The sequence below is a fragment of the Hemicordylus capensis genome, chromosome 2 (assembly GCF_027244095.1).
Source record: "Hemicordylus capensis ecotype Gifberg chromosome 2, rHemCap1.1.pri, whole genome shotgun sequence".
Taxonomy (NCBI): Eukaryota; Metazoa; Chordata; class Lepidosauria; order Squamata; family Cordylidae; genus Hemicordylus; species Hemicordylus capensis.
In genome coordinates this window covers 233,118,120-233,184,411 of record NC_069658.1, presented here as the reverse complement: position 1 = coordinate 233,184,411, position 66,292 = coordinate 233,118,120, and the positions used below count along the sequence as shown (strand labels likewise).

At 48.6% G+C, this 66,292-nt stretch overlaps 3 protein-coding genes across 5 annotated transcripts in view; 2 read left to right on the top strand and 1 right to left on the bottom strand.

Annotated features, from left to right (window-relative positions):
- Window positions 1–14,218: 14,218 nt before the first annotated feature.
- On the top strand, window positions 14,219–24,596 carry LOC128342024 (zinc finger protein ZFP2-like). The gene is made up of 6 exons (XM_053288836.1): window positions 14,219–14,465; window positions 16,544–17,120; window positions 17,818–17,950; window positions 18,357–18,412; window positions 18,829–18,955; window positions 22,256–24,596. The coding sequence occupies exons 2-6, from the start codon at window positions 16,695–16,697 to the stop codon at window positions 23,647–23,649; spliced, it is 2,136 nt and encodes a 711-aa protein (XP_053144811.1). The 5' UTR covers window positions 14,219–14,465; window positions 16,544–16,694; the 3' UTR covers window positions 23,650–24,596.
- A 6,971-nt stretch (window positions 24,597–31,567) lies between these two features.
- On the bottom strand, window positions 31,568–61,593 carry LOC128342028 (zinc finger protein 420-like). The gene is made up of 8 exons (XM_053288840.1): window positions 61,277–61,593; window positions 59,428–59,596; window positions 58,676–59,273; window positions 54,355–54,466; window positions 53,894–53,970; window positions 53,316–53,442; window positions 50,155–51,178; window positions 31,568–34,177 (listed from the first exon to the last, which is right to left on the bottom strand). Exons 3-8 carry the CDS (start codon window positions 59,120–59,122, stop codon window positions 32,887–32,889), a joined length of 3,078 nt encoding a protein of 1,025 aa, XP_053144815.1. The 5' UTR covers window positions 59,123–59,273; window positions 59,428–59,596; window positions 61,277–61,593; the 3' UTR covers window positions 31,568–32,886.
- A 2,741-nt stretch (window positions 61,594–64,334) lies between these two features.
- Window positions 64,335–66,292, top strand: part of LOC128342022 (zinc finger protein 345-like) — a 23,818-nt gene continuing 21,860 nt past the window's right edge. For 2 of the 3 annotated variants that reach the window (XM_053288831.1, XM_053288834.1), the window contains exon 1: window positions 64,687–64,913. The gene's annotated coding sequence lies outside the window, so the exon portion shown is untranslated. Of the gene's footprint in view, window positions 64,467–64,686; window positions 64,914–66,292 lie in introns of those variants that run through there. The other variant, XM_053288832.1, reaches the window with a different exon arrangement.

Here is a 66,292-nt window from a genome sequence, read left to right as displayed (position 1 = left end):
AAGGGGAGAGGGCACAATTACAGGCAGCAGCAGGAGGAGGAGGCAAGGCAATCCTAGCACAGATTTGAAAGTTTAAAATCCACCAGGACATCTTCTAGAATCTAGACTTCTGTTTTTTCTACCACCAGCTGTAGTGTCTAGTTAGTCAGTGTGCTGTGCAGCTGAGCTGCGTGTGAGGAAGGATGATTGTAGCTAGTTCTTTAGTTTCAGCAGACTGAGCATTGAGCATGGGCAGTGGCCTTGGGAAGCAACACAATTACACGACACTCACCTGCTGCTGCTGGTTCTAGAAGTTGCCTCTTCTCGTCTTTTCACCTCTGTGTGTGTGTGTGTGTGTGTGTGTGTGTGTGTGTGTGTGCAGTGAGTGCATGCCTTTTGCCTTGCTGGAAAGAAATGCTTCTCTGGTCCACCACCACATATCTGCTCAAGGACACAGAGACCCAAGGCAGAGGTGGTGGCACCAGTGTGAGTGCATGTGTGCTGGTGGTGTTTGCCACCACAGGTGTTTTGTGTGTGTATGTGTGCGCTGCTAGCTAGGAGGGGGGAGGGAGGGAGGCAGGGAGGCAGGGGGGAGGAAAGGGGAGGGGGAGAGGGATGTAGAGGGGATTGAAGGGGGGAGGGTCCAGCTCAGAGTTGGTCAGCCACATATTTGTGCACACACATGCTCACGTGTGTGCTTCGGTGGGAGAGACCAGACTCTCATCATCTGCCAGACCGGGGTTAGGGGCAGGTGAGGCGGTGGTGGGCTGGAAGGGAGGGAGGATGGAAGGTGGTGAAGAGGAAGGGGAGAGGATGAGAGGGGAAGGATGGAAGGAGGCATGGGGGGGAGGGAGTTGGGGGGGAGGAAAAAAAAACATGTAGACAGACACACACCACACTACACACAGAAAGCATCCACACAGAGAGACAGTGCTAGGCATCCATTCACACAGACAGACAGACACACAACAGGAAGAGACAGACTGAGCCTGCACCACACACACACACAGACCCAATTCCCCCCCTGCACAGTTATCAATCAATATGTTGTGTTGGCAGCCAGTTCATTGCTATTCTGATGGTTTGGGGTTTTTTGCCATCAGCCAACATCAACAGTGACCACAATCAAGATGAACATAAGATGATAATAATTCATTCGTTTCATTTGAAAAAATCACCCAATCATTTTCTCCATGTAAACCAAGCCCCCCACACATGATTTCTGGTAACATTTTCAATAAAATCAATTCATTTGGCATTCATCATTTTGTTCTCCCTTTGTCATCTTTTTTTCTTTCTTTTGCATAATTTTGAGGCTTGATTTTAACATGGGGTTTTAAAAGAAAAATTTATTTACATGTTTATTTACATACAGTATTTACATATCTACACTGCATTTTAGAACGTATACCCGCCGCTGCCGCTAAGTCTAGTACTCTGTGGGCTGTGCTACTTTGGGGGGGGTGTGCCGTGCCCACGCCAGGTCCCCAAATGCTGACAGGTGGATAGATAAAGGGCCTGTGCTGGTCAGCATTGGGTTTCTTTTTAGGTGGGCGTGGGCATTGTAAACATCTGGCCAGTCGCAGCACTACAACTACTACTACAACTGCATCTCTGTGTGGGCACACTACACGCTGCGACTGGCTGGCACGGCTCAGCATCTGTCACGTCAGCTCAGCTAGAGGTGGAAGGGGGGAGGGTAGGGATAAGCACAGAGGTCGAGCCAGGCAGGTGACCAACCATGGGGCAACCCACGGTAATCACTCGCCCGGCTCAAACTCCAGCTTGGGGTAGCCCAACAGGGGGAGGTTCACCTTAAGGAAGACCAGCTGCTCCACCAGACCAGGGTCCAAGCGGGAGCGAGAGGGTGTCACCACGTCCCCGGCACGTGAAAACACCCGCTCGCTCTGGACACTGGTTGGGGGGCAGGAGAGGAGGCGCACAGCCACCACCGCCAGGTCCGGCCAGACTTGGCGGCGGCTCGCCCAGAACTGTGCGCAGTCCACGCCGTCTCCCTCCACAGGCTCCTCCAAGTACTGCGCAACGCATTGCTCAGCACTGGAGGGGGGCCTGGCAGGTCGAGCCTCCCGCATACCAGGCATGGCGCCATAGCAGAACCGCTGAAACCACTGGGTGGATCTCGAGTCGGTAGCAAATGGCTGCTGCGATGGCGCTGCCTGGGATGCCGTGCTGCTGGACTGGGAAGAGGGAGGGGAAGGGGAAGCTGACGCCGGCTGGCCGCCCATGCTGCTGCTGGGTGCGGGTTGGGCCGCGAGGGCTGCCCCCGCACCACCACCAACACCCTGGTCTCTGCGGGCCCTAGCAGCCTCCTCCTCGCTAACCTTCTCGACCAGGATGCCCTTCCACCTGGGCAAGTCGTCGGCACTCACGGCATTGCCCTTGAGGGCTGGGTGACAGAGACAAGCGAGGACATACTCCTCCCTGTCTCCCAGCACATCAACGAGCCGCTTGTCAACCCCAGACCTCAGCCTCCCAGCCAGAGCACGACCCTCTGGCGTGGTCAGAGAGATATGGAGTCCACCCATCAGCTTCTCGAGACCAACAGCTGTGGGCAGCGCCTGGCTCAAGGGAGTGGTGTCGCCACACAAGCCCTTCGTGGCAAGCTGGAAGGGCTCGAGTGCCGACACCGCCTCGGACATCTGCTTCCACTCTGCGTTCGAGAAGTCGCAGACATCCAAGGACTCGTCCCTCGCCAGGGCGACAAGGGCTCTCTCCTGCTCCAACAGGCGCTGGAACAGGAGGAAGGTGGAGTTCCACCGCGTCTCCACATCCGTAGGGATGAGATGGCGAGGAAGGCCAAGGTCATCCTGCTTCTGGCGAAGCAGTCTCCTGGACTTCTCGCTGCGGTGGAAGTGGGCGGCCAGCTTGCGAGACTTATCCACAAGCGTGGCCGTGGCAGCAACAGCAACTGGGATGGGGCGGGCCCCCTTCTCCTGGGACGCCTTCAGCTCCTTAAGGCCAAGGGCGTCCCTGACGGTCAGATGGAGCGTGTGTGCCATACACCGTATGTTCACACAGTCCATGACTGTCTCAACAGCGGCGGTAACGTTGGCTCCATTGTCGGTGACAATGAAGCCGCGGGAGAGGTGTGGACACCCGCCAATCCACTCCTCTATCTGGCGGTCAAGTACGGCCGCCACCTCCTCCGCGGTGTGCCTCGTGTCCATCGTCTCCACGTGCAGGACGGCCCACCTGTGCCGTAGTGCAGCGGGAGCCGCGCCGGACCCGGAAGCATCGCCCGCGGAGGTCCCCTCACTCTCCGGGCCCCACCAGTGGGCAGTGAGGGCCAGGAAAGAAGCGTGCATCCCACTGAAACTGGTCCAAAGGTCAGTCGTGAAATGCATGCTTGTCCCGGCCGGAGCTGCACGCAGCTCGGCCGACACGAGTTCCCTGCACCGGCGGTACAGGGAGGGGACCACGTTCCGGCTGAACGTGGTCCTTGAGGGGATGACGTATTCGGGAGCCAGGTATTGGAGAATCCGGCGGAAGCCGTTGTTCTCGACCACCTGAAACGGCTGGTCATCGGTGGAAATCATCTCCCCTATGAGGCGGGTGAGGTGATGATGGTCCACGCGAACAATACGCTGGCTGCCCGAGGACTGTGTCCACCGCTGGACGGGCAGTGTAGCCTGCCTGCTGGCTGGCACACTGCCGCTGCCCGCCCTAGTGGCAGATGCACAAGGCGCACTAGCGCTGCCAGCCTGTCCCCTGAGACCTGGGTGGTGACGCTCTATGTGTCTCCACATAGGCGTCGTACCCAGGTGCGCAGGGTCCCTTCCACGGCTGACAAGCATCCTGCAGTGGACACAGCGGGCGTGGAATGGGTCATCTTGAGGGACCTCAAAATGCACCCATGCACCACTGCCCTTGGCCTCCTGCGCCCTGGGCGCCGTCCTAGGCCGTTTCTCGCAGGGTGGCTGCAGTCCTAGGGGGGGGCGGCCGCCGCTACCTGCCCACTGCTGCCACCCAACCCGCCCCTTCCGCCCTCCACAGCGGAGGAAGGGCCCGGCTGAACTGGCATCGGAGAGGCAGGCCTCTCCTCCACCACCTCGCCAGACCGCTCCCCACCAGAGTGTCGGGCTTCACGAGGGGGGGGCCCACTGAGCGGCGAAAGGATAGGGGGAAGGGGCCCCAGAGGGAGGGAGAACCTGGCTGCATCGCTGCCAGCTGCACGGTCCTCACCGCCCTCTACCTGCTCTTCCAACTCCACAGAGGCACCTCAACAACTGGCGGTAGCTCAGCAGCACCTGGTGCCGCCGGCGAGGAGGGACCCGCCACAGCCCTAACGGTGCCTCTGCCTCTGCCGCAATTGGCGGCAGCAGGCGTGGGGAACTGAATCCTGCGCACCAAAGATGGGGCCGGAGCAAAGAATTCTCCAATGGGGAGAACTGGGGTGTCCTCAGGCTCCCCGCGTCCTCTCCCTCCCCGTGCCGCAGGCGCACCCCGCACCTGGCCTCTCCCACCTCTGCCTGCCAGCCTTGAGCGAGCCCTGCCCGCCACACGGCGCTCAGACATGCTGCTAGGTCAGAAGGAGGGAGACTTTAGGAGGAAGGCCAGAGACAGGGTCAAAAAAATAATTTGGAGGGGCTTAGGGGCCAAAAAAAAGGCAGCTGATTTGGAGACGGCGGGGGGGGAGTTTGTTTTTTAAAAAGGAAGCCAATTGGGGGGAAAGGAAGACTTTTTGATGGGGGGGGAAGCCAATTGAAGTGAGGGGGAGGGTGTCCTTTTAGAATTTGGGACTCGGGAGTCAACCAAGCCAATTGGGGAGATGGGTCTGGGAGGGTTTTTTTAAAAAAATAGGGGGTTAAAGGGTGGACCCCTGGTGTGGGTGGCACGGGCAGTTGGGTGGAGTAGTTGTGGTGTGGGTGGCAAGTTTTTAACTTTTGGGGGGGGGAGTGGATGGGGGGAGGGCACAGCACCTACCGGGGGTGGGGGAGGGACGCAGTCAACGCTTGGGAACCTGCAGATCAAAGGAGGAAAGCCTTATTTAGTGAACTGGAACACAAAGTGTGGGTTCTGGGGGGTGGTTCTCAAGTAATGCTCCTGTGGGGGGAGCATCAAACTCAATGCAGCCTATTTAGTGACTCTAAATTGCACACAACCAAAACCAGAACCCAGTCACACCTAAACAGAGGTTGAACCCACCCACTCTGTGACTCTGCCCGCCCAATGCCATGGCAAGCAAGCAGCAGCAAACACTTGATGGCAGCATCATGGATTGAACATCATCATCATATGTGTGTATTGGCCCAGCATGTAGTGGCAGCATCAGAACCCAGGACCCCACTCAGACTGCCCCAGAGGCAAGGAAGCACTCTGGCATGGCATTGGCCCAGCATGTAGTGGCAGCATCCGATCCCCTGACCCCACTCAGACTGCCCCAGAGGCAAGGAAACACTCTGGAAGAAGGCACCTGTTCAAAAACCACCTGCAAGACGCATGCAATGCAACGCAACACACAGCAGCAGCAATTTCTTTATTGGGCATGAAGACACAAGTTACAACGGTACATCTCCTCTCCCTCCTCCCCACACCCAAATGCATTTCAAGATAGGGGTGTCCCTATTTAAAACCGCCAGCTAGGGAGAGAAAGGGGGCAACAAAAGGTGCACAATTGCACACGCACTAACCCCTCTTCTTCCGGTCCTTCTCCTGCCGCTCACTGCTGGTCACGGATGCGCCGCCAACAGCCAACCCCCTGGGCTGGGACACAACAGGGCGGCCACACGAGGCACAGGCAACCGGGGTAGTTCAACGATGGAGGGGCAGAAGTGAGGAGACCACACTATTTATGTGTTGTTGCTCAACTCACCCCCAAGCAGAGACAAATGAAATAAAACAACTTTCAAAAGAAAAATAACCGATGGCGGGGACCTCCAGGTGAGGTCGGAGGTAGGATACTGTGTGGCTGCAGCTGTGGGAGGAAGAAGAAGTGAAGGGATGAGGAGAGAGAAAGAGAGAGGGGGGGAAGAAGAGAGGAGGAGCTGTAATGTAGCAGCAGGGAGGGGGATTCGGGTGTGGGAGGAGGACAGCAGCAGCAGCGGTGACGGTCCCAAGAGGGGGAGAGACCAACAGAGGGTGTTTGGGGGGTGGAGTGTGTTTCAGGGGGTCTGGGGTATGTAGCGGGGAGTCGGGGGGCAAGAGGGGGAGAGACCAGAGGGTGTTTGGGAGGTGGAGTGTGTTTCAGGGGGTCTGGGGTATGTAGCGGGGAGTCAGGGGGGCAAGAGGGGGAGAGACCAACAGAGGGTGTTTGGGGGGTGGAGTGTGTTTCAGGGGGTCTGGGGTATGTAGCAGGCAGTCAGGGGGGCAAGAGGGGGAGAGACCAGAGGGTGTTTGGGAGGTGGAGTGTGTTTCAGGGGGTCTGGGGTATGTAGCGGGGAGTCAGGGGGGCAAGAGGGGGAGAGACCAACAGAGGGTGTTTGGGGGGTGGAGTGTGTTTCAGGGGGTCTGGGGTATGTAGCGGGGAGTCAGGGGGGCAAGAGGGGGAGAGACCAACAGAGGGTGTTTGGGGGGTGGAGTGTGTTTCAGGGGGTCTGGGGTATGTAGCGGGGAGTCGGGGGGCAAGAGGGGGAGAGACCAACAGAGGGTGTTTGGGAGGTGGAGTGTGTTTCAGGGGGTCTGGGGTATGTAGCAGGGAGTCGGGGGGCAAGAGGGGGAGAGACCAACAGAGGGTGTTTGGGAGGTGGAGTGTGTTTCAGGGGGTCTGGGGTATGTAGCGGGGAGTCAGGGGGCAAGAGGGGGAGAGACCAGAGGGCAGGGTGTGTCTTGGGGGGATTAGTATGCGTCAAGGGGGATGAATCTGGGTGGGAGGGGGCAGGCAGGGCAGGAGTGGAGGAGGAGGAGGTGGCAGTGGGGGGAGTGGGTTTCTGGAGGGGAGGGAGGGGGGAAGCTGGGAGCAGAGGGCCACACAGAGAGGGGAACAATCAATGAATCAATCAAAGCAAACCAAACAATATGAAAAAAAGTCCAAAAAAAAAAAAAACACCTGGGAACAATGGGCAGAAAGTCTGGGGGGGGGGGGAGAGGAACCAACAACAACCAGCAGGGAGGAATGGGACACACACACAGCAAAACCAGAACCAAAAGAAGCTAATTGATTTCACACAAAAAACCAAAGTAACTAAGACAGGACTCAACAGGCAGCAGCAGCAGCACCAGGGAGGATGGGGAACAACACTCAGTCTGGGTGGGAGGGGGCAGGCAGGGCAGGAGTGGAGGAGGAGGAGGTGGCAGTGGGGGGAGTGGGTTTCTGGAGGGGAGGGAGGGGGTAAGCTAGGAGCAGGACCACACAGGGGAACAATCAAATTTGAATCAAAACAATCTATACACAAAGTAAAAAAAAGGAAACCAAAGGGCAGCCAGAAAGTCTCAGGGCGGGGGGGGGGGGTAACAACTACCAGGGGGAGGGACTGGGGGAGTGGGTGGGACACACACAGGGAGCAAAACCAAAACCAGAACCTAATTCCACAAAGAAATCCAAAGAATGCAAGGCTCAACAGGCAGCAGCACAGGAGGGAAACAATCTTATCTGGGTGGGAGGGGGGGAAGCTAGGAGCAGGGCCAGAGGGGAACAAATTAACAATCAAAATCAGAACACAAGGAATCAAATTGCAGCAATAATATAAACTAAATCCTCAGAAACACAACTCAGACAGGCAGCCAGCAATAACAATAGCAGAAGTTATTAATTAAAAACCAAAATCAGCAAATATATAAATTTACACAGAAGCAATAATTGAATGAAACTCAAAAAGTGGAACAAAAGTCAGGAAAGGCACAAAAACAGGAAAGCAATGCAGAAGATGGGGGTGGGGGGGGGAGGAGGGAAAGCCAAAACTTTGGGAGAAGGGTTGAGAGAGAAAGGGTGAAGAGAACAGAAAACACAACAGGAAAAGTTGGAAGAAGTTGAGGGGAAAGTATTAAAGAGGTTTGGACAGAGACAGACAGAGGGCAGATGGACAAGGTGGCACACAACAACACACAGAGAGAGCAGAGAGACGGACACACACTAATGTGACACACAGTCAGCAGGGACTCACAGCAGACACCAGCAGCAAAAGAGCAAGCAAGGTCTCAGAGATGATCCCACAACTGCAGCCAAGAGAAGTTTCCAGAGAAGAGGCTTGGGTTTATATAGGTTTGAAATTCCCTCCTTTGGGAGCCCCCACCTTTGCACTCCCCCCACGGCCAACAGGGTGCCAGCTCTCAACAGTGCAACAGCCAAGCAGCCTACCAGACCAAAGGACTCATTCTGGCCAATCAAAGGATCAATAGCGCAGCCAATACAATGCCTGAAAATAGCATCACAAAATGGATGCTAGGAGCAAAAGTTTCAGGAATGAGCCACAAAATGGAGGACACACTTCAAACTTTAAAGGGACACTCCACTGACTCCAGAGACTCAATTGAACTCCCGAACCGGTTCGGGAAACCCGAGCCGGTTCGGAGCCGAACCGACTCGGATTCGGTCCGGATCGGTCCCAGAAGGGCCCGATTCGGTCCGGGATCGAACCGCCGGAACCGGACCGGTTCGGGACGAACCGGTCCGGATCCGGACCGAACCGCACATCACTATTCAGAACCTTGCCTTGGCAGTTGCCCGCCTTTCTCTCCCTCTTTGTTTTAGCAGTACTCACAGATGGCTCTGAAAATACACAGCTGGTTCACATAGTAGACGATATGTCCATCAAGTTGGTGTGGTGGTTTTTTATATTTTATTTTCCCTGCAAAAGCACTCCAGCAAGTTGGTATGAGATCTAAAGAGGCGTATGTTTGAACTGTAAAGCAAGGCTGCTTCTGCCACTGCTCTCCATTCCAGCCAAGTGTGACTCAAGAACACTCTGTACATCGCCTGGAGATGCACATATCAGGCAGTATAAAAATATGATTAAAAAAATAAATAAACCATGAGGATTTTTTTTTTTAAACAAATGCACTCTCTCCCAGACCTGTAGGTTTGTGGTGAACGATCAAGAAGGTGTGTGGATCCATTGGAGCTTGTGTAGTTATTTCCCTATAAATAACTATTCCCCTAGAATAGTTTCTATTTCTCTTTCCCTAGAAATAATACACTACACTAGAACCACAGGTCATCCTATGAAACGGACTGCTAGGGAATTTAGTACTGACAAAAGGCAGAGAGAGGAGAAAGCAGTAGCCAGTAGTGGCTGGTGGACAAAATGCTGGGTGGTGCCTTGTAGCCAAGGCCAGTGACGGATCCACCCTGGCGAGGGAGGGAGGGAACAGATTAGGGAATTGAGGCCTGCAGCAGTGGGAGATGAGGACATTAAGAAAAGAAACCAGCAGTATCAACTCTTTCCTCCCTGAATATGCTGAGGAATGGGATGAGGAAGTGTTAAGCCATGGGGTGAATGAAGGTACAGGACACAGAAACAGGACTGGGTCACACGGTGTCCAAAGCTGTGTCAAGGTCTTCTTAGGAGTAGAGAGCAGCTGCACCGGGGCGTAACTATAACAGGGCAAGGGGAGACAGTTGTCTGGGGGCCCACTGCCTTGGGGGGCCCCCCAGAGGCAAGTCACATGACTGACTCCCCCAGCCACGCACCCGCCCAGGGTTCCTTTGGTTCTATTCCTCCTCCAAAATTGATGTGAATGGTTTACTATGCTTTTTGTTACCACTATTCAGCCTCATTTAAGATTTCTTTACGTCATGAGCTGAGCTTCAGTGCTGGGGGGGTGTGCATTTTAATATCTTGTCTCTGGGCCCACTCCAACCTTGCTACGCCCCTGCAGCTGCAAACCTGAGCAAAGAGGCACCTTTTAAAAGTGGTGGATCTCTTATATTAAGCACCCCCTATCAATCCCAGCACAGAATTTTTCCAGTGGCTGTTGCTGGGAGGGGTGTAGTGGATGGGGGATGGGACGGTTTGCAGGCCTGGCCCTTCTGCCACCGTCGCACGCACCCATCCACATTGTGGAATCGCACCCATCCATGCACAATTTTCTGCTGCGTTCGCCGCCTCCAATCTCCTGCCAGATCTCGTTGGAAGTCTCGTCCAAAGTCTCCTCTCCCGAGACTTCTGACAAGACCAGCACTCAGCAGTCATAGCTGGGAGTGTAGGAAAGGAGAGAGAGAGGCAGCGGTGGGGGGGGGCAACAACCATTCCTCCCCCAACAAGCGGGGAGGGATTTTATGCTGCCTGCTTGGCATGTGGCGGGGTGGGGAGAAAGAACGCTGCCACAGCGGGAAGAGTTAGCCCCAGCGTGTCAGCTGCCACTTTGGTGTGGAGCAGGAAGAAGGCTCTGCTTAGGGTTACGAACATTGCGTTGGCCAAAAGTCAGGACATGGGGGAGTTGGGGGGATGGGGAGTCTTGGGGGTGGGGTGGGCCACCTAGGGGCAGGACTTGGTTCCAGGTGGCATGCGCAGGCAGCGGGGATGGTGGTGAGAGCTCCGTGCCCACCTCTCAAACCAGGAGCCAGTGTGGTGTAGTGGTTAGAGTGCTGGACTAGGACCGGGGAGACCCGAGTTCAAATCCCCCTTCAGCCATGAAACTAGCTGGGTGACTCTGGGCCAGTCATTTCTCTCTCAGCCTAACCTACTTCACAGGGTTGTTGTGAAAGAGAAACTTAAGTATGTAGTACACTGCTCTGGGCTCCTTGGAGGAAGAGCAGGATATAAAATTAATTAATTAATTAATTAATTATTAATAATTAACAACCCCCGGTGAGGCACTACCTTGGCGTGGTTGTGGGGCTTGCGTGCTCTGAGGAAGGTGAGAGCTATGCCAGAGGTCCAACCATACTGGACAGGTCTCACCAGAGGAGCCAGACAAAGAGTGCCGCTCCCATCAACTATATGGTGAGGCGTAACTTTAATAAATCTATGCCGGATTGGTCGTTGCCCGGGTCAACAAGGACCACACCAGGTGCTGGAGTCCCTGGACATCTGGTGGCAAGTGGGCAACAGGACTCGGGATCTTCAGTTGAGCAACCAGGGCTGGAGACTGCAAGGTTACTGGAAGAAACGTCGCTTAACCGAAAAAAAAAATATGAAAAATGCCAACAAGGAACAAAAAGGGAAGAGAGGAACCTCCATGCCAGCAAGTTACTAAAAAGGGGGATTTCATTAAAAGACTCTGGATGATGAAATGATAGGAAAGGGAAGAGGGAGTGTTTGTCTCTAGACGGATGAATTTGACCAAACATTACACTGTGTGAACTTTTGAACTGTGCAAAACTTTTCCCAACACTATTTTTGTTCTTGTGCAAAAGGGAGGGAAAGGCACCTAGGGATCCAGAAGCCCCACTCTCAGACCCACCCAACCTCATTGAGGACCAGCCACTTGCATCGCTCTCAAGTACCAGTGATGCCATGCAAAAAGGAACAACCGGTGTCTAGGGTTAACCCAGAGACCAGTCCAGTAGTGGATCAAGAGGATCCTGCTGTGCTTCATCCAATACATTATTCCTTCTCTTTCTCTCGCCCCCCTCTCCACAAGCAGACCTCACGTGCATTTTACTGGGCTGGCTGCACTGAGTTCCTCTGCTCCCCAATTTGGCAAGATCTTCCTGTCCATATCTTGCCGAATTGGGGAGCAGAGGAACTCAGTGCAGCCAGCCCAGAACCCAAACACATGACAACAAGAGGCCCGGCAGTGGCACAACCCAATAAAAGGACTAACAAACGTTCACCCAGATCTCCAACCACACCTTAGTATAACTCCCCGCCTCCCCAGACCCCAGGAAGACAATCCGGGAAGACAATCCTTAGTTTTGGACACCACTTGATCTAAAGCAGAGGTTGCGCTTTTTAAAATGAAACCTCATTATATTCGTGTTCTAAAGAAGAGGGGGGAGCATGACGCCCCCTGAGCCCACTGTTGAGCTAAAGGCCAAAGGCAACGTCTGGATACGTTGAAGCTACATGAGAGAGCGTGCAAGTCTTGACTTCATGGGGCAGAAGTGATCCACTTAGCTTGCAATGCCCACGCTTCTTAGAGCACTGGTGAAATCATAAGCACCTTAACTTGCCTCTTAAAGCAACATTTTTTGGGATAGTTGAGTTTTCTGCAGTGAGTGGCAGTGGCTTCAGACAGAGAAAGATCTTTCCGAGCTGCCAGGGATTGAACCTGGGACCCTCTGCGTGCAGGGGTGGATTCAGCTTTTTGCCACCCTTTAACCTTAAGAAAATAATAACTAGTGGGCCCGGCCGCAGAGCATCTGCGCCTCTAGCTGGACACAGCCGTTCCCCGCTGTCTCGGGGACTGGGGGTTGGGGGCAGAGCCAGCCGTGCTGCCACTGCCGGCTCCCTCCGCCTCACCCCCCCCACCATGCCGCCGCCTCCTCCTCCCTCCACACACCCCTAGAGTGCTGCTGCGGGCGGGCGGGCCGAGAGTGCCACCTTGCCTCTGCAGCCGCCCAGCCAGCCAATTCTCTTGGGTGTGCCAGGACCAATCAGGCGCCCCTGCAGCCCAGCCAATCAGCTGGGCTGCCGGGACGTATTTTTTCCTGGGCACACCCAGGAGAAATATATATATAGATAATAAAAATGCTGCTGTGTGGCAGCGGCAGCAATATCTGTAGGGTTGGGGGTGAGGGGAACGTTCCCCCTTTTGCTCTCTTAAGAACAATGCTGCTGGGGCGTGGAGGTGGAGGTGGCTGCTGGGTGGGAGGGTGGGCAGGCGAGGAAGGGAGAGTTTAATTAATTAAACCCAGAGAGGGGCTGCAAAATTTGCTGCTCCTCATATTGCCCCCCCCATCCACCACCTCACCATTAGCAGCTACCCCATGACTTTGGCTTCCCCCATTCAGAGGTGCACATAGGTAATTTTGTAGCCTGGACCTAAAGGCCTTTGGAGGCCCCCCTCCCCTGCAAATTAAGCATCATCATGCTCGGCCAGACGACCACACCACTCAGGACAGACTAAAAAGGATTTGGGGGCCTCCAGGGGCTGTGGAGGCCCTCAACCGGCCTGGAGGTCCAGGGGTAAGAGCACCTCTGCCCCCATTCCTTTGCATGGGCCTCTGATCTCCCCATACATGGTGCCCTTTGTGAGCACCTGATACTTTGGGGGAATGTACATGTAAGGCTGTACAACTGGGTGGAGGTGGGGCATCTAAGGTTTGGGGTGTTGTTGTTTTTAAAGTTATTTAACTTATTATTATTTAACAATAATTTTAGTTACTGTTATTTCAACTGTTTTAATTGCTTTTAATTGCTGGCTGTTTTTAAAACCACGTCACGGTTGGATTCCTGTAACATGCTCTACATGGGGCTGCCCTTGAAGAATATCTGGAAACTGCAGCTAGTGCAAAATGTGGCAGCTAGGATTTTATCTGGAGCTGCCTGCTGGGATCGCATTACATCCATTTTGAAAGAGCTGCACTGGCTACCAGTTTGTTTCCGGGTCCAATTAAAGGTGCTGTTTTTGACCTTTAAAGCCCTTAACGGTTTGGGCCCAGAACACCTGAAGGACCGCCTGCTCCCAAGGGTTGCTGCCCGCTTGACAAGGTCATCTGAGGGAGCTCTGCTCCAGGTGCCGACAAGGAGGGAGGCTCGGCTGTCACGTACGTGGGGCAGGGCCTTCTCTGTTGCTGCCCCCAGACTCTGGAATGCTCTCCCAGTGGCTATTTGCTCCTCGGTCTCTATCACAGTTTTTAGAAAGCATGTACAATTGTGGCTTTTTACGCAGGCTTTTATATGATTGTCTCTACTGCTGCTTCTTTGTATTTTGTGTGCTTATCTTATGCTTGTATTTTAGATATTTTTAGTCAGATCTGCTTTTATATTTTAGCTTAATATTTTAATTGTGTAAGTTTTATAGTCTTAATAAACAGTCTTATAGTCTGTTTTAATTTTCGTGTGAACCACCTTGGGATTGTTTTAATGAAAGGCAGTATCCACATTTAACAATAATAAATAATTAACAATAATAAATAATTAAAAATAAATAAAATTTCTGAATTTATGTCAACGGCCTGGATATGTTTCATATCAGGTGGTTTAGAAATCAAATCAGTAGATAATAACTGCTCTTTTTCCACCAGAAGGGAGCAGAGCAGGAAACGACCCTGAAAACTGACAGCTCCTTCCATCTTTTAGCCGCCTCTATAAGAATCTGGAAGCTCTGCTCTCCCTTTTAAAGCAGGGCTGGGCAAATCTACTCCTCCAGCTGTTGTTGCACTACAACTCCCATCATCCCCAGCCGCCTCTCTAGGAATCTGGAAGCTCTGCTCTCCCTCCCTCCCTTAGAGTGACACCCCAGCAAGCCAGAGGGAAATCGCTCCTCCCTTTCGTCTTGCGAAAGCCGGCGAGGAAGCAGCACCACCAGCAGGGTGATTTTGGCAGAAAAAGAGGGGCTGAGGAGAGAGTGGATATATCCTGGGGCTCCCCAGTGTCCCACCCACCCCACCCTATTTCTTGCCTTGCGCTGCCTTCCCTGGGAGCCAGGTCCCCACGGGCGATCTGCACACCTCGGATGCTTGGAGGTAGCTGCTGATGCAGGTGAGAAATGCACGGGGCGGGGATGGGGGGTGATCCTTGGCCCGCTGGGCTGAGCTGGGCTGGGCTGGGCTGGACTGGGGCGTGATTGACGGGGGAGCGCGGGGACCCACCTGCCCACACAGTGAGCACTGCTGGAGGCCTCGCTCTTCTTGGCCGCATGCACGCTCGCAAGCACGCGCGACGCCCTCTTCCAGCTCCCGCTGACCCCCACCTGGCTGGCACTGCCCGACTAATCTGCTATTCTTCCCTTTGCTGGTTAACCCTTTCCTCTGGGGGGTCCTGCTAGGTCAGGGGTCCGCTCCCCGCCCTTTCCATTTTGAAAATGCAACCTTGCTTTTAATGCCTTTGAAGGCATTTAAAACTTATCTTCCTTTTTGAATCCGGTGAGCACCAGAACATCCTCCTCCTCTCTCTTGGCTTTTTTGTTTGTTTGTTTGTCAGTCGCTCTTTTAATTTTTAAATATCATTTTTGTTTTCCATCAGTTCTGGCAGTAGTCTTTCCATGGCACGAATGAGGTGGGGGCTGGAAGGGGGACAGTGACTGTGTACTAGTTTCAAACCTAGCATTAAAGGAGCCAGCGTGGTGTAGTGGTTAGAGTGCTGGACTAGGACCGGGGAGACCCGAATTCAAATCCCCCTTCAGCCATGAGACTAGCTGGGTGACTCTGGGCCAGTCACTTCTCTCTCTCAGCCTAACCTACTGCACAGGGTGGTTGTGAGGAGAAACCTACATATGTAGTACACTGCTCTGGGCTCCTTGGAGGAAGAGCGAGATATAAAATGTAAATAATAAATTAATAAATAAACCCCAAAGCCTTTCTTTGGTGGAAGGACAACTTTGCTGCCACCCAGCTTTTTTAAAAACAGAGTTGGGTGATCAGTAAGAGTACCCTTTTCAGGGGGTTACTGAGCCCCTTCTCCACTGTAGCCACCTTCTGCGCCTGGGTCCAGATCTGTCGCCTTTCCCTCCTTTTTGCACAAGAACAAAAGGGGAAGAGAGGAACCTCCATGCCAGCAAGTTACTAAAAAGGGGGATTTCATTAAAAGACTCTGGATGATGAAATGATAGGAAAGAGAAGAGGGAGTGTTTGTCTCTAGACTGATGAATTTGACCAAACATTACACTGTGTGAACTTTTGAACTGTGCAAAACTTTCCCCAACACTATTTATTTTTATTAATCAGTTGGAGGGAAGAAACGTTTCCGAGTGCGTGTAGCAGGTCCCCCACCCCAGACCCACATGGGAGACCACTTCTTGGTTACAGGGTGACTGAAGGATCAACTCCCAATAAAGCGACTGGCCCTCCCTGCTGGGAATGATTGCGGCCACCGCCTATTCTCATTTAGGGAAGGGTCTTTTCTCCACCTCTTTTTGGGTATCCTGGGCTGGGTAGAGTCGGAGACCCAGACCCCCCACCATCCAACTGGAATCAATAAAGAATTCAGGTGCAATTGGTGACCCCCTAGGATCCAAAACTCATTGATGTGGTACTAGGGAACCTCCCTCCACTTCTCCACAAAGCATTCCAACAAAGCACTCTTCTTTATAAGAGTGGTAAGAAGAAAGAGCACTTGATAGTTGAGAAAAACATAAGAGCTGGTAGTATGCAAAACAAATCGGTTTGTAGGATTCACAGGCACATTAGAAACACCAGTCAACACACATTTATTTCACAACTTCACTGTAGTAGCAAGGGGGTGACAGGGCCTGGAAATCTGCAGGAGTCCTGTGACTGGTAACCAGGCCCAGCTTGAGACCAATCCAATTTGAGATATATTTTCCCCTCTCTTTGGGGGGAGAAGGGGTCAATAGCTCAGTTAAGTTGGAGCTACTTTCTGTTTTGTAGTTCAGTCTATTGGAAGCTGGAGAAAGAGAGAGGAGCCAGAAAAGGCTGGAATCACATTCTCCCCCACAATTCCTTATTGGGAGGCCAGGACTGAGAAAGCTGCAGTGTAAGAAATGCTTTAAGGAAGGAATCTGAGAAAAAAACAGTGGTAGGAAAAGTTCTTAGAGAGGCATTGCTTTTTGTTGTTGTTTCTCTCTAATTCACCGTATTCTTTTCTCTTTATCTCTCAAGGAGAAGCCAAATTTTGCAGGTAAATGAATTGCTTATTCAGGGAAAAGAATAACTTGACCAAAAAAGACTCTTTGGCCATATGAGACAAACGATTGGATTAAGAAGATCTTCCAGCTGCATGAGAAGTTTCATTTGACTTCAAAGAAGAAAAATGCATTTGCAAAGCCCAGTAAGTAATGGATCTGGGAAGAGAGCAGAAGAAGACTCTCAAAGCATCCAGGCTGGGAGTGGCGGGGCATTCTGGGAAGGATCGGTGCAGAAGATCTTGGAAGGAGACCCCACCAGCTCTGATGTTGAATGCCTAAGACTCAGGCAGTTCCTCTACCAGGAGACTGAAGGACCCAGAGACATTTGCAGCAGACTCTATGCCAGTTGCCATCAGTGGCTGAAGCCAGAAAAACACACCAAAGCTCAGATGCTGGACCTGGTGATCCTGGACCAGTTCCTGACCGTCCTACCCTTGGAGATGGAGAACTGGGTCAGAGAGTGTGGAGCGGAGACTAGTTCCCAGGCGGTGGCCCTGGCAGAAGGATTCCTCCTGAGCCAGGCAGAGGAGAAGAGGCAGAAGGAGCAACAGGTGAGCAGCAGGGACATTTTATCTAGGTAGGTCCAGGGGGCAGAGAATTGTGGGATAATGCCACCAGTTGCCAAGTAGGGTCCTCTTGCAAGCAGAGCCACAGTCCTTTTCTTCCCATCCGGCAGACGTTCAGTGATTACAATCAGCCACGCTCCTGTACTAGTGATGGAAGCTAAAGAGAGAGCAAAGAACGCATGCAGGAGCAGTGCTCTTCCCAGAAGTGCTCAGTTGACTCCTCCTCTCATGTCTCTTTGGCATACAGGGAAAAAACACATTTTCATTTCTCCAAGCCATCATCTCAGGATATTGATCTTTAGCCAGCTACCTGAGGGACACTTTATCTTCTATTGCTTTATGTTTTTATTATTATTATTAGTTTTCTTATCATCCTTTTTTGTTTTTAATATCTTTGTAATGATATTACAAAGGTATTTGTACCAATTCCTCTCGCTCCCAAGAAGTTCAGCATCATCAAACTGCCCTGAGCCATTTTTGGAAGGGCGGTATAGAAATCGAATTAATAATAATAATAATAATAATAATAATAATAATAATAATAATAATAGTCTTTTAGTTTTTAATATATTTTAAATGTCTGCTTTGAGGGGATTCGTACCAAAGTTGCGTGCTGTCAATTTAATACCAGTAAAGTCACGTATTCCCTTTTTTCACTCCTCTTCCCTTTCTCCTTTTCCAGGCACTGGGTATGTTAGCCAAGGTGGCCACTGATCCTCTTCAGACAGAGAAGGCTCCATCAGACACCAGGCAGAGGCTGCTGTTCAGGGAGGTCGTTCGGGAGGAGGAGGGGGATGGAGGAACCACCTCACTGGGTAAGGATGGGGAGTATTTTCATCTTGGCCTCCCTCTCTCCTGACATCCCTGGATTGCTTGTATGTTCGCTTTAACTCTGTAGGACAGGGGTCCCCAACCTGCGTCCCTCCAGATGTTTCTGAACTACAATTCCCATCATTCCAGCCACAATAAGTTGTAGCTGGGGATGATGGGAATTGTAGTTCAGCAGCATCTGGAGGGCTGCAGGTTGGGGACCCCTGCTGTAGGAGATGCCTTTCTCCAGCCTCTCTTCTGTTTTCAGTAACTTCAGACTTTCACTCCAAACCACAACTTCCAACTATTCAAAAAAAATAAAAAATTGTAGAGACAGATTGATTTCACTCCAGTCCCTGAAATGCAAAATGCCTAAAAGTATAAGACATATTGCCTTTCTTTCCCTCACAGGCTGTGGAATGACCCCAGAGATGCCTTCTAGGCCTGCTGTGCAGTCACCAGATCAGGTAGGAGAAGCATCACTGGAGGAAGAGGCAGGCCTCACCTCTCTCTGGGCTGGAAAACGCCTTTCTCTTAGCAATAGCAATAGCACTTACATTTATATACCGCTGTATAGCTGGAAGCTCTCTAAGCGGTTTACAATGATTTAGCATATTGCCTCCCAACATTCTGGGTACTCATTTTACCGACCTCGGAAGGATGGAAGGCTGAGTCAACCTTGAGCCCCTGGTCAGGATCGAACTTGTAACCTTCTGGTTACAGGGAGGCAGTTTTACCACTGCGCCACCAGGGGCTCTTTCCCTTTCTTTTGATCAAAGATGCCTCCCTGGAAGACAAAACACTCTGGATCCTGCAGAGGAACATCCAACCACTACTTTTCTTGCAATACCTAGGTAGAGAAAATGCTTTCTTCTTCTTTCAGGGACTTATGAGCTTTGAGGAGGTTGTCGTGTGTTTCTCCGAGGAGGAGTGGGCTCTGCTGGATCCAGGCCAAAGGGCTCTGCACAGGGAAGTCCTGGAGGAGACTTCTGGGCATTTGGCCTCGCTGGGTAAGGCTCCCTCTTTCCCTTGGCGGATGGATGTTGAAAGCAGGAATTGCTGCTATTGCCAGTCCATACCAGTGCGTTGTGTGGATGTTCTGGAGGATGTCAGCGGCTGGTCCACGTTCCTTGGATATTCCACTTAGTTAAAGAGAAAAATGAGTCCCAATCTGAGCCTAATGGGGTCATTACATAAGAACAGCCCTGCTGGGTCAGGCTGAAGACCCATTATTCCAGCATCCTGTTTCACACTGTGGCCCACCAGATGCCCCCAAGCCCACATTAAGCCCATCACGGCCTCCAGCCCCCGATTCAGGACATCCACCGCCTCCCTAGGATCAGGTGACAAGGGGAGATATTGCTGAGTGTCATCTGCATATTGCTGACAACTCAGTCCAAGTCCCCGGATGACCTCTCCCAGCGCTTTCATGTAGATGTCAAACAGCATGGGGGACAAAACTGAGCCTTGCAGAACCCCAGAGGCCAAGTAGTCGAGCAAAAGTCCCACAGTACCACCTTCTAGAACCCCCCCCCCCACAGAAAGGAATGGAACCATTCCAATCCAGAAGTCAGTAGTTTCAAATGCTGCTGAGAGGCCCAGCAGAACCAAAAGGGACGCATTCCCTCTGTTTAGTGTTCCCAGCGTAGGTCGTCCACCAGGGAGACCAAGGCAGTTTCAGTCCCAAACCCAGGGCAAAAGCCAGATTGAAAAGGGTCTTGATAATCCAGATCATCCGAGACCCTTTGCAGTTGCACAGACACCACACACTCTTATTACCTTGCTTTAAAAGGGAAGATTTGAAACAGGTTGATAGCTATCCAAGTTGATGGAATCAAGGGAGAGCTTTTTAAACAGTGGCCTTACCACTGTCTGCTTGAGGCTTGATGGAATCTTGTCTTCCAGCTACCTACCTGTTCCTTCCCTTGCAGAATAGCAATAGCAATAGCACTTACATTTATATACTGCTTTACAGCCGGAGCTCTCTAAGCGGTTTACAATGATTTTTTAGCATATTGCCCCCAACATTCTGGGTACTCATTTTACCGACCTCGGAAGGATGGAAGGCTGAGTCAACCTTGAGCCCCTGGTCAGGATTGAACTTGTAACCTTCTGGTTACAGGGCGGCAGTTTTACCACTGCGCCACCAGGGGCTCTTTAAAAAAAATTTTTTTGGAAGGGCAAGGGTCATGAACCACGTGATGAAGGGCAAGGATCCAGAACGCAAGATATTGCCCATACGCTGCCTAGGGCTCTTGTCCACTTCCTCAGGTTGCACTAACTGCAAAGCATCTATCCCAGTCGGACCAGATGGTTGCCAAGGCATGTCTCCTGGAACTGCCAAAATCCTGGAGTCCAAATTGGCATGTATATGAGCCACTTTACATAGGAAGCTGCCATTTACTGAGTCAGACCATTGGTCTATCTAGCTCAGTATTGTCTTCACACACTGGCAGCAGCTTCTCCAAGGTTGCAGGCAGGAATCTCCCTCAGCCCTCCCTTGGAGATGCCAGGGAGAGAACTTGGAACCCAGATGCTCTTCCCAGAGTGGCTTCATCCCCTGAAGGGAATATCTTACACTGCTCACACTTCTAGTCTCCCATTCATATGCAACCAGGGTAGACCCTACTTAGCTAAGGGGACAAATCATGCTTGCTACCACAAGACCAGCTCTCCTCTCCCTTTTGTGAGGCTGCACACACATTCCATTACGAAGCAGGCAGAAGGTTGTGCAGTATGTCAGCCACAGGGCTTAATCTGCAAAGTGTCATGCATATAGTCACAGCGGACTGCTGATGGTTCTTTCCCCATCACCTGGGGGCCTGTGTGAAGCAGTGACTTTGCAACACGAAATAGCTCCTCTGGCCTACCCTGAGCAGACGCAATGGAGATGGAGGAGAAAAGGTCTTTGCTGCCCCCACCACTATCGAGTAGTCCCTAAAATGTTCTCTAGCCCCCGTTTGATCAGATTCATTACAAGTCTTCCTCCAGCAGTGCTCTAGCTGCCGTCTGAGTTATTTAATCACCCTAAGCTCCTAGGAACATAGGAAGCTGCCTTCTACCGAGTCAGATCATTTGTCCATCTAGCTTAGTATTGTCTACCTAGACTGGCGGTGGCCTCTCCAAGGTTGCAAACAGGAATCCTTCTCAGCCCTACTTTGGAGATAGCAGGGAGGGAACGTGGGATCTTCTGCCCACAAGTTTTCAGATGCTCTTCCTAGAGCAGCTCCATCCCTTATGGGGAATATCTTACAGTGCTCACGTATAGTCTCCCATTCAAATGCAAACAGGGTGGACTCTGCTTAGCAAAAGGGACAATTCATGCTTGCTACCACAAGACCAGCTCTCTTCACAAGCAGAATGGGCTCCACCAAGGCGTTTTGTGTGGCTGTGATCAGGAGTTTAGACAGGCTGATTTGGGCTCTCTGGAGATTCGTCCTAGTAGGAACTAGATGATGCTTACAGTTCCCAAACTGGACATCACTTCTTACTTGGAATATTTAGAAGATCCATTTGTCTCCAAGGAAGGAGAGAGATCAGCTGGTAGCTGCTTTGCTGTGTGGTGGGGACCGTTCTCAGGAGCTTCAGGCAATGAGTTCCCCTGGCAAGCCTTTCTCCTGCCTTAATCTCACCCCAGGAGTGGCTTGTCCTAACAAGATGGGGTCAGGGGCACCAAAGGAGGTCCAGCTGCCTCTCCTCCTTGGAGCTCCGTTTGCTCCTCTTTCACACTTTCCCGAGCTCCTCTTTTCCGAGCTCCTCTTTCCCACCCACCCAGCCTCAGCATTAATTAGAACCACACTGCCTGCAGGCTGGCCATTGGTCAGGTAGAGCTGTTTGGACTATTTAATCATTGGCCAGCCCTCGCAGCTCTACCTGATGAATGGCCAGCCTGCAGGCAGCACGGCTCTCATGAATGCTGGTGTGGGACAAGATGGAGCTCTGAGAAGGAGAGGATGCTCTGTCTCCTTTGGGGGTGCTCTTTAGGATGAGTCTCATGCCTCACCCTTTTGAGAGCTGTCAGGGGAGGCAGCAAAGAAATAACTGCAGAGATCCCCCCGGGGAGATAAGGGGGCAAGTAAAAGGATGGGGAAATTGTATCCATACTGAGGGAAATGCCTCTGCAATACCACATCCTCTGGAGCATGTAACTGGACTTAATACTAACCAACAGAGGTTGCTTAGCACATGGCAGGATTTGCCCTACCACTAAATCTTTTCCATGGTTTTAATCACTCTGCTATTAATTTGGCTTGTTCCTTGGATTGAGGCTTTGTTCCTCCCTCACCAAAATTCTCTTTTTATTCCTGCAGGGAATCAGAGGAAGAACAGAAAAAAGGAGGAAGCGCTGAGAAGAAAAACTGAAGAAAAAGAGGAGAAGAAAAAGACAGCAGCTTCTGGAGGGACAGACCTCCATGCAATTCCATTAGAAGATAAAGCTAGTAACACCTCTCTAAGTGGAAAAGTCTTAACTAATAAATCACCACTTAGTGCACATCACAGCATCCGTGCAAGAGTGAAAACATATCAATGCACAATATGTGGAAACCGCTTCAGCGATCAGTCAAACCTTTATGAACACCAAAGAGCCCACACAGGAGAGGAACCATGCTTGGCGTGTGGTAAGAGCTTCAGTCACGACAATGCCCTTCTTGTCCACCAGTGTGTCTGCAATGGAGAGAAATCAGATACATGCTCCAAGTATGGAAAGAGCTTTGGTGAAGGAGATAAGCTTCCTTCCCATCAAAGATGCCACACAATAAAGAAACCCTATACATGCTCAGAGTGTGGAAAGAGCTTTAGACAGAAGGGCCATTTCTCTGCCCATCAAAGAATCCACACAGGGGAAAAACCGTATACATGTTCAGAGTGTGGAAAGAGCTTCAGGCAGGAAGGCCACCTTTCTGTCCATCAAAGAATCCATACAGGAGAGAGACAATATACATGCTCAGAGTGTGGAAAGGGCTTTAGCTACTACTCAAACCTTACCACCCATTATAAAATCCACACAGGGGAGAAACCGTATACGTGCTCAGAGTGCGGAAAGAGTTTCAGTCGGAAGGACCAGCTTTCTGTCCATCAAAGAATCCACACAGGGGAGAAACGATATATATGTTCAGAGTGTGGAAAGGGCTTCAGCTACTATTCAAAGCTTGCCTACCATTATAAAATTCACACAGGAGAAAAACCTTATAGATGTTCAGAGTGTGGAAAGAGCTTCAGTCAGAAAGACAATCTTTCTGTCCATCAAAGAATCCACACAGGGGAGAAACTTTATACGTGCTCAGAGTGTGGAAAAAGCTTTAGACAGAAGGGCCATTTCTCTGTCCATCAAGCAATCCACACAGGCGAGAAGCCGTATACATGCTCAGAATGTGGAAAGAGTTTCTGTGAGAAGGGCCATCTTTCTGTCCATCAAAGAATCCACACAGGGGAGAAACCGTATTCATGTTCAGAGTGTGGAAAGAGCTTCCGCCGGAAGGACAATCTTTCTGCACATCAAAGAATCCACACAGGGGAGAAACCATATACATGTTCAGAGTGTGGAAAGAGCTTCAGTCGGAAGGGCAAGCTTTCTGCACATCAAAGAATCCACACAGGGGAGAAACCATATACATGCTCAGAATGTGGAAGGAGCTTCAGTAGGAAGGACAATCTTTCTGCCCATCAAAGAATCCACGCGGGGAGAAATCATATCCCAGAATGAAACCAGAGTGTAGAAGGAGCTTCAGTCAAAAGGCCTACCTTCCTGTCCATCAAATAATCAATTCGAGAGAGAAACCATATACATGCTCAGAGTGTGGAAAGAGCTTCAATTGCAACTCAAGCCTTATCTCCCATTACAAAGACCACACAGGAGAGAAAACATTTAAATGCTAAGAGTAGAGAAAGAGCTTCTTTCAGAGGATAAATCTTACTTTAAAAAAAAAATCCTCACAGAAAAGAAACTGTATCTTTGCATAGGAAACAGAGCTTCAGGGGAAGAGCTATCAGAAACCAGCCAGTCCCAGAGATAGGGCCACTGTTCTCCTTACAAACTCCTGTTTATGAGTTAGGCTCTCATTGGTGGAAACTGGGGAAGTTTGAACTTCTTCAGAGCCAGCTCTAGCCTTTACTTTCAGTCCCCTGATCCTTCCCCTTTTCAGTGCCAGTCTTTTATTTAGCCCTGTTCTTCATGCCCACTGTCCTATCTCTAGCCTCTGACTGTGATCTTCAAGCCAGGCCTAGCCCTTGAGCTGTGTGCTGCCCGCATTACCTTCTCTGGGCCACAACAGTGGACTAAACCTAAATGAAGATCAAGGAATCCACACCACAAAGAAAAGAAGAAGGGGGGGGGGAAGCTTGAATTGTAAAAAGAGATTCAGCCTCAGGAGATTCTTTTCAACCTATTTCAGAACCTGCAAAGTGCTGAATGTACGAAACTGCCTTACACGAGTCAGAGTGTTGGTCCATTTAGCTCAGGACTGTCTGTGTTGACTGGTGCAGACTCCGCAGGGTTTCAGGCATGGATCTTTCTCTTTCCCAGCCCTACCTTGAAATGTTGCCAGGTAATGAAACTGGCATCTTCTGTATGCAAAGCAGGTGCCTTTATTAAATTTTAAATCTAATTAAAAATTGTATCATCCGATAATTATATTGAATTTTATAATTATATTGTCTGATAGTGCCTGGGAAAAGTGTTCGTGTGTCTCTCTCTGCTTGCTGAGTTACGTGTAAAACATGCAGTCAGCGTTCTTTTATTTTGACAACTCAAGTTATGTGTTTTAGGATTGCATCTGTCCTTTTCACCTTTAGTTACTTGGCTAAACTGTACTTGAACCTGTGAAATGGAAGAAAGGAAACTGTAAAATACTCTTTATTCTTCCATATTTATGGTAACATATACGCTTTGTATGTGTCCCTTTATCCGTAGTAGCAGATCATGGACATGTGTGCACACTGTCGTGATACTGCTACACAGAACAAAACACATTCCACACACGGGTGGGGAAAAATGAGAGGGAACATTAGTTGCGGTGGGTGGAGGGTGGAATTCTGGCAGGAAATGAGATGGGTGGTAGAGGCTCCTCGAAGGAGTCAACATTCAGGGCTCGAGCGCTGCTTTTGCATGCTCAAGAGTTTTATTCTGTTCTATTCTATTTATTTAACATATTTTTATACCGCCCAAAACTTACGTCTCTGACCTCCCTGGCATCATCGCTCACAAGGATCTCAAAAGCTGGGCTGGCAAAGGCCTTTATTTCCCTTCGCAAGAGGCTGGAGAGCTGTTGGGAATAAATAATACGAGCCAAGATGGGCCCCAGGAGGCTGGTTCAGTCAAAGGCCGCTTCCGAAGGCCACCTGTAACTCAATGCTGAGTCCTAGAAAGTTAGCAGAGGAGAGGATTGAGTGAAGAAGTTATTGAGTGGGAAGTCATTGGTGAGAGAAGAGCAAGAGTGAGGGGAATGTTTTTTTTATGTTTGCCATTCCTATCAATTAAACAGCAGCCAGGTAAACTATGGTTCTTATGCCCATTGTGTCTGTGATGCAGTATGCGAGCTTTTTGACCTACACAAAATTCTTCCTCCGGTACCATACATGCTGCTTGCTCTCAATTTTGCAGCTTCTTAAGCTGATCAGACATGTTTTTAATTCACTGGATTTTCTGCTCTGATCCATTCTAACGGAAGCTCCTGTGACATTTGTGTTAATAAACTATCCATATATGTATTTATCCTAGGCGTACCATGGCCCAGGGCCATGCAGAGGCCATTTGTGCATGCACAATGGCCTTTAAAAAAAATTCACTTTAAAAAAAACCTTTATAAACACACCTTTAACTTTTTTAAAACTCAGGGATGGGAGTGGTGGGGGCTCCAAAGCTCTTCATTTCTGGACACTAAAACTACCCAAGTGTGCCCTGCCTGCAGTTTAAGGAATGGGTTCAGAGAGGGCAACCAGGGTGATGGAGTGTCTGGAAACCAAGTCTTGCGAGGAACAATTGAAGGAGCTGGATAAGTCTAGCCTAGCTAAGAGAAGACGAGGGGAGATCTAAAAGCTGCTTTCAAATACCTGGAGGGTATTGGTCCACATAGAAGAAGTGGGCTTGTTTTCTGTTACTCCTGAAGGCAGGATGAGAATCAAGGAGTTGGAAATCAAGGAAGTAGATTCAAGCTAAGCCAGAGTTTCTTAACCTTGGGCCCCCAGATGTTGTTGGACTACAACTCTCATCATCCCCAGACATGGCCTTTGTGACTGGGGATTCTGGGAGTTGTAGTCCAACAACATCTGGGGGCCCAAGATTAAGAAACCCTGAGCTAATCAATAGAGAAACCTCCTTACTGCAAGACCCGCTTGACAGTGGAACAGTCTCTCCTGCCACGTTGGAGCTCTCCTTAGGAATATAAGAAGCTGCCTTATACCGAGTTAGACCATTGGTCCATTTAGCTCAGTTTTGTCTACAGACTGGCAGCGGCTTCTCCAAGGTTGCAGGCAGGAGTCTCTCCCAGCCCTACCTGGAGATGCCAGGGAGTGAACCTGGGACCTTCTGCAGGCAAACATGCAGATGCTCATCTACTGAGCTATGGTGGCCCCATCCTCTAAGGGGAATATCTGGCTGCATTCACATGTGTTCTCCCATCCAAATGCAAACCAAGGCAGACCTGGCTGAGCAAAGGGGGCAATTCATGCTTGCTACCACAAACCAGCTCTCTCCCATCAATGGAGGTTCTCAAAGAGAGGTTGCACACCTATCTGGCAGGGATGCTGAAGCCGTTTCCTGCTCTGGCTGGGGAAGGGTTGGACTAGAAGTCCTCCAAACTCCCTTCCAGCTCTAACACTCTCCGATTCCATGAATCATGTTGCCTTTTCCCCATTCCAGCCTCAGTGTGGCATCTCATGGGGGCCTTTTGGGGGCTGTGGCTGCTGTCCTGCTGGTGGCTGGGCTCATCTTGTACATCAGTAAGTAAGCCATGAATGCATTTGAGCTGGGAGTGGAGAGATATTTGTTGTCGTTTTGCTCTAGACTCTGACGACATGTTGGAGGCTTCCTGGCAGTGGCGGGTGATGGCCTCCTACTCCGGTTCAAGCCACGGGTCCTTCCATTGGTCTACTCCATAAACTTCTCCCTTTTGATCCTGTGAGAAGCTGGCTACAGACCAACATCGAGTCTCCCCTCCCGCTTGGACAGGTTCCTCCAACCCAGGGCTGTCCTGTGAGGGGTGGGGGCGGGGAGATGCTGTGGGCAGGCATTAGACTAACGCTGAAGGCACCCAGGAATCCATCTTGCCATCCCTCCCCAGCTCAAATGACCTGGGGAAAGCACATCTCTGTGTGACATGCAGCTCACCTGTTCCTCGTGCCTGTGCAGAAAATCATCTGGTCCATAAAATAGTTTTGAAAGAGCCAGATCAGAGGGTGGGCTGTAAGAGCAGCAGTAGGTAGAGGAGAGGAAAGAACATCTCTCTGCAGGCACATCGATTACTTAAGCCTTTCTTCAACAACCTTGCTGCTTAGTCCAGATCGACAGGGGTGGTCCTTTCATGAGGTGAAGTGCGGTAGCCATTATGGGTGGCAGGTTACTACAGGACCGGTTGATAGGGATGTGCCTGAACCTGTTTGGAGGCCCTCTTATGGGTCTCTGAACAGGTTCGAACACAGGGGCTGGTTTGAAGTTCTGCACTGGTGGGGGTGCCACGTTAAGGGCGGGAGAGAGTTCACTCACCCCTCCCGCTGCTTTCCCCCTGCCAGTGCTCCTTCCTGGTAAAAACCTTCGGGGGCGGCAGCGTTACTCCCTGCTGCCCCTTCCCTGTCCTCAGCTGGAAGTACTGGGTGCGCGTGCGGTGGGGGGAAAGCAGCGGGACGGGTGAGTGCATCCTCCCCCACCCTTAAAGTGGCACCCCTGCCAGCATCGAACCACACATCCGTGCTTCCGTGCACATCCCTGCCGGTTGAAGGGGTTTGGGGGCCTATTGCAAAATAGGGTTTGTGGGGCAACCTCCTTTTTTGGCAGCACTACAGGCACCACCAAAATTGGGAGTGGGGGGGCTTCTTCTACAACCTGCCCCAGGGGCAGCAAGGGACACAGCCACACTCACCCTGACAGCCATACTGCACCCCAACAGCCACACCTTGGCGTCTTAGTGGGGAAGCTGAATATGAGCTAGCGGTGTGATGCAGCTGCAAAAGAAAGTGAATGCAGTCTTAGATGCATAGAATCCAGAGCATGAGAGGCAACAGCTCTACTCTATTCTGCTTTGGTTAGACCTCATTTGGAATACTGGATCCATTAATAGATGCTGCATTTTAAGGAGGAGCATGGGTGCTCAAGAAACTTTTCTGCCTGGGGTAAAGAAAGGGATGACCCTATTTACTGTTGGCAGGGGAGTAGCTAGGGGAGATGGGGCCCATGTTAGCCCCTCTCCCCAGAGGCCCCTCTGAGTCAGGGAAATAAGGAAGAAAACAGGGAGGGGTGGATCTGGGGCCCCCGGGCCCATGCGCTCAATTATAGCGACACCCCAAGATGCAGCTCCAGATGGCCTTGACTCTGAGCACCAGCAACCCCATTGACCATTAGGGATAGAGATAGCCAGTAAGGGCATTCTCTCTCTGATCATGCTTTCTCTACTCTGATTCCCCTGTTAGACACTCAGGTTCAATTATCTCACCTGAGATAGACTTCCTTCTTTTCTTTCTCCCTTCCTCTCTTCCTGTATGCAGCTAGCGACCAGGCATGTAGGTCTTCTCTATCTCCCTGATGGCAGAGGCATAACTACCATTATGCAAGGGGAGGCAGTCGTCTTGGGGCCCCACTGCCTCGAGGGGCCCCCCCAGAGGCACATCACATGACTCCCCACCCGCCCATGTTGCATCCCCTATGAATTATGTTCAGTCTCTTGGAGATCAGCAGGAGCAGAGAGTAAAGAAACTAGATTCAATGTGAACTAGATATTCACCGTATTCATAATGGGGATGTGAGTGTGAGTGCACTATATAAATATTGTGTGTGTGTGTGTATCAGCAAGGTGCCCATTTTTAAATCTTGTCTCTGGCCCCCCTCCAACCTTGTACGCCCCTGCCTGATGGAATTCCTAAATAAACTACTTTATTTGGAACTTAACTTTACGTCTCCAGACAATATTATTAGTGCTCCCCTTACCTGCACACTTCTGCTGTAGCTGAGGCAGATGTAGAAACCTCCCCTCCAAACTCTCTAACAGGGTTATGGGTCCAGTTAGCCCAGAGAACACAAAGAGGCACAGAAAATAAGTGGAAAGCCTGCTTGATTGGAAAGGAGTTACAGAGAAATGGCAGGGGACTTTTTTTTTTTGCCATGGAGACTGCAGCACAAGGGACAGTCTGCAATCCTGAGGCTGGATGGATTTAATTTTGAAACCAGTAAGGATGGAGTCATTTCTCATGGCTCAGGAACTGGAGAGTGTCCTGCAAGAGGACATGCCTGAAGCAACTGGAGAACAAGCCGCACTGGGTGCCCAAAAACAGAAAAGTCTATGGATTCATCTGCTTGCACATGGGTGTCTAAATCACTGTGCATTTGAGAAAGACCAGGATAGCTAAGGAGCCATGGGAGACTTTAAAATGCCTGTATGCTAGAAAGACAACTAATACTAGCGTTGATCTGATTGCCAGACCCACACAATTGGTCTGACAATCTGATTGTTAGTCCAATTATTGATCCGATAGTCAGGCTGAGTAATATGAAACTTGGAGGAGGGCAGAATTCAACTGAGCATGTTAATCAAATCCTAGACATTACAAGATGTTCACAAGAAAACGAGAGATTACCAGATGAAGCAATTGCTGGATTTATTTTGAATAGTCTGCCAGAGAGATTTCAAGTGATACCTCATGGAATCAAAAGAATGGTCTCCCCTGCTCTATAGCAGTGATTCTCAACATTGGGTCCCCAGCTGTTATTGGACTTCAACTCCCATAATCCCCAGCCCCAGTGGCCTTTGGTTGGGGATTATGGGAGTTGAAGTCCAATAACATGTAGGAACCCAACATTGAGAATCCCTGCTCTATAGAGACGAGACAGAACGAGGGAAATAGCAACACCTGAAGATCAACTGCTTCCATTAATTGTGGTTCAAGAGCCTTTTAACTTTTTAAAAGGCATTTAATTCATGAAATAACCAGGTCCCGGAACAGAGTAGGAGACTGTGGATGAGCAAGAAAGAGGCCGAGGTAGCTGTTCCTGCTTCTACCTATATCCTCATCTGCATTCTGCCTTTGGGCATCACAATCAGGGGCGACCCTTTCATGAGGCGAGGTGGTGCCCTCAGGCAGCTGATTATTGGGGCACCAACCAACTACCACCAGCAGAGCAGGCTGTCAGCACTGATCTGATTCTTGCAAACTTTGCAAGGAATGCCTCTCCTTACAAAGTGTGCAAGAAGCATGAGGAGAAGAGGATGCCGATGGAAAACTTCCCTCCTCTCTGGCACTCCCTCTGCTTGTAAAAGAGCAGGGGGCCTTGGGTAAGGGCAGCATTTGGTACCTCACCACAGCCACCACACTAGCTTGGGCGATCCCTGATGGTGGGGTCCAGTGTTCCCTCTAACAGGGATGCCCAGATGTTGTTGACTACAACTCCCAGAATTCCCAGCCAGAAGGCCACTGCAACTGGGGATGCTGGGAGTTGTAGTGAACATCTGGGTACCTCTGTTAGAGGGATCAGTGGTAGGGGTCTGTCTATCTGGATTTGTAACAACATGTATGGAGACAGACACAGACATATGTAATAGAGTATGCTATACTAGTGTTATACTAGAAGTGAGGAGACCTGGGTTCAAATCCTCACTTGGCCATAATGTTCACTGGGTGACTGTGGGTCTATTGATCCCTCTCAGGCTCACCAGTGAGGACAAAACCCTATACACAAACTCTTTAGAGGAAGTGGGGGGTGGGGAGAGAATATAAATGCAAAAAAACCACAACCCTTTGCAGATCTCTGTGCGGTACCTGACACACAATGGCTGACATCCGAACTCTCTGTTTGTTCCGCAAAGTTGTGCACATGCAAGGAGGTCACGGAGCTGCATGGATGCTCACTCTTGGTACACGTGCACAAAGATGGCATTTGTAAAGCAAGGAGAGCAGAGCAGGATGTGGGCCCCTATTTCCACACAACTGGAACCCCAGGTTAGCATGCAGCATTTTGAGGTTGCAGAAGGCACGCTGGCAAGAATGACATCGCCAGGTGAGCCTCACTGTGGAGGCTATTCCATAGACAGGATGCCACCACCAAAAAGGCCCTCTCTGTAGGAGCCACCCATCTCACCACATTTGGTAGGGGTATCTGGAGCAGGGACCCCAAAGGCCTTACAGTCCAAGATAGGACATACGGGGCAAGGGCCAGGCGCTCTCTCAGGTAACCTGCCAATCTCCTCATTCCTCATTGCTGTGCAACTCCTTGTGTTCAATTGTTGCGCTCGTACAACAAAGCTCTTGTGCAACTGCGCAAACATTACAGGCCACATAACATGTGCATGTGCATAACAGCATACAGTATATCAACCAGTGCATCTGGTTTCCTCCTGTTATCAATTATATGGCACATTAAATTCTGATGGTTCATTTCTTTAAACAAGTATCCATGCATGTGGCAAAAACAAGCAGAGCTCTCCGTTTTCTATCTTTTTACATGAAAAAAATATGCAAGATGAGGCAAGAAAGACAAATACCCTCTTTTACAAACTAACAATTGTAAAACATTGCCTTTGGACGTCAAAGAACGGTGGTCTTTAATGGCATATTTCACACAGATGTTATTCGTTGTCTCGTAACGGCCATACACTTGCATGATGGACAGGCCATTAGGAAATGGGTGGTGGCAGAGAAACTTCAGGGGCACTAGGAATAAACACCTTTGCCCTGCAGATTAACCTTGCATCTTAGTTAATGTTTCAGATCTTGGGTTCCCAGGAGCAAGTAAGTTAGGATAAGCTGAGATGGCTGGGTTCAGAAGTCACGGCCAATCTCAGAATCTCATATCCTATAAAGGAAGCAGGCACAGGTGTGGAGATGGGAGAGGGCATGTTTCTGGGGTTATGGGAGTTTGTGCCACTCTCAGATGCAACATTAAGTGTGAACCCACCCATCAGATATCAGAAGATGGCTCAAATCTCTCCCTTTATTCTCCTCTTCTTCAGGCTAAACATTCTCAGATCCTTCAACCATTCCCCACAGGACTTGTTTCCATAGCCCTCACCACCTTGGCTACCCACCTCTGTACATAAGAACAGCCCTGCTGGATCAGGCCCAAGGCCCATCCAATCCAGCTTCCTGTTTCACACAGCGGCCCAACAGATGCCTTTGAGAAGCCCACAGGCAAGAGCTGAGGGCATGCTTTAAACAAACTCTTGTTTCTTTTCTATAAGCAGGTGGGAGAATGGTAATTTCATCCCCGTTATGGGCTTGCAACGCTCGACACTCCCACTGTGCAGGCACACCCAGACGGACAGTCCCCCAGCTGCTGCACCCACCACCACCACCACCACCACGAGGGAGGCCTGCTTGGTTCACTCCCCACCCCTGGCTGTGAAATCGCAAAGACTGGCGCTGCGGGGCAGCGGCTGCAGATTCTATTTTAAAAAATTAAGGGGGAGGGGGCTTGCAATGGGGGAGGGGCCTCTGAAGTCCTTCAGGTTTGGGCTCCAAAATGACCGAGGTGTGCCACTGGCCACAGTGGCCAATAGCCAGGGATTATGGGAGTTGTAGGCCAACATCTGCAGAAGGGTTGAAGATGAAGGTGTAGACAATATTGAGCTAGAGGGGCCAAGGGTCTGACTTGGTATAAGGCCTATGAGCCTATCTTTGAAGTTCTGTGTGACTAGAGCATTGGTGACACTCAGTGCCAAACTCCTAGGTGACTTCCCCAGCAGTTTCACGTAGATGAAAGAAATCACCAATTTTTGTGCAAAGCAGCCAATGAATGGAAGACTTATCCATCCATCCCTAGATCTTTGCTCCATCCCAAATTCTTTTTGCATTCTACATATTTCTGCGATTCAGAGGATGCCGTCATGTGAACTCCTTGATGGCGAATCAGGCTTACTCTCTGGCTGAAGCACTTCCCACACTTGGAGCATTCAAACGGCTTCTCTCCGGTGTGGATTCTTTGATGGCAAGTAAGGCTTCTGTTGTGGCTGAAGCTCTTCCCACACTCTGTGCAGATATATGGTTTCTCTCCTGTGTGGACTCTCTGATGGGAAGTAAGGTTATGGTTGTAACGGAAGCTCTTTCTGCATACTGAGCATTGGTATGGTTTCTCTCCTGTGTGGATCCTTTGATGGGCACTAAGGCTTGACCTCTGGGTGAAGCCTTTCCCACACACTGAACATGTAAACGGTTTCTCTCCGCTGTGGAGTTTTTGATGGCAAATAAGCTTATCGTTCCGACTGAAGCCCTTTCCGCACTCTGAGCAGTTAAATGGCAACTGTTCTGCATGGAGTTTTTGATGGCAAATAAGGTTACTGATGCGGCCGAAGCTCTTTCCACACTCCAAGCATTGATGTGGTTTCTCTCCTGTGTGGACTCTTTGATGGGAATAAAAGGTTGAACTATGAGTGAAGCTCTTACCGCACTCCGAGCATTGATATGGTTTCATTCCTGTGTGGATTCTTTGATGGGAACTAAAGGTTTCAATGCGGATGAAGTTCTTTCCACACTCCAAACACTGATATGGTTTCTCTCCTGTGTGACCTCTTTGATGGCAAGTAAGGTGTATCTTCTGATTGAAACTCTTGCCACACTCCAAGCATTGATATGGTTTCATTCCTGTGTGGAGTCTTTGATGGCAAGTAAAGTTTATCTTCTGACTGAAGCTCCTTCCACACTCCAAGCATTGATACGGCTTCATTCCTGTGTGGATTCTTCGATGGGAACGAAGGGTATCAATGCGGCTGAAGCTCTTCCCACACTCCAAGCACTGATATGGTTTCTCTCCTGTGTGGATTCTTTGATGGCATGTAAGGCTTATCTTCTGACTGAAGCTCTTTCCACAATCCAAACACAGATATGGTTTCTCTCCTGTGTGGACTCTTTGGTGGTAAATAAGACTTGAACTCTGGCTAAAGCTCTTTCCACATTCTGAGCATTGATATGGTTTCTCTCCTGTGTGGATTCTTTGATGGGAAGTAAGGCTACTCTTGTAACGGAAGCTCTTTCCACACACTGAGCAGGTAAATGGTTTTTCTTCTTTGTGGATATTTTTGTGATCATTAAAGCTTGAGCTCTGACTGAAACTTTCCCCACACTGATATGTTTCTTCTCCTGAGTGGCTTCTCTTATATTTGCTAAGATGTGATTTATTCGTGAAGATGTTATGTTGAGGGATCTTACTCCTTTTGTCTCCTTTGTGAAATCCTACCTGGACCAGATTTGCATGAAAATCTACTCCAGTGATCTTCTTCCTCTTCTCATTTTCTTCAGTTTCCCTTCTCAATGCTTCACCCAATTTCTCCCTCTCCCTCTCTTTCCTATCACCTGCAGGAATAAAGAAAGTTGGTGAAAGAGGAACAGAGTCTCCGATCAGGGAATAAAGTCCAATTAACTGCTCAGTACACTAAACCACAGAAAATACTTCGTTGAGGTGTCATAAGAACAGCCCTGCGTTCAGCATCTTGTTTCCCACAGTGGCCCATCAGATGCCTCTGGGAAGCCCACAAGCAAGAGATGAAGGCAGGGCCTCTCTCCCATGGCTACTGCCCTGCAACTGGTATTCAGAGGCGTGGAATTAGTTGCAGGGAAAGTAGTCAATAGGCAACAGGACGAGTAGCCATTGATAGACTTGTCCTCCATGAATTTGTCTAAGCCAGGGTTTCTTAACCTTGGGCCCCCAGATGTTGTTGGACTACAACTCCCATCATCCTCAGCCACAAAGGCCATGTCTGGGGATGATGGGAGTTGTAGTCCAACAACATCTGGGGGCCCAAGGTTAAGAAACCCTGGTCTAAGCCCCACTCAAAGCCATCCAAACTAACACACCACTAACAACAACAACAACAACAACAACAACAACAACAACAATAATAATAATAATAATAATAATAATAATAATTCGATTTCTACACCGCCCTCCCAAAAATGGCTCAGGGCGGTTTACACAGAGAAATAACAAACAAATAAGATGGAACGCTGTCCCCAAAGGGCTCACATTCTAAAAAGAAACATAAGATAGACTCCAGCAACATTCACTGAAGGGGTGTTGTGCTGGAGGTGGATAGGGCCAGTTACTCTCCCCCTGCTCAATAAAGAGAATCACCACGGTAAAAGGTGCCTCTTTGCCCAGTTAGCAGGGGTGTCCTGGATGATGAAAATAAATCAGCTGATCTTTCCTTATTTAATTTGATTCAACTCTTTTAATAAGTATTCAAAGCATATGAACCAACCACTGATGTCCTCCATGACATCCCCAAAATGTACTGATACAGACCAGCAAAAGCAGCGGTTCCTGTATGCCACATCCATCAACCAGGAGAAAGAGGGAGCCTTACCCAGCGAGGCCAGATGCCCAGAGGTCTCCTCCATGACTTCCCTGTGCAGAGCCCTTTGGCCTGGATCCAGCAGAGCCCACTCCTCCTCGGAGAAACACACAGCCACCTCCTCAAAGGACACCAGACCCTGAAAGGGGGAAGGAAAACAAGTTATCTGCCTGAGTGTTGTGAACAAGGTGTGGGTTCTTCTATAGCACCCACAGCTTCCTCGATGGCATTCAAAGTCTGCCTAGTGCTAGTGGGCACCTTTGATGGAAGGAAGGGGAAAGAGAGAGGTTCTTTCATGCAGAGAGAAGTGAGGCCTCCTCTCTCCCCAAAGGCTCTTCTCCTACCTGATCCAGTGACCGCACAGGAACCCTTTCCAATCCACAACCAAGAGGAGAAGGCCTAGAAGGGATCTCCAGGGTCATTTCACTGCCTGTGAGGGAAACAAATGAGGAGGGAAAGAGTTTTGTGCATTATCTGCATTTACATTTCAGTGCCTTGCGTGAAATCCAGGGGCGGAGCCACCATTGAGCAATAGGGTTCCAAGAACCCGGGGCACTGCCCCACAGGGGCCGCGCCTCATAGCCCTGACATGCTGCCCGTGTCTGACATCAGACAGGGGTGGGGGGTGGGTTGTAAATCGGCCAGCACTGCATTTGCAGCGTGGCCAGAGAGACTCTCCCTGCCTTTAAGGAAAGGAGAGTCTGGCCACTTTGCAAACACAGCATTGGCAGATTTAACTCCCGAACGGGGCTGAGCAGCCCTGTTCGGGAGCTAAACCACACCCCACCTGGTCTGATGTCAGACGCAGGGGGTATGGCTAAATGCTCCCTGCGTCTGATGTCAGACGCAGGGGGCGGGGCGAGGAGGGCTGCCACTGGCCTCCCTCCGCCACTGGTGAAATCCGTCCATCTCTAAATCACTTTTACATAACAAAAGCCTTGCTAGACTGGGCCCAAGGCCTATCTAGCCCGGCAACCTGTTTTCCACAGAGGCCCACCAGATGCCTCTGGGAAGCCAACAAGCAGGAGAGGAAGGCAGGCCCCCTCTCCTACCACTGATCCCCTGCAATTGGTATTTGGAAGCAACTTGCCTCTGAACCTGGTGCTATCATATAGCCAACAAAAGCAGTAGGCTAGTGGACTTGTCCTCCATCAATTTGTCTAAGCCAGCGTGGTGAGCCAGTGTGGTCTAGTGGTTAGAGTGCTGGACTAGGACCAGGGAGACCCGAGTTCAAATCCCCATTCAGCCATGAGACTTGCTGGGTGACTCTGGGCCAGTTACTTCTCTCTCAGCCCAACCTACCTCACAGGGTTGTTCTGAGGAGAAACTCAAGTATGTACTACAACGCCCTGGAGAGCGGGATATAAATGTAAATCATCATCATCATCATCATCATCATCATCATCCCTGTTTAAAGCCATCCAAGGTGATACTTCAAAGTCTCCCAAAAAGCCGCCACAGAAAGTGGAACTTTTTTGCCCGGGGATAATTCGGGCTAAATTCCATTGCACGGAGGGAAACCCGAATCATGTATGGATTGTTCCCCGACACCTCGGAGTGACTACGAGGTTAATCCCCCCGATGTGCGAATGCACACACCCAACACTCCTGGGGAACTCCAAAGTAAATTTGCTGTCTGGGAAATCCCCGGGAAATCCCTTCCCTGAAGTTCTTTGGCCCTTTTCAACGTCAGCTGGATTCTTCAGCCGTCTTTCATTCACTGGGGCTATTCACATGTGCAGGCAAAACCGGGCTAAGGAAGGCCAGCCCAGTTTTGCTGGTGCGTGTGAATTGCTGGGTGCCGCATGGCTCCCCCGGCGGCGCAGCAAATCCACTCAGCAGCAAAGCCTGCTGCTTAGCCCGGGTTTTGGGTGCGAGGGCACCCAGGAATCAGGCTGATTGTGTCGGTGCCACGCAGCTTCACACGGCACCAACACAAGAGCAGCCGCCCAGCTGGTTGCCTAGAGACTGCCCACAACGCACCGCAAACTCACGTGGTACATCATGGGAGTTCAAACCTCTGTGCTGCCGGGAACAGCAGGCAGGCATCTGGGCACACCACCCACTGCTCAGCAATGGCAAAGGAGATCGTCTGCAGGGGAGGTAAGCATTTCAAGGCTTCCTCCCCTCGCCCCTGTGATCCTGCTCTCCTGACGGTGAGAAAGGGCTCTTGATCTCCATGATGGGAAGATTCATGCAAGTCTACCTTTTGCCTTTTTTGGTTTGACTTTATTTAGCAGCTCCAGCACTCCGTGGCTTTAACCTCTGCTTTACAGCTTTGTTTGAAAGATTACCCTTTACTGATGCACCAACACATTGCTACCTTTTGAAATTCTTCTCAATACCAAACTAATTCGAGAGCCAACCTCTGCAATTTGATTTACAACCCTCCCTTACAAGATGTGCATCCCGAATGTCTAAAAGACCCCGAGACTCATAGAACCCTGCTAACTTGGCAAAGAGGCACCTTTTAATCTGGTGATTCTCCTTATTTAGCAGGGGGAGAGTAACTGGCCCTATCCACCCCCAGCACAGTACCTCCAGTGACTGTGGCTGGTGTCTATCTCATGTTTCTTTTAGATTGTGAGCCCCTTGGGGACAGGGATCCATCTTATTTATTAATTATTTCTTTGTGTAAACTGCCCTGAGCCATTTTTGGAAGGGCGGTATAGAAATTGAATTAATAACAACAACAACAACGAATGCAATAAGAGCAAAAGTAGAAAAATCCACAACAAACAGCAAGTGCCGCCTTTGTAAAGAAGCAGATGAAACTGTGGACCACCTAATCAGCTGTTGTAAAAAGAGCGCACAGACTGACCACAAACAAAGGCATGACAAGGTAGCAGGGATGATACACTGGAACATCTGCAAAAAATACAAGCTACCTGTAGTCAAACATTGGTGGGACCATAAAATTGAAAAAGTGGTAAAAAATGAAGATGCAAAAATATTATGGGACTTCCAACTACAAAGAGACAAACATCTGCCACACAATACACCAGATATAACTGTAGTTGAGAAGAAGGAAAAACAAGTTAAAATAATCGACATAGCGATACCAGAGGATAGCAGAATAGAAGAAAAAGAAATAGAAGAAGAAATAGAAAAAAATCACAAAATACAAAGATCTACAAATTGAAATTGAAAGGCTGAGGCAGAAAAAGCAGCTTTACTTGGAACAGCCTATATTATGCGACGATATCTATAATAACAGCAAGAACATTGATAATAAAATCCAGCCATCCCAGGTCCTTGGGAAGGACTCGATGTCTGGATAAAACAAACCAGTCAATAACACCTGTCTGACTGTGTAAACAAGAAATAATAATAATATAATATAATGTGCATGGTAACAGGACATGACTTGTTTAGCAAGCCAGAGGTTGCCAGTTCGAATCCCCGCTGGTATGTTTCCCAGACTATGGGAAAGTCCTATATCAGGCAGCAGCAATACAGGAAGATGCTGAAAGGCATCATCTCTTACTGCGCAGGAGATGGCAATGGTAAACCCCTCATGTATTCTACCAAAGACAACCACAGGGCTCTGTGGGCGCCAGGAGTCAACACCGACTCCACGGCACACTTTACTTTACTTTATTTTAACAAGAACATAAAAGCCGCTCAGTTGAAAGACACCCCATTCCTCCTTACCCAGCAAGGTGGTGCCTCCATCACCCTCCCCTGCAATCCCTCTGAACAGCTGCCTGGTGTCTGACAGAGACTTCTCTTTTTTCAGGAGATCAGCAACCACTTTCGCTAACATCCTCTCTGCCTGAAACAAGACCAACAAACAAACAAATCAGAGGGATTAAGAAAGGAATGGGTTTGTTTATTTTACGGAAGCTTCTGCCCCACATCTTGTGTACAAATCATCTCAGGGCAGTGATTACAAAGATATAAGGGTGGAGCTGCCAAGAAATGCTGCAGTGGATCCCGGGAATCCCCAAACGGCCCCCCATGTTAGCCAATGGGGTGGAATGTTTGTAATCTCAAATAGTTAACAGACATCATCATCATCATCATTATTATTATTATTATTAATTCAGTTTCTATACCGCCCTTCCAAAAATGGCTCAGGGCGGTTTACACAGAGAAATAATATATAAATAAGATGGATCCCTGTCCCCAAAGGGCTCACAATCTAAAAAGAAACATAAGATAGACACCAGCAACAGTCACTGGAGGTACTGTGCCGGGGGTTGTTAGGGCCAGTTACTCTCCCCCTGCTAAATAAAGAGAATCACCACATTAAAAGGTGCCTCTTTGCCAAGTTAGCTTGGGGATGCAGATAGTTGACAGACATGCAAGTGCTACCTGAGCCTTTGGCTAAGCATTATGAGGAAAAAACAATACTTAGCAACCAAGACAGGAGTCCCTGCTCTAACTTTGGTTTTACTTCATATAGAACTTCTAAAAATGTTTTCTAGGTATTTTTTGTGGAGAGAAATGTGTTCAATCCCAGCTCTCTCTCAAAGCCCTTCTTCCTCAGAAACAAAAAGCTATGAAATCGCTGAGAAGAATTTTAGATTTCTATCTCCCTGAGAAGTAGAAGACTTTGTGATAATCTTTCTAGGTCAGTGTATTCTTCACATGGGGTCCACCAGATGTTGCTGGACGGCAACTTCCAGCATCTTCAGCCACAATTTATTATGGCTGGGAATGCTGGGAGTTGTAGTTCAGCAACATCTGTCAGACTCCATGTGAAGAACCACTGTTCTAGCTGATAAATTCCCCATTCTTCTTGTTCAAGTCCTCCTCTTCCAACTTGCTAGAGTCCTATTACCTAGTGGGGATTTTTTAGAGCAGGGATCCTCAGCGTGGGTCCCCAGATGTTATTAGACCCATGATAAAAGCCTCAAAGGCTTTTGGTGAGGGATTATGGGAGTTGAAGTCCAATAACATCTGGGGATCCAACACTGAGAACCTGTTTTAGAGCACTGTGCCACATATTCTCAAACCTGGGAAATACCTGGATCAAGCACTCTCACCTGCTGCTCTTCCTGCCGCTTGGCCTCTGCCTGGCTCAGGAGGAAACCTTCTGCCAGGGCCACCGCCTGGGAACTGGTCTCCACTCCACACTCTCTGACCCAGCTCTCCATCTCTGGGGGCAGGACAGTCAGGAACTGCTCCAGGATCACCAAGTCCAGGATCTGCATCTTTGTGTGCTTTTCTGGCTTCAGCCACTGACGGCAAAGTCTGTGAATTCGGCTGCAAATCTCCCGGGGCCCCTCAGCCTCCTGGTAGCAGAACTGCCTGAGTCTCTGGCGCTTTGCAGCTGAGCTGGTGGTGTCCTCGTCCAGCATCTCCTGCACAGTTCTTTCCCAGAGGTCTCTGTCACTCCCAGACTGGATGACTTGTGGACCTTTTTCTGTTCCATGCCCTGATTCGTGACTGGCTGGGCTTTGCAAATCCATTTTCTCTCTGTACTCAGTCAAACAACAAATATTTATATATCACTTTTCAACAAAAGTTCCCAAAGCGGTTTACATAGATATAAATAAATAGATAAAATGGCTCCCTGTCCCCAAAGAGCTCACAATCTAAAAAAGAAACATGAGGGATGCTGTGCTGGGGATGGATGGATAGGGCCAGTTGCTCTCCCCCTGCTAAAGAGAATCACCACTTTAAAAAGATGTTTCTTTGCTCTGGTAGCAGGGCATATATTAGCAGATGAAGCCCTCAACACGGCCAAAATATTTCTTCACTTTAATGCTATTTTAATTGCCTGGGCAAGGAGCGTGAGGAGGCCACAGCCTAATCTCACAAGGCAACGATCCTTTATTGGTCACATTGGAAATTATTGTAATTTTCAGGCAAGCATATAATCCACACTCAAAACTCAGTTTCTCCCTGAGAAAAAGAAAGAAAAACACATCGTAAAGAATCGGAGAGAGCCACAGACTGAAACATTTTCACAATTCCCTCACTCAGAAGCATTTCCCTCACTCAGAAACTTTTTTAAAAGTTAAAGTAAAGGTTTTTAAAGAAACAGCAAACCATAGGAAAAGTTCTGCAGGGCATCAGGCAGAGATGAGGACCCTTCTCAGCCCTGCAACCTGAGTTTCTTAGAAGATGCCAAGAACTGTATCTATTACACTAAAAGCAGGCGCTATACTAAGCTATGCTCTTTCCCTGAAATTGAGAAATATGGGGGCTTATGCCGAATTCAGCCAAAAGCTTCTTATATTGAGTCACACTTTTCGGACACCTTGGGTTATACAAGACTGCTTTGCCAGGCAGCTTCTCTCCAAAATCTTGGGACAGAAATAATGCAGCATTATTGTATTGAGAGGCCAAGACTCTCCAGGGTTTCAGGTAGGAGTCTTTCCCAGCCCTAGGAACATAGGAATCTGCTTTATGATGAGTCAGATCATATCTTCCAGTTCAGTATTCTCTACACAGACTGGCAGAGGCTTCTCCAAGGTTGCAGGCAGGAGTCTCTCCCAGCCTTATCTTGGAGGTGCCAGGGAGGGAACTGGGAGCCTAAATGCTCTTCCCAAAGTGGCCTCATTCCTTAAAGGGAACATCTTACAGTGTTCACACATGTAGTCTCTCATTCAAATGCAACCAAGGTGGACTCTGTTTAGCAAAGGGGACAATTCATGCTTGCTACCACAAGACCAGCTCTCCTCCAGGTGCTCCCAGGCACAGGGAGATGGTGTCAGGGCTTGAACCTGGGCCCTTCAGTGTGCAAAGCATATTTTTCTTTAATTATTTAAAATATCTATACCCTGCCCCTGCAGTACAAAACTGCTCAGGGCAGCTCACAACAATAAAATAGATCCAACGTAAAATAAAACTAATACAATTAACCAAATTAAGTAAAGAAGTTAAAATGTCCAGGCTATGGTCAGCGTTCCCACTAACAAGGATTCCCAGATACTGCTGACTGCAACTCCCAGCATCCCCAGCTGCAATAGCCTTTGTTTGGGGTGATTGGAGTTGTAGTCAAAAACATTTGGGAATGTCTGTTAGAGGGAACCCTAGCTATGGTCTACTATCACTGAGTTACGGCCCCATTCCCATGCATAAGGAGACTGGACTGGAAACACCCCATTTTGCATGGTTGGGGACCCATTTATGATAACCCGATTCCAACACGTCTGCATTTTATAGGGCTCTTCCACAAACTGATCTCCTTGCCTGGCATTCCCAGCAATGCACCCACCCTCTCCTTCCGCCTGCGGAACTCCCCGTCTGCAACGGACCCACCAGACCCCTGCAAAGATGCTGCTGATCTTCTGGAGGACGCAGGACTGGGTGGGCGGGGCGTGAGCGACTAAGGATTCCCGGCCCCGCCTGATAAGAGGCCCCTCTAGGAACCGACCCTCGCTGACTTTAACCCTAACCCTGATTGAATCAGCAGCAAAAAGGGGAACAAACGTGCCTCTTTCTTTCCCTGGCCCTTCAAGCGAAAAAAGGAATGCGACGCCAGCATTTTTGTCAAAAAGGCTTTTAGATCTTTCCCCCCACAATGTCCAGTAGATCGGGAGTTCCCAACCTTGGGTTCCCAGCTGATGTGGGACTACAACTCCCATCATTCCCCTTGGCTCAAGGTTGGGAATCTAAAAAGCACGGCCGGGGTATTCTCAGGCCACCCACGCTCCTTCCCCTCCCGCGTGCGCTTTTTAGAAGCTTCTTTGCAGGAGGAGGAGGGATCCGATGAATGCTTTGAGATAAGGGGAGTCTCATGTGTGCAAGGAAGGAACATGAAATTGTGTGTATGTGTGTGTGTGGGGGGGTGTTGTATAAAATACAGTCATGTCACTTAAGCACTTTCAGAGGCATCCTCCCTCCAGTTGAAATCCTGTTTTGATACCGTGAGTCTCGTAAAACAAAATAATAAACATAAATTATTATTTGTTAGCCACCTCGTAACAGATTGTTCTCTGGGCGGCAAATTAGTGTGTAGCCCGTTCAGTCTCTTTACTCATGGAGATGGGGATGTAGCTCAGAAGTAGAGCATCTGCTGCTGTGCCTGCCTGCTGAAGGACCCAGGTTCAGTACCTGGCAGCATCTCCACACTGGGCTGGGATGGAAAGCCTCCTGCCTTAAACTTTAGAGAGGCGCTGCCAGTCAGTGTGCAGACTGTAGACAATAATGAGCTAGCTGGACCAAGGGTCTGATTTGTTATAAGGCAGCTTCCTCCTATGTTCCCTTTGACATTCTTTTGAGAGGCATCTCAGGGTTAAGAGCATAAGAAGAGCCCTGCTGGATCAGGCCCAGGGCCGATCCAGATCCAGTCCAGCATTCTGTTTCCTACGGTGACCCACCAAGTGCCTCCGAGAAGCCCATGGGCAAGAGGAGAAGGCATGCGCTCGCCTCTTGCTGTTGCTCCCCTGCAACTGGTAAAGAGGGAGCTTGATGGTAATAGGAGAGAGGCAAAAAGACTGTGATAGATGAGTGGCTTCTGGGATCTGGTGAATAGTTATTTTTGTTTAGAGAGGAGTCTCCAGGATGGGAAGGTTGGTTCTGAAGTGCCGCATCCTGCTCCTTCTCCTCCCGGAGGTTGTCTTGGATCTCTTTCCACTGTCCAAGAGAACCCTTTCTGGCATGAGAGGGGGCAGGCTGACTTGGGAACCAAACGCAACCAGCACCCTAGTCCTTGACGGAGGCGATGCAGATGTCTGGGCTGGATGGTCAGCTATGCATGCAGTTTGGCATTCCCCGGGAATCTTGGATTAAATAATCTTTTTAGATTGTGAGCCCTTTGGGGACAGGGATCCATCTTATTTATGTATTATTTTTCTGTGTAAAGCGCCTTGAGCCATTTTTGGAAGGGCGGTATAGAAATCTAAATAAATAAGAATATAAGAACAGCCCTGCTGGATCAGGCAGCAGTTGAGCGCATGCTCTCCTGCTGTTACTACCCTGCAGCTGGTACTCAGAGGCATCCTGCCTTTGAGGCTGGAGGTGGCCTATAGCCCTCCAACTCTTAGCCAATGATAGACCTCTCCTCCATGAAATTATCCAAACCCCTCTTAAAGCCATCCAGGTTGTTGACTGTCACCACATCGTGTGGCAGATAATTCCACAAATTGATTATGTGTTGTGTGAACAAGTATTTCTGTTTGTTGGTCCTAGATTTCCTGGCAATCAGTTTCATTGGATGACCCCTGGTTCTAGTGTTATGTGAGAGGGAGAAGAATTTCTCTATATTCACTTTCTCCACACCATGCATGATTTTATAGACCTCTATCATGTCTCCCTGCAGTTGTCTTTTTTCTAAACTAAATAGCCCAGGTGTTGTAGCCTAGCCTCATAAGAAAGGTGCTCTAGGCCCCTGGTCATCTTGCTTGCCCTCTTCTACACCTTTTCCAGTTCTACAATGTCCTTTTTTAGATGTGGTGACCAGAATTGTACGCAGTACTCCAAGTGTGGTCGCACCATAGTTCTGTATAAGGACATTATAATATTAGCCGTTTTATTTTCAATCCCCTTCCTAATGATCCCTAGCATGGAATTGGCCTTTTTCACAGCTGCTGCACATTGAGTCAACACGTTCAACGAACTGTCCACCATGATCCCAAGATCCTTCTCCTGGTCAGTCACCGACAGCTCAGATTCCATCAGCATAAACTTGCAGTTGGGGTTCTTTGTCGCAATGTGCATCACTTTGCACTTGCCAACATTGAACCACACTTGCCACTTTGTCGCCCACTCCCCCAGTTTGGAGAGATCCTTTTGGAGCTCCTCACAATCAGTTTTGGATTTCACTACCCTAAAGAGTTTGGTATCATCTGAAAATTTGGCCACCTTGCTGCTTACCCCTGCATCTAGATCATTTATGAATAAATTAAAAAGCACCAGTCCCAGTATAGAACCCTGGGGGACCCCACTTCTTACTACCCTCCATTGTGAAAATTCTCCATTTATACCTACCCTCTGTTTCCTGTCTTTCAACCAGTTAGTAATCCACACATGTACTTGTCGCCTTATCCCATGACTGCTGAGTTAACTCAAGTGTCTGATGAGGCAATGGTTCTCCATCATCTCAGGCAGGAATCTCTCCCAGCCCTACACAGAGATGCCAGTGAGTGAACCTAAGACTTTCTGCATGCAGATGCTCTGCCACTAAGCTATGGCCCCATCCCCTATCTTGCTATGTTCACATGTAGTCTGCCATCCAAATGCAAACCGAGGCAGACCCTGCTTAGACAAGGGGACAATTCATGCTCACTTGCCCAAGTCCAGCTCTTGTCTCATGAGACACTGAACATGAACATGTTAAGTTTACACTTTTAAAAAACCACCCCTGCTAACTGGGCAAAGAGGCACCTTTTACCGTGGTGATTCTCTTTATTTAGCAGGGGGAGAGTAACTGGCCCTATCCACCCCCAGCATAGAATCTCTCCAGTGACTGTTGCTGGTGTGTGTCTTATGTTTCTTTTTAGAATGTGAGCCCTTTGGGGACTGGGAGCCATCTTATTTGTTATTTCTCTTTGTAAACCGCCCTGAGCCATTTTTGGAAGGGCGGTATAGAAATCAAATTATTATTATTATTATTATTATTATTATTATTATTATTATTATTATTATTAAAAATCCAAAATTAAAAACTCCATACTGGGAAACTTGGCAAACAAATGGGGTTAAATTACAATTTTAAAAAAAATTACAACAAAAAATGCAAAGGAAAATATGATAATTTAACTTTTCCCTGTTCCATACAAGATATGATCTTATCTCCAGTTTGACCAAAAATACCAGTTTCTGGGGAACAGCATTAGGAGGGGGAAAGAAATCTCTGTGCTGCCATCTCTCAGGATTAAATAGAGATAAATCAGTTCATGACTTAATCACAGGATTTAAAAAACAAACCAACCAGAAACTCCTGGGAACTGCATTTCAAATATTTATTAACATGAATAACCAACTCATCAGAAAGGATCAGATGCTCAAAATAAAGAACTTTAAAATATACGAGCAGAAGATTCATTTAATAAAGAGAGCTGTCTAAGGAGGTGTAATATAGAAGTGAAAGAGGCTACATGTCAACTGAGGAAGAAATCTGCATAACTCAAAAGCTTACATACTGCATCATAAACACAATGGGTATGTGCGGCATTCATTTTCTGATGGGTTTGCTTCATATGACCGACAAAGACCAAGTGTCTTCCTTGCTGTCCTCTAACCCACAATTTCACAGTAAGAGCCTTTTCCCTCAGTTCCCTCCTTCATTAACTTGCTGGGACCGCGGTCAGAGTTACATACAGACTTAGGAAGCCTGAGTCAGGCTGGTGGTCCACCTTGGCTTGCCACCATGAGCTGTTGCGGGATCTTCAGAGGAGAGAGAGAACGACCTCTCTATGCCTGGCTTTTCAAACCCTTCTGGTGGGCGATGGCCGGGATGGACCCCTTGGGCATGCAAGGCTGCAAGACTTTCTTTGGCTCTTTCACTAGGACTCTGCCACTCATCTTATTTGTCTTCTTGGGAAATTTCTCCACACCAACATAGGAAGCTGCCATACTGAGTCAGACCATGGGTCCATCTAGCTTAGTATTGTTTACACCAGGCCTGCTCAACTTTGCCCCCCTCCAGCTGCTTTTGGACTACAACTCCCATAATCCCTTGCCACAGTGGCCAATAACCAGGGATTATGGGAGTTGTAGGCCAACATCTGCAGGAGGGCTGAAGTTGAACAGGCCTGGTCTACACAGACTAGCTTCTCCAAGGTTGCAGGCAAGAGTCTTTCTCAGCCACCTAATCCTGTAGATGCCAGGGAGGAACTTGAAACCTTCTGCATGCAAGCATGCAGGTGCTCTTCCCAGAGCGGCTCCATCCCCTGAGGGGAATATCATACAGTACTCACACATCTCCCATTCAAATGCAAACCAGGCTAGACCCTGCTTAGCAAATGGGACAACCCATGCTTGCTACCACAAGATCAGCTCTCCTCCCAGTCCTCCAGGGGGCAATTCCTTCTTTATATTCCCCTAGACCAGGCTGCTCAACTTAGGCCCCTCAGCTGTTTTTGAACTACAACTCCCAAAATCCCCAGCCACAGTGGCCAATAGCCAGCGATTATGGGAGTTGTAGGCCGACATCTGCAGGAGGGCTGAAGTTGAGCAGCCCTGCCCCTAGACCCTCATTCAGCATTCACCAGACCCATCCAGCCTTTACCATGGAATGAATGAACAGGGAGAGGAAGAAAATTATAGCCCAGTTCCGTTCTTGTTCCCTGCACCAATCTTTCTACCCCTGAGCTAGGCCATATCCAGACCCTTCCAGACTTTCCCAAACCATGAATGGATGAGAGTAGGAAGCAGTTCTTTCCTTCCTCTCTCTTTCCTTACAAAATACAGCCAGTGACTTTAGCCCAGGCCTGCACAGTGTGTGCCCCATGAAGCCATGTGCAACTTAATAGGAAGCTGTCCTATACTGAGTCGGAACATTGATCATTCTAACTCAGTACTGTCTACTCAGAAAAGCAGTAGCTTCTCCTGGGTTGCAGGCAGGAGTCTCTCTCAGTCCTGTCTTGGAGATGCCAGGGAGGGAACCTGGAACCTTCTGCATGGAAGCAGGCAGGTGCTCTTCCCAAAGCAGCCCCATCCCCTAAGGTAGGCCTACTCAACTTCGGCCCTCCTGCAGATGTTGGCCTACAACTCCCATTATCCCTGGCTATTGGCCACTGTGGCTGGGATTATGGGAGTTGTAGTCCCAAAATAGCTTGGGGGGGGGGCAAAGTTGAGCAGGCCTGCCCTAAAAAGAATATCTTACAGTGCTCACACATTGTCACCCATTCAAATGCAAACCAAGGCAGACCCTGCTTAACAAAAGAAGACAATGCATGCTTGCTACCACAAGACCAGGTCTCCTCCCATTTTGTGCTTGACAGATCTATTTCTGTGCCAGGGATGTGGCCGCAGCTCCCTCACAAAGCATCTGCTTTGCATGCAGAAGCTTCTTCAGGTAAGACTTGGGAAGTACAGGCCGCCCAGGGCTCCCTCCCTGCTCGTGTGCAGGGAGAGCGGGCTTAGCCCGCTCTCCCCACGCACTCTCCAAAACCAGGTCTCACTGATTGTGAGACCCGGCTCAATCTCTGTCTAAAACCATGGAAGGTCCCTGCCAGTCAACCTAGACAATAAAGACCTAAATGGACCAATGGCTTGATGTGGAATAAGGCAGGTCCTACATTCCGCTCTGTGGAGGTCCAACAAGGAGTAGAAAGAAGCATCCTGAAGCTGAACCTCTTTCCACAGCCCAACTTTTCCACATCTTTCCTCTCCTGTCCAGATTCCTTCTTGTTTATTAAGTTGCCTTTGTCCATACCTAGGGTGCACTGGAGGCAAAGCGGGGGTAACACACAACTCAAGGCGTGAGCCTGCCTTGAATGCCAAGGTCAGAAGCTGAAATGAAGGTGGGAGGCAGGAAGAAGAAGGTGAAGTGAAAGGCTAAGAACAGAAAGGGGAGGAGGAACTGGAAAAGGGAACAAGAGCTCTGGAGGAGATCACAGCATAGAACTCTGTTGCACCTTTGAATGCCAGACCGATACTGAGGAGCTTAAGAGAAGTTCCATCCCTTCCTTGAACTAGTGGATTCCCAGTTCAGGGGCTGAACAGTGGAATCCTCCTCCAGTTGTAAGGTAGGCCCTGGGCATCCAGGCAGGCATGACTCCTCTGGTACTGGACCTCAGTGCTGATCCCATATTGCTAGTGGTCTTGCGGTCCCTAAGGCCGTGAAGGAGGTCCTTAAGATGAAGCCGAGGGCCTAGATATGTGGTTACCTGGTTGCTCCCCATGGGAAGTGCAAATATTAGTTGTCCCTTAGGAATAGCACTCACTGCAAGATCTTGGCTGGTGCAAAAGGCTTGTACAGAGACCAGCTCCTCCTCCTTCCCAGAAGAGGTCTTCTCAAAATCTGGGTAAGGTTGGTCCCTGAAAATCCTCTTTCTGTTTTTGGAGCAAATATATGGTTCATCTTCTGGATGAATTTCTTAATGAAAAGTAAAACTTATTCTCTAAAGAAGCTCTTTCCGTACCCTCAGTACTTACATGATTGCTCTCTTCTGGGGATTCTTTGATGGCAAATAAGGCTGCTCCAGCATTGCTACAGCTCCAGAGCTTGTGGTCCCAGAGCTTGTGAAAATGGTCCTTAAAATGAAGCCAGGGGCCTAGATGGGAGGGTCCTAAATCCCTCCCATGGGAAGTGCAAGCATCAGTTGTCCCTTAAGAACAGTGCTCACTGCAAGGTCTTGGTTGGTGCAAAAGGCTCACGCAGAGACCAGCTCCTCCCCTTTCCTGGAAAAGGTCTTCTCAAGATCTGGGTATGGTTGGTACCCGAAAGGAGGAGCTTAAGGATGAGGGCTGTTTCTGAGCAACTGTACGTTTTCTCTTTTGGATGCATTATATTTCCCCCCCAGAAGAAATATTTATTCCAGAAAGAAATTATTTCTATAGTCTTAGAAATACTAGTCTTAGTACATACATGGTTGTTCTCTTGTGTGGATTCTTTGATGGAGAGAAAGGTGGACCTTCTGCTTGAAGCACTTCCCACATCCTGAGCATATATCGTTAGTCTCTGGTGTGGACTCTTTGATGGTAAGTAAAGGCTGAGTTGTTACTGAAGCTCTTTCCACACTCTGGACATTTGTGGTTTCTCTCCTGTATGGATTCTCTGATGGATAGTAAGGGTTCGCTTCTGACTGAAGCTCTTCCCACACACTGAGCATGTAAATGGTTTCTCTCCTGTATGGATTCTCAGATGGGAAGCAAGCCCATACTTGTGATTGAAGCTCTTTCCACACACTGAGCATGTATATGGTTTCTCTCCAGTGTGGATTCTTTGATGGGAAGCAAGCCCATCCTTTTTACGGAAGCTCTTTCCACATTCAGAGCATGTGTATGGTTTCTCTCCGGTGTGGATTCTTTGATGGGAAGCGAGCCCATCCTTTTTACGGAAACTCTTTCCACATTCTGAACATGTGTATGGTTTCTCTCCAGTGTGAATTCTTTGATGACAAATAAGATTTGAGAGCTGGCTGAAGCTCTTTCCACACTCTGAGCATATATGTGGTTTCTCTCCTGTGTGCACTCTTTGATGGTAAGTAAGGGCTTGGTTGTGACTGAAGCTCTTTCCACATTCTGAGCACGTGTATGGTTTCTCTCTAGTGTGGATTCTTTGATGGATAGTAAGGGCTTGGTTGTGACTGAAGCTCTTTCCACACTCTGAACATGCATATGGTTTCTCTCCAGTGTGGATTCTTTGATGGGAAGCAAGCCCATCCTTTTTACGGAAGCTCTTGCCACACTCTGAACATGCATATGGTTTCTCTCCAGTGTGGATTCTTTGATGACAAATAAGATTTGAGATCTGGCTGAAGCTCTTTCCACACTCTGAGCATGTATGTGGTTTCTCTCCTGTGTGCACTCTTTGATGGTAAGTAAGGGCTTGGTTGTGACTGAAGCTCTTTCCACATTCTGAGCACGTGTATGGTTTCTCTCTAGTGTGGACTCTTTGATGGATCGTAAGGCTAAAGGAATGATTGAAACTCTTCCCACACTCAGAGCATTGATATGGTTTCTCTCCTGTATGAATTATCTGATGTAAACTAAGATGCGATTCATTAGTTAAGATGTTTCCATGTGGAGGGATCTTAATCCGTTTCTTTCCCCAGGGACTTTCTTCTTGGATTGGAACTGAATGAGAATCTTCCCCTTCAGAAGCGACCTTCTCCTTCCTCTGACTTTCTGCTCCAGTTTTCCTTTGTGATGGTGCACCCCCTTTTTTGCTCCCCCTCTGGTCACCTACAAGAACAAAGAGACAAGCTGCATGAGGGAAGGAGGGAGCCTCAAGTCAGGGAACAAGTCCGGTTAATTCTGATGTGGACAGAATCCTAGAAAAGACTTCCTTTTGAGACAGATCTAGGCAGGTACCATTAGCCTGTTGCCTTATGTCAGTTTGGCTCTTCCCTTAAGCTGGCAGCCACATGCTCCATAAGATATGGAATTGCACAGGCACTTCCCACACAATGTGGATACAGCCTTGCCATCATTATAAGCTCCCCCTTTCCCCTCAAATATTACTGACCCCTCTCTCTCCCCCATGTGGGTGACAATGAGGCAGAAAGGAGGAGGAATCACGGCGCAATCAGCCTGACCAAGTTTCCCACCACACCGCAAAGCTGCTACCTGCCCATCTGTCGTCTTCCTGGGAGGCCTCAACACAAGGCTCTTCCCCTTCTTCCAGCCAGGAAGGAAGGAAGGAAGGAAGGAAAGAGCCCGGCTGTGTAAACTGCAAGTCTTCCTTTGGAGACAAGACACAGACAGACGAGAGGCTTTGCCCTTCCAGAAACAGCAAATCTTCCAAGAGACCAAGTCAGCCTGTCCGAATGCTCCGCCTCCCCTCAGACAAAAGCAGGGAGGGCAAGTGATCTTCCAACTCCCCGCCACTGGGATGCAGCAGCAGGGGCTGCGTTGGGGGAGGCAGGGGGACTGCCTGGGACTAGGAGGGTCAGCACAGTCGGAGAGAAGGCCAAGAGAGGAGGAGACTGCGAGGAGAAGAGGGTGGCAGCTTTCTGCTATCAACCCACTGTAGGGGCAGCACTAAGTTGGGGACTGAGGCCTGAAACTGCAGACAGGCCCAGAATGTGCTTCCTTATCCAACTTGTGGGATACCCATCCCTTTGAGACTCCTCCTTTGGAAGGGATTTGCTTTCACCCTCATGGAAAACAGTCTTCTGAGGGGATTAAACTACAGTGTTTATATATATATGTGTATGGGGTGGGGAAAATAGGTATTAATAAATGTGAATAATGTGTGCAAACTGATTTGTATATCTGATTGGTTTCCATTGCCTGTGGATTCATTTCTGTGTTGGGCTCTGGAGTGTGACCACAATGATCAGCACAATTAGTCCCAAATTGTGCTGATTATTGCCTGCTGAGGTAGCAGCACTTAGCATATGTTCAGAGGCACATGTTGCCTAATCTTATTGACCTTCTCAATAATCTTTCACAAATTTTATTGCGATACATAGATATATTTTATTGATTTGGATTTATTATATTTAATGTAGTTCCAGATAGTTTTCAGCCATTCACTAATATTATAGTAAAACATTAGCATACAGTATTTGGATAATTTATTGATTTTTGATAGCTTCAAAAAGATATCAAAAGGAGAGGAGAGCTGGTCTTGTGGTAGCAAGCATGACTTGTCCTCATAGCTAAGCAGGGTCTTCCCTGGTTGCATATGAATGGGAGACTAGAAGTGTGAGCACTGCAAGATATTCCCCTCAGGGGATGAAGCCGCTCTGGGAAGAGCAGAAGGTTTCAAGTTCCCTCCCTGGCTTTTCCAAGATAGGGCTGAGAGAGATTCCTGCCTGCAACCTTGGAGAAGCCGTTGCCAGTCTGTGAAGACAATACTGAGCTAGATAGACCAATGGTCTGACTCAGTATATGGCAGTTTCCTATGTTCCTATGTTCCCTATGTTCCTGTGCTCTTGTCGAATGCAAACAGGGTTTGCTTTTCTTTTGCCAGATTCTTCTTAAGCGCTGCTCCAACACTAATCCACAGCTAGTGTTGTTGCCACCACACTACACAGGTGGTGGATTACAGCATGGTGGACCTAGCCAAATTGTGTTTCCACGGTTATGGTTTTGTAGGGCTGGTACAATATCTCAGACTGGACATCAGATCTCTTGTCCGCACATTATAAACATCATGAGCGATTGGATTTACTCACTTTTGGGCACGCCACACCCATAACTATCCCTGTAAGCCAAAGGTTTTTTCCATTAGTTGAATGCGTTGAATATCCAAGGAACATGGACCAGCCATTGATGTCCTCCAGCACATCCCCACAGTGCATTGATAGAGAGCAGCAATGGCTGCAATTCCTGCTTTCCACATCCATCCGCCAAGGTAAAGAGGGAGCCTTACCCAGCAAGGCCAGATGCCCAGAAATCTCTTCCATGACTTCCCTGTGCAGAGCCCTTTGGCCTGGATCCAGCAGAGCCCACTCCTCCTCAGAGAAACACACAGCCACCTCCTCAAGGGTCACCACACCCTGAAAGACAAAGAAAACATTTTCTCTACCATGGGCGTTTTCCACACAGGGCTTTTAGGTTGCATCTCCTCTGGAATTGAGGATGGGCATTCATACATCGGCCAGATTTACCCTGAAGACCCTGCAAGCTTTTGGCCCGATTTGTAGCGAAGGTAAGGGGAAAAAATCAACTTGTAATGTCTGCTTTTTTGGGTAACTTCACAGCAGTAAAGCCTCACAGTAAACCTGTGGTAAAGCCTCACGTGAAAGACACCCAGGTATTATGAGAAAAGGATTGGTTGGATGTTCTCCTGCAGGATCCAACACTTTCTCAGTAGCTTTCAATATCTCCCTAAAGGGAATGTTGGGAGGGGGAGGGGAAGAGAAAGAGGCTCCTGCAGGCTTAAGGAGAGTGGTTCTTTCAGGCTTAGAAAGAGATGAGGCCTGCCTCCTTCAAAGGTTCTTCTCCTACCTGATCAGCAGCAACCATTTCCACTCCACCAGCAAGAGGAGAACGGCTCTGAGTCACTGCCAGTGTCATTCTCCTGCCTGTGAGGGTAACAAAGGAGGTGGGAAGACATTTTATGCTTTTAGGTGTTTTGTAGTCCCGCACCTTCATCTTTCAGGCCCTACATCGCTTTTGGGAACAATTGCAGATACTCTCCTATCTCTTTTCCAGGAGCTCCTTTTAAACTAACTGTCAGAGTGCTATGGAATATGGAGCTGTTAATTTAATGAATGAAATAAATGAAAAGGAAAAAAGTTTCACTTTGGAGTGATAGTCTGAGACCACTAAACACACGAAAGAGGCAGGAGATAAGCATCTTCCACACTCCCAGGCTCAAGGGGAACAAAAATGCAATCTACAGATTTAGGACAGATGAAGGCCGAGATGAAAGACACCCCATTCCTCCTTAGCTAAGGAAGTGGTACCTCCACTGCCTTCCTGCACAATCCACCTGAACAATGGCTTCTGTCTAGTGTTTGTTGGAGCCGTCTGTGCCTTTGGAAGATCAGCAGCTGCTTTGACTAACATTCTCTGAGCCTGAAGTGGGAGAAAAGGAAGATGGATTAAGAAAGGAACAGATTCATTCATTCTCTTTTAGGATATTAGCATAATGCATCTTCAATACAAATACACTCAGGAGAGCCATTATCTATCTATCTATCATATTTTTATACTGCCTGATAAGTACATCTCTAGGTGGTGTACACAATTCAAAATATTTAAAAGTCAGCACAGATTAAAATACATAATAAAAACAATACCATAAAATAGTTATTAAAATAAATTATTAACATTATTAAAATTGATCCTAATTAAAAGCCTACAAGCAGAGGAGAGTCTTGAGGGTCTTCATGAAAACAAACAGAGAAGGTGCTCTTATTTATTTATTACATTTATATACCGCCCAAACTTTTCGTCTCAGGGAGCATGCCCACATTGCTAGAGCATAGATCTTCAAATGTGCTCTGTGCTGTCCCTGATCAGACTTGCACTGAGTCTTCTTGCTCTCTGGTCATCTACTTCGCCACTTCAGCTCCCGTAATTCATCCAAATACTACATGGCTATCTTTAGGGCAAGTTGGGGAGGACGCTTAGGAGTTATTGTGTCTACTGCCCTAGTGTGTTCATTATTCTATCTTTGTACCAGAGCATCGATAGATCTTTAGCAGAGCCAACCCTAAACCTTTCCAAGGCTTCTTGGAATCCTATTGGATCCAAGAGGCCCCTAGGGCGGACCAATCAAATAGGTCCCTCACCCCTACAGAAGTGGGTTGTGGCTGTAGGTTCTACCTTAATCAGATGGTGATCCGTCCATGACAATGGGGAGATGACAGGAGTCTCCACCCTTGGAACACCACCCTGATCAGAGCAAAAGACCAAATCGAGCATGTGACCAGCATGATGTGTCAGTCCAGAGACCAATTGGGATAGGGCCACAGTCATCATAGCCGCTATGAACTCCTGAGCCGCTCCTGACAATCTGGTCCAAAACATTAAAGTCCCTCACCACCAAAAACCTGGGCCACTCCAATGCCAACTCAGCAACCAGGTCCGTCAGCTCAGTTAGGGACTCCACTGGGCAGTGGGGCGATCGGTACACCAGCAGAAATCCCATTCTTTCCCTGGCCCCTACACATTCGGTATAGGCCAAATACCTGACAGGGATCCTGGTAAGGGAGATGGTATTCTTATAGACCACAGCTACCCCACCTCCCTGCCCACATCCTCTAATCTGCTTCACCATGGACTAACCCTCTGGGAGAAGCTGGGACCAAACCAGACCACTAGCCTCTCCCAATCAGGTCTCTGTGATATATACCAGGTCAGCTCCTTAAGAACATAAGAACAGCCCTGCTGGATCAGGCCCAAGGCCCGTCTAGTTCAGCATCCTGTTTTGCACAGTGGCCCACCAGATGCCACTGGAAGCCCACAGGCACTAGCTGAGGGCCTGGCCTCTCTCATGCTGTTACTCCCCTGCAACTGGTACTCAGAGGCATCCTGCCTTTGAGGCTGGAGGTGGCCTATAGCCCTTCGACAAGTAGCCAATGATAGACTTCTCCTCCATGAAGTTATGCAAACCCCTCTTAAAGCCATCCAGGTTGTTGGCTGTCACCACATCTCGTGGCAGAGAATTCCACAAGTTGATTATGTGTTTTGTGAAAAAGTGCCTCTATTTGCTGGTCCTAAATTTCCCGGCAAACAATTTTATGGGATGACCCCTGGTTCTAGTGTTATGAGAGAGGGAGAAGAATTTCTCTCTATCCACTTTCTCCACACCATGCATGATTTTATAGACCTCTATCATGTCTCCTCGTAGTTGTCTTTTTTCTAAACTAAAATGCCCCAGGTGTTGTAGCCTTGCCTCATAAGAAAGGTGCTTCATTATGGCTTCATCCATAATGAAGAGATAAAATGGTAGCCCATTGTTTTATTTCACTCCATCTTCTCCGACCCTTCATGGTTTTTCAAAGCTTTCCCTTTTCAGTATTTGTACTACAGCAGGTATTTTCAAGCTCAGAATCACCCGCTGATGAAATGAGTCATTTTTCTTAATGAATCCATTGAAAAATAGCTAAGTTATGAGGAGCAGAAAGCGCACATGAAACTGCAACACTATGGTCAGGTCTTTCCACCTCAGCTGTAGTTTTTTTTTTTTTTGGTATGTTTTGCTAACTAATGGCAAAGCCCAGACTGCCTCAATTTCTTCAGAAAAGGTCTGTTTCAATAGTGTGGCTTCCATATGGCATGCTTTTGAAAGTTCATTCATTCATTCATTCATTCGATTTCTATACCGCCCTTCCAAAAATGGCTCAGGGCAGTTAGTTGGAATACATACATTTAGTTAGTTGGAATACATACAAGTTAGTTGGAATACATACATTTGGAATTTCTACAGATTAAGAAAATGGCTCTCATAAGGTTCTATGGTAATGTCATATTCACGAATGCCCAGTACTGACAGACAAGAGTAAAGCATGTTTGTAACCGAGTTTCTGCCTGTCATTCAGCTGTTAGACACAGAGCACTGGACATGGTGATGAAGTCGGAATTCATGATAGCAGTCGTAGTTCAACAATATAATTTGCCATATTCCCACCATACATGGAGTTCTGTGTCTTAATGACAGGCAGAAACTCAGCCGGTAGAGTTTCCCCCAGCATTGTGAGATGAGAATTGCACCCTTTGAAGTTCTAGTTGTCAAGCAGCTGAAGTACAAGCAGAATATCAACCAGAGCTGGTCTAGGAGATGGGGCCACTCTAGGAAGAGCACCTGCATGTTTGCATGCAGAAGGTTCCAAGTTCCCTCTCTGGCACCTCCAAGACAGGGCTGAGAGAGACTCCTGCCTGCAACCTTAGAGAAGCCTCTGCCAGTCTGTGTAGACGATACTGAGCTAGATGGACCAATGGTTGGACTTGGTGTAAGGCAGCTTCCTATGTATCTCATATGCTAGACAAAGCTCCCCTGTTATGCAACAGTTAAAGGTCCTGGGCCCTCTGGCCTATTCTCCCACCAGTGAACGGGACAACTGCAATACCTTGTATACCATTTGTCTGTAGACAAGCAGTGATTGGGAAGCATTCTACATAACTGATGTGCCTTTTCCTGGAGAGATTCATGACTGCTGAAAGCAGTAATGATGGTAACAGCCTAACCCATGCTTACCTCCCTTTACCCTGGTTTATTCCCAATTAACATCAGGTTCAGGGAGGGGGGCATCTCATTGGGCATTTTCGCTGGGTATTCACACTAGCCCATTTGGGGCATCTCATAGAGCAATCATCTTTGCTCCCCTCCGAACTGGTCTAACAGCTTGGCATATAATTGCCATGTTAGGCAAATAAAATTATGGCTGGTTTTAAAGTCAACTTGTATCTGTTGCTTTCTTATGCCTGGCAATGCTAAAGCTGTATTTTCATTTTGCTTGTACTGAACATGCTTATATTCAGTGTGGCACATGTAGGAGCCTCCATTTTAAAAAGCAAGCAAAATCAATTAAAGCAACTAATTTTAAAAATCAATTAAACCCTTCAGTTTACAGCCATCGTTATGGGTGTGGCAGCCCTAGCTGAATTCCAAAAAGCAAATAAATCTGATGGCCCACGAGGTTCCTGCCATGGGACATGAGATCCGATGTCCAGTCTGAGATATTTTAGCCTTACAAAAGCATAATGTAAATAGATAACCATGGAAACACAATCTGGCTACTTCTGGCATTAGTTGTCTTTTACTCATTGCTTTTTTTGGTATTAACTCTTTTATTAAAGTTTAACCAGATTACACAATCAAACAACAACACCCCACCTCCCATAAATTCACCCCAATTGTAGTTATTGACTGCTGAGTTAACAGCACTCAGAGGCACGTGTTACCAAATACATTGCTGTAACATAAATCCCCAGTTTTTGCTGTTGCCACCAGCCTACGCAGGTATAAACTGGAACATGGTGGGGCCTAGCCAAATTGTGTTTCCATGGTTATGATTATGTAGGCCAGACAAAATATCAGACTGGACATCAGGTTTCATGTCCGCACAGTGTGATCACCAAAGGCCATCAAATTTCCTCACTTTTTTCAAGTCCATTACACTCCCTGAAAAACAATGTTTTGCTTTGATGAAAACAATTCAAGCACATAATTTCTATTTAAAGACTGTTTTTTTTCTTTAAAAAATAAAAACAAAACAGCACTATTTATCAGTGTGTCAACTGTGTGTGTCCCACCCATTCTATGCCCCTTGGAAGTACCTGGATCAAATGCTCTCTCACTTGCTGCTTTTTCTGCCTATTGGCCTCTGCCTGGCTCAGGAGGAAACCTTCTGCCAGGGCCACCGCCTGCGAACTGGTCTCCGCTCTGCATTCTCTAACCCAGCTCTCCATCTCTGGGGGCAGGATGGCCAGGAACTGCTCCAGGATCACCAGGTCCAGCATCTGTGCTTTTGTGTGTCTCTCTGGCTGCAGCCACTGATGGCAAAGGTGGTGGATTCGGCTGCAAACCTCTCGAGGTCCAGCAGCCTCCTGATAGCAGAACTGCCTAAATCTCCATTGCTGGACATCTGAGCTGGTGGTGTCCTCACCCAGCATCTTCTGCACAGTTTGTCTCCAGAATTCCCTGTCAGTTCCAGACCGGATGTCTGAAGAACCTTTTTCTGCTCCCTTCCCTAATTCTTCACTTTCTGGGCTTTGCAAATCCATTTTCTCTTTGACTTCAAACAAAACTCACAACACTGCCAGAAGATCCAAGGGTCCAATGGTGAATTTCACACAGCCAAGACGTCTTTGTCACTTGGGCAGTTTTCTTTTCTTTTTCCAAGTATGAAATTCACCTACAAAATCTTTGCTTCTCCTTTAGGAAAAGAAAACAAATCCCTCGAATCAGCGAGGACCCCTGATAATGTTTACTGCACAACCTCCCTCAGAAACATTTCCTCCCTCCTTTTCATTAATATAAATAAACAAAGCAAGTTGGAGGAAGAGTTCTGTATAGTTCAAACACTCACACAGTTCAGTATTGGATCCATCAAATCCATCAGCCCCTGAGGCCAAGTACTACTTCTTGCTCTTCTCCATCACTTCACAATCCAGAGCCTTCTTCCTTTCCGGTAACTTGTTGCGATGGAGGTTACTCCTTCCTACGCCCTGTGCCTCCGTCTTTCCTACTGAGTGCACCTGTAATGGGAATGGCCAGGGATGGAGTATTATTATTATACTAGCCAACTCTGCAAAGAGCATCTGTGCGCTCTTTGGGGCTGGCTGTTCCCCCCTCACCCTCCCTCCTGCCCATTCCCCATTCACCCCCTCTGGCGCCAACCAGGCCAGGGCCAGTCCATCCTGCTACCTCCCAGCCCAGGCTGCGGCCACGACGGCCCCTCCTCACAACGGCAGGCTGGCGGCCAGCCAATCAGGTGCCTCTGCCAGCCAAAGGAGCCACATTGCCTTGCCACATCCCCACGCTGGCTGACTAAGAAAACTAATTATAAAGATTAATTATAAAGATTATTATTATTACATTTATATCCCGCTCTTCCTCCAAGGAGCCCAGAGCGGTGTACTACATACTCAAGTTTCTCCTCACAACAACCCTGTGAAGTAGGTTAGGCTGAGAGAGAAGTGACTGGCCCAGAGTCACCCAGCTAGTTTCATGGCTGAATGGGGATTTGAACTCAGGTCTCCCCGGTCCTAGTCCAGCACTCTAACCACGAGACCACGCTGGCTCCTATGGTGCCTTCTCCCCATTTCCTCTGCCACTGTCTGTCCCTTCGCTTCCCATACATGTGCAAGAGAAGGGGAAGGTGGCTGTACTGGGGTGTGTGTGAGTTTTTCGGGGTCCTCTGCCTCAGGACCAGCAACAACTCAGCTGCTAGGCTCAAAGCAGAGGATGGCAGGTAGCAGCACAGAGAAGGAGCTTGGTAAACTCCCTGAAAAAGAGAGTTATTGTTCCCCCACAATAACTTTTTAAAAGGTTTTGTTTTTTTAAAAAGGTTGAGGGTATGAGATGCTAATGCACAATAACCACTCCCTCCCGTTCCATGCAGTAACAAGACTGCTGCAGTAAATGATTATAAAAAGGTGTGCCGTGCAGGATTTGAAGAAAAAGAAAGGGACCCACTCCTAATAGGATCCTAGTGATACAGCTGGCCCAAACCTGCCAGATATAACACAGATGTCCCAGGGATCAATACCTCCAGAAACCAGAAGAGAGTGTTGTATTTCTTGAGAGAGTGTGGAAAGGTTTAATGATCAAAATGGGGGTGGGGGGTCAGGGCTGGGGCCCCAGCCGCCAGGGGCAGGCAAGCATCTCACCCCCCAGAAGTTTGCCCACCCACTTAACCAACTCATTTGTGAACTCAATTGGATTTGTTTCAGTGAAACTATGTTCAGGATGAGAGTGTTAGTGTTAAATATATACTATTATGCCTGTTTCAAAAATCTAACCTGTGGAACACAGCAAGTCCGCCCAGAAATGCACTTTGCCCCTTCTGGTGCCACCACACCGCTGGGCCTTTTAAGCACCCAGCAATGCCCCTGGAGAAAATGAGATTGGCAGGGGGTCAATAGCAAGCCACTACCAAGATTCAGCAGTAAATGTTCCCGGTTGAGGATCCCCATCCGCTCTCTTCACTTCGGCAATAAAAACCCCTCTAGCAGAAAATACCCCAGAGCTGCTCCGTCTCTGGCAGAATGTGACAGGTAAGGGTGTGTGTGTGTGTGTGTGTGTGTGTTGGGGGTCGAGAATTGCTCCCTGCCCCATTCCACGTCCCCCACCCCACCCCACCCCACCATGCATTTCTCATCTGTAGCATCAGCTTTCTCCAGAATGACAGCAGTGGGGTGCAGCAGAGGACTGACCCGCACCCAGGCGAAGCAGCAAAGCAGATAAAGGAACGCAGCCAACTGAGGAGGATGCTTGAAAAGACCGGCTAGTGGAGAGAAAGGCGCCCCCAGGATAGATCCACTCTCCGTCCGGTGAGCTCCTGTTTCTGCAAGAATCGCCCGGAGCAAGGGTCTCCCGCTGCTCTTTCGTCTGGAGCTTTTGAGAGAGAAGAAGGTGGTCAGCTTTCCTCCCTTTTTGCTTCCGGGGCAGATTCGCTTTAAGGGTTAAAGAGAAAGAGTCCAGATGATTCCTAGAGAGAGGCCTGAACAATGCCTGCGTGGGAGATTTCTGCTACATCCTCCTTGGGGGAGGGGACATTCGGCGGCGACGGGTGATACCTAGCCATCCCCTCGCTACACCCACCCACCCACACACTTTATTCCTCCAAGCCATTGGGTGATTGCAAAAAAGCTCTTGCAGGGAAGATGCAAGGGGGGTGGGGTGGGGTGGAAAATGTAACGTTTTAACTTGTTCTGTTGTCATTTATTTTGTTTGATTGTGAACTACCCAGCGACGTAAGTTTTGGGTGGTATACAAATGTTAAATAAAATAAACAAATAACAAAGGCAGAAGAGGACTGCTAAGAAGGTGGATGCAGTGGGGAAGTTTACAGGGAGAAGCCCCAGTGACTCTAGCTAAGAGGAACATCTAAGGGGACAGACTGTAGCTATGGGGGAGATTTTTCAGTCTCTGACATCGAGGAAATACCCTTCTCTGTCTGAACTGAAGCCACTGCCTTTTAGTACAGAGCAGGGGCGAAGCAAGGTGGGAGTGGGCCCAGAGACAAGATTTTAAAATGGGACCCCCCCCTCACTGAAGCTCAGCTCATGAAGTAAAGAAATCTTAAATGAGGCTGAAGAGTTGTAACAAAAAGCATAGTGTGAGATAGGTAGGTAGGTAGGTAGGTAGATAGATAGATAGATAGATAGATAGATAGAACCTATGTGCCACAACAGAACATCATCTTAAATTATTTTTCAAAAAGGTTTTGTAAATTGTGGACGATGCAAGTCATTTAATGGTACTAGAGAAAGACCTGCTGTTCTGGTAGCTCCAGGTCTTAACACTCACGTCAATTTCAGAGGATGAATATACAACTGAAGGAACCCCGGGCGGGTGGAGTCAGTCATGTGTCTGGGGGCCCACCCCAAGGCAGTGGGCCCCCAGACAACTGTCTCCCCTTGCCTTATTATAGTTACGCCCCTGGTACAGAGAATTCAAATGCCAAGACATATTTGCTTTAAGGTGAGAGGTAAGTTGCTTACAATTTCTAGTTCTGCTCTTATATTACAAGTTAAGGAGATCACCGGAACTTCAGTCCTACATAACCAATCAAGACTTTGTATGCTATTATGCTGACTTTATAAATAAGGCTCCGTGCACCCACACTTTGCCTTGGTCTTTCAACTGGGCAGTGGATTGGGATGTGCCCAGGCAGAAGATGGGAGTTCAACAGCTACATCCCTTTACAGAGCTGAAAGTATATAGAAAATCCACTGCCGTTTATTGCAAATGGATGCTGAAGGAATACAAACTGCACAATATTGATGGCATATTCTTTTAGCAATCTGATGTATGGCCAATATATAGTGGAATATAGAAGTTAACTGCTTGACGCTTAAAATCTTGATTTTAAGTCCTCTCGTCTGGGCTGATTATTGGGCTCCTTCCGCCCAGGAACGAACCTCCCCTATTGGGGGCAAGGGGTACCTGATACTCCAAGTCTGTTTGTGGAGATGATGGAGCAGGCAGAAATTCACCATGGGCATTGCTATCAAGTGGTCAAGAAGCTGCACCAGTTAAATTCCTGGGACTTATTCCCCCCTTTCAGCAAAGGCTTAATCCATTACTTCCTTCACTCACTTAAAAAAAAAAAGGATTAACTCACAACTGTTTTTGTTATAATTACTGATTGACCCTATCTCTGGGGTGCTGGAGAAATGACCACCTAGTATCCAAGTTATGGTCCCTGGCACTAGACAGAGGGACAACTTTGCAGCCACAGCATGGACAAGCAGGAAGATGTGGCGAGCAGTCACGGGGCCGGACAGTGGCAGTGCCCAAGAATTGGCTTGCTTTCTCCTCCTCCATCCACATCCTGACAGCGGTGGGGTGACAGGCAGGTGCCCTCCCTGACACACACCAATGGTGGTCTGTGCTTTTGGCTCACTGGGGTGGTAGGGTTTCCAACTGTCCCTCATTTCAGGGATGAAATGTTGGTCCTTATAGGGACAGCATTTGTCCCTCATTTATTCAATTGTATATCATTCAATTACATATACGTCAATGATACTCAGGCTCTTGATTACCACTGCATATACCTCCCCGCTCCCCCCAGCCAGCACCCCCAAACTTGTGTCCCTCATTCTGGCAATGAAATGTTGGCAACCCTAGGTGGGGTGGACAGTGGCACATGATCGAGGCCATAGGAACCCCTGGTCCTTGTGCACCTCCCTAAGGAAGCCAGGGCTGCAAGTGGCTTGCAGGGTCTGAAGAATACCCAAGTCCAGAGTGATTGGGAACCCCTGCCCCCTTGGCCACTGCCTGCCCAGCCCAACTTCTGCTTCTGCTGCTGGGAGGAAAGGGCCTCTCACTCCCAGGAAGTCCAGCATCCCCTCCAAGTGTCTTGTGCTGCTGCCCCCAGGAGGGTCTTCTCCACTGTGGGGCTCCTGTTATGGGATGCTCTTCCCAGAGATGCCAGTACTGATGCCTGCTCTCATGTTTCTTTGGCACCCAGAAAAAAAAACACTTTTTTATTTTCCCCAGGCCATTTGAAAGCATCATCTGATGATGAACAAAGTTGTTTTGGTTTTTTAAAATGTTAATTCTTTTTATTTAACAGTAATTTTAGATATTGCTTTTTGAACTGATTTAATTGCTTTTAATTGTTGGCTGTTTTTAAGATGTCTGGACCTCCTGGATATGCTTCCTATCAGGTGGTTTACATATCAAATAAGTAAATACACAGCCCCCTTTCCACCAGGTGGGGCAGCAGGGAAGCAGCTAGGGAACAAGAGGCTGTTAGTTCGAATCCCCACGGGTGTGCTTCCCAGACTGTGCCTAGTAAATATATATTTGTAGTCACCTATATCGGGCAGCAGCGGATGCTCACTTCAGTGACAACGGCCGAGGCACAATCTCAGACTGCGCGGGAGGAAGGCAATGGTAAGCCACTTCTGTATTCTACCAAGAAAACCACATGGCTCTGTGGTCAGCCAGGAATCGACCCCGAGGCACAATCTTTTCCTTTTTCCACCAAAAGGAAGCAGAGCAGGAAACGAGACTCAACATTCACAGCTCCTTCCACCTTTTAGCCGCCTCTCTAGGAATCTGGAAGCTCGGCTCTCCCTTTCAACCTTAGAGTGACTGCCCCAGCGAGCCAAGAGGAAGCAAATCGCTTCTGCTTTTCCTCTTCCCCTTGCTTAAGCTGGAGAGGAAGCAGCAGAGGGAGGAGGCATTTACTTAAGCGGATTCTGCAGAAAGAGGACCGATGGGAGAGCGGGTATATCCCATCCCTTCCAGCACCAAGCCCGCTTTCCTGCCTTGCATTGCCTTTCCTGGAAGCCAGCCCCTCCCATGGGCGCTTTACATCGGATGCTTAGAGAGCTGCCGGTGAGAAATGCATGGGGCGAGAAGGGGAGAGCCGAGGCAGAAAGCGATCCTTGATTTTCTGGGCATGAGAGCAGGCCCCTGCCCACGTGGGGAATCCCGGCTGGTGCACGTTCACACGCACGCGCGCCTCCCACCACCACTCACTTCCCCCCAAGATCGCCTCCCTTCTCCCCAGCTGGCACCACCGCTGTCTGCCCGGCGATGGAAGGAGGATGGGCCTGGCATTTCTGGCCAGTCTTAAGGGGGACCCACCTGGGCAACTCCTAGCCACAGGGGCCCCCCTCTTACAGCTTCTCCCCTGCTGTCCCCCGTTTGTTACCCCTTTCCTCCAGGGGCACTGCCAAGCCAGAGGTCTACCCCCGACCCCCCTCCGGCTCTTCTCGTTTTAGTAATTCAACCTTTTAATACCTTTGAAGGAATTCAAAGTTATCTTTGTTTTTGAAGCCACTAAGCACGCTCTTCTATCTCTTGGTTTGTCAGTGCTGTTAAGATTGGGTGTCTTCTCAAATTTCCTTTCTGTTTTCAGTCAGTTCTTGCAGTAGTCTTGCCATCACATGGTAGGCAGTTACTGTCAGGGCCAGCCCTAGGATTTTTGATGCCCTAAGCGAAGTTTGATTTTGGCGCCCTTCTCTGCCCTCTACATTCAATATAGATGAAAGATGAGAACTTTTACCTGCTTTTCTGTGTTGTCTTGCTTTCCTCAAAGAATTTGGAAATTGGGAGGGAAAGTAGCCCCCTTTTTGTTTTCAAGATTTAAAGATGCCTACAAAATGTGCTTCCCATTGCAACTCAACATGCACAGGAAAAACAAAGTCCTTTCAAACTATTATTATAAAACAGGCTTGCAATACTGAGGAGGAGTTCTTCAGGGATCCTAAATGGGGCTAATTAATTAACCCAGCACCTTATTACACAAGAGACACATGTCTGAGCCCCCTTTGTTGCTAGGAAACGACACTCTCAGTAAGGCCAAGGGGATGATGTACCAATGGCTGCTGTTCCATGACTTAGCAACAGTCTGACTTTGTTCCCAGTTCCCTCTAAATGAGTACTGCATGTCAAAGCATGTGGACAATGTGAAATTTGCAACTTAGAGAGCCAGTGCGGTCTAGTGGCTAGAGTACTGGTTCCCAACCAGGGTTCCTCCAGATATTGCTGAACTACAACTCCCATCATTCACAGCTACAACCTACTATGCCTGGGGGTGATGGGAGTTGTAGTTTAGCAACATCTGGAGGGACCCTGGTTGGAAAACCACTTGGCTAGAGTGCTGGACTAGGACTGGGGAGACCCAAATACAAATTCCCACTTGGCCATGGAACTTGTTTCTCTGGTAGCCCAATCTACCTCACAGTGTTGTTGTGAGGATAAACATAACC

Coding starts and splice junctions, on each gene's coding strand:
- LOC128342024 (XM_053288836.1), top strand. CDS start 16,695: ATGCATTTGCAAAGCCCAGTAAGTAATGGATCTGGGAAGAGAGCAGAA. Junction 18,413..18,828: donor CTGTGCAGTCACCAGATCAG/GTAGGAGAAGCA, acceptor TTCTTCTTTCAG/GGACTTATGAGCTTTGAGGA. Junction 18,956..22,255: donor TGGGCATTTGGCCTCGCTGG/GTAAGGCTCCCT, acceptor TTATTCCTGCAG/GGAATCAGAGGAAGAACAGA.
- LOC128342028 (XM_053288840.1), bottom strand. CDS start 59,122: ATGGATTTGCAAAGCCCAGAAAGTGAAGAATTAGGGAAGGGAGCAGAA. Junction 51,179..53,315: donor TGGGCATCTGGCCTTGCTGG/GTAAGGCTCCCT, acceptor TTGTTCTTGTAG/GTGACCAGAGGGGGAGCAAA. Junction 34,178..50,154: donor GGAAAGAGCTTCAATCACAA/GTATGGGCTTGC, acceptor TTTCAGTCAGAG/CTCAAGCTTTAATGATCACA.